General features: G+C 44.4%; 1 protein-coding gene across 3 annotated transcripts; it reads left to right on the top strand.

The window, feature by feature from the left end:
* The first annotated feature begins 21,856 nt into the window (after nucleotides 1-21,856).
* cep126 (centrosomal protein 126) lies at nucleotides 21,857-69,596 on the top strand. 3 transcript variants are annotated; one of them, XM_045704165.1, is made up of 13 exons: nucleotides 21,857-22,245; nucleotides 22,838-22,957; nucleotides 30,375-30,520; nucleotides 32,190-32,289; nucleotides 32,735-33,224; nucleotides 35,350-37,464; nucleotides 37,582-37,888; nucleotides 49,678-49,800; nucleotides 54,979-55,088; nucleotides 58,875-58,932; nucleotides 68,258-68,707; nucleotides 68,852-68,916; nucleotides 69,041-69,596. In XM_045704165.1, exons 1-13 carry the CDS (start codon nucleotides 22,214-22,216, stop codon nucleotides 69,122-69,124), a joined length of 4,200 nt encoding a protein of 1,399 aa, XP_045560121.1. In that variant the 5' UTR covers nucleotides 21,857-22,213; the 3' UTR covers nucleotides 69,125-69,596. The 3 variants fall into 3 exon arrangements, with proteins under 3 accessions (XP_045560121.1, XP_045560120.1, XP_045560122.1); XM_045704164.1 differs by having other exon boundaries at nucleotides 35,350-37,888; XM_045704166.1 differs by lacking the exons at nucleotides 68,258-68,707; nucleotides 68,852-68,916; nucleotides 69,041-69,596 and adding an exon at nucleotides 59,633-60,101 and having other exon boundaries at nucleotides 35,350-37,888.
* The last annotated feature ends 2,493 nt before the right edge of the window (nucleotides 69,597-72,089 follow it).

The following is a 72,089-nucleotide window of genomic DNA, read 5'->3' as shown; positions in this document are numbered from 1 at the left end:
CACGTCTATGATATCATGTCACCGTGTGGGACTGTGTGGGACCTTGTCGGAGTGTGCGCCCTGATTCTAGTTTGTGAACTAAGGAAGAATGTTTCACTTCTCTCATTGACTTCTCAAACCCCAAACCCCGGCCTGTTTTGGTTGGTCTGCTTCGCAAGCGTTCCCGGAAGTCTTGCGATGTTGCGCCTCTGGGTTTAGAAACTCTGTGCATAAACTATATACCTACATATACTGTTGGCATAGCATTACCATGCATTAAATACACACAGACAAATAACGTGGTGTAGCCTATAAAGTGCAAAATTGTATCACAAATAACGTAAAACATTGGCTCCGATGCATTGTATTGAATAACTTTATTTGTATCTACCATAATGAATATATAAATTATATATTTTTTTAAATTTTATTTAACGTTTATTTAACTAGGCAAGTCAGTTAAGAACAAATTCTTATTTTACAATGACGACCTACCACGGCCAAACCCGAACCCGGACGACGCTGGGCCAATTGTGCGCTGCCCTATGGGACTCCCAATTATGGCCAGTTGTGATACAGCCCGGGATCAAACCAGGGTCTGAAGTGACGCCTAGGGCACTGAGATGCAGTACCTTAGATCGTTGAGCCACTCCGGTGCTTTATTAGACATTTTTGCAAATATTAAAAACAAAAAAAATCATATTTACATAAGTATTCAGACCATTTACTTAGTACTTTGTTTATGCACCTTTGGCAGCGATTACAGCCTCAACCTTTTTGGTGTATGACGCTACAAGCTTGGCACACCTGTATTTGGGGAGTTTCTCACATTCTTCTCTGCAGATCCTCTCAAACTCTGTCAAGTTGGATGGGGAGCATCGCTGCACAGCTATTTTCAGGTTTCTCCAGAGATGTTCGATCAGGTTCGATCAGGTTCCGGGCTCTGGCTGGGCCACTCAAGGATATTCAGAGACTTGTCCCGAAGCCACTCCTGCGTTGTCTTGGCTGTGTACTTTGGGTCATTGTCCTGTTGGAAGGTGAACCTTTGCCCTCGTCTGAGGTCCATATTTTCATCAAGGATCTCTCAGTACTTTGCTCCGTTCATCTTTCCCTTGATCCTGACTAGCCTTCCAGTCCCTGCCTCTGAAAAACATCCCCACAGCATGATGCTGCCACCACCCTGCTTCACTGTAGGGATGGTGTCAGGTTTCCTCCAGACGTGACGCTTGGAATTCAGGTCAAAGAGTTGAATCTTGGTTTCATCAGACCAGAGAACCTTGTTTCTCATGGTCTGAGAGTCCTTTAGGTGCCTTTTGGTAAACTCCAAGCGTGCTGTCATGTGCCTTTTAATGAGGAGTGGCTTCCTTCTGGCCACTCTAGCGTAAAGCTCTGATTGGTGGAGTGCTGCAGAGATGGTTGCCGCTCTGGAAGGTTCTCCCATCTCCACAGAGGAACTCTGCAGCTCTGTCAGTGACCATCGGTTTCTTGGTCACCTCCCAGACCAAGGCCTCCTCCCCGATTGCTCAGTTTGGCCGTGTGGCCAGCTCTAGGAAGAGTCTTGGTGGTTCCAAACTTCTTCCATTTAAGAATGATGGAGGCCGCTGTGTTATTGGGGACCTTCAATGCTGCAGAAATGTTTGGTACCCTTCTCCAGATCTGTGCCTCGACACAATCCTGTCTCGGAGCTCTACGGACAATTTCTTGGACCTCATGGCTTGGTTTTTGTTCTGACATGCACTGTCAACTGTGGGACCTTATATAGACAGCTGTGTGCCTTTCCAAATCATGTCCAATCAATTTAATTTACCACAGGTGGACTCCAATCAAGCTGTAGAAACATCTCAAGGATGATCAATGGAAACAGGATGCACCTGAGCTCAATTTCAAGTCTCATAGCAAAGGATCTGAACACTTATGTAAATAAGGTGTTTCTGTTTTTTTTTGCAAAAATCTGTTTTCGCTTTGTCATTATGGGGTATTGTGTGTAGATTGATATTTTGTATAATTTCCTCCATTTTAGAATAAGGCTGTAACTTATCAAAATGTGGAAAAAGTCAAGGGGTCTGAATACTTAAATCTGCATTCGGCTATACAGTCACATAGCTCATTTTCTAGGCTTTGTGGAAAAGAACACCAGTGTGACTTTTGATAATGTGCATCACAGTCCAGAACATTCTAATACAGCTGAGGAATGAGACTGTGGAAATGTAACCCCCTTCTCCAATTGATGAATGTTGAATGTCAACACTTCATCTTATAATCCACTGACAGGGCTGTTTCTCAAACATTTCAAAATGTATTTTTCAATATTTTCAATAGACCACCAACTCAAGCAGAATTGGAAGACGTGGCCACAGCAATGGTCGATGTTGCATCTACAACCGTCTCTAGAATCCCAGTGAAGGATCTTGGCCGAACACGCCCCCATTCACATCGACGGGGCTGTACTGGAGCGGGTCGAGAGCTTCAAGTTCCTTGGTGTCCACATCACTAAGGATCCTTTCATGGTCCAAACACACCAAGACAGTCTTGAAGAGGGCACAACAATGCTTCCTCCCCCTCAGGAGACTGAAAAGATTTGGCATGGGTCCTCATATCCTCAAAAAGTTCAACAGCAGCACCATTGAGAGCATCTGGACTGGTTGCATCACCGCACTGCCCGGCATCCGACCACAAGGTTTTACAGAGGGTAGTGTGAACGGCCCAGTACCTCACTGGGGCCAAGCTTCCTGCCATCCAGTAACTATATACCAGGCGGTGTCAGAGGAAAGCCCTAAAAATTGTCTAACTCTCCAGCCACCCAAGTCAGAGACCGTTCTCTCTGCTACCGCATGGCAAACAGTACCGGAGCGCCAAGTCTGGCACCAAAAGCCTCCTGGACAGCGTCTACCCCCAATCCATAAGACTGCTAAACAGCTACCTGGACTATCTGCACCCTTTTACTCCTTCTGACTCCACACTGGACTCTACCAATACACTCACACACTGGACTCTACCTATACACACTCACACTGGACTCTACCTATACACTCACACACTGGACTCTACCAATACACTCACACACTGGACTCTACCAATACACTCACACACTGGACTCTATCAATACACTCACACACTGGACTCTACCTATACACTCACACACTGGACTCTACCAATACACTCACACTGGACTCTACCAATACACACTCACACACTGGACTCTACCAATACACTCACACACTGGACTCTACCAATACACTCACACACTGGACTCTATCAATACACTCACACACTGGACTCTACCTATACACTCACACACTGGACTCTATCAATACACTCACACACTGGACTCTATCAATACACTCACACACTGGACTCTACCTATACACTCACACACTGGACTCTACCAATACACTCACACACTGGACTCTATCAATACACACACACACTGGACTCTACCTATACACTCACACACTGGACTCTACCAATACACTCACACACTGGACTCTATCAATACACTCACACACTGGACTCTACCAATACACTCACACACACTGGACTCTACCTATACACTCACACACTGGACTCTACCTATACACACACACTCTGGACTCTACCTATACACTCACACACTGGACTCTACCAATACACTCACACACTGGACTCTATCAATACACTCACACAGTGGACTCTACCTATACACTCACACACTGGACTCTACCAATACACTCACACACTGGACTCTATCAATACACACACACACTGGACTCTACCTATACACTCACACACTGGACTCTACCAATACACTCACACACTGGACTCTATCAATACACTCACACACTGGACTCTACCAATACACTCACACACACTGGACTCTATCAATACACTCACACACTGGACTCTACCAATACACTCACACACTGGACTCTATCAATACACTCACACACTGGACTCTACCAATACACTCACACACTGGACTCTACCTATACACTCACACACTGGACTCTACCTATACACTCACACACTGGACTCTATCAATACACTCACACACTGGACTCTACCAATACACTCACACACTGGACTCTACCTATACACACACACACTGGACTCTACCAATACACTCCACACTGGACTCTACCAATACACTCACACACTGGACTCTACCAATACACTCACACACTGGACTCTACCAATACACTCACACACTGGACTCTACCTATACACACACACACTGGACTCTACCAATACACTCACACACTGGACTCTACCTATACACACACACACTGGACTCTACCAATACACACACACACTGGACTCTACCAATACACTCACACACTGGACTCTACCAATACACGCACACACTGGACTCTACCTATACACACACACACTGGACTCTACCAATACACTCACACACTGGACTCTACCAATACACTCACACACTGGACTCTACCAATACACTCACACACTGGACTCTACCTATACACACACACACTGGACTCTATCAATACACTCACACACTGGACTCTACCAATACACTCACACACTGGACTCTACCAATACACTCACACACTGGACTCTACCTATACACACTCACACACTGGACTCTACCTATACACTCACACACTGGACTCTACCAATACACTCACACACTGGACTCTACCTATACACACACACACTGGACTCTATCAATACACTCACACACTGGACTCTACCAATACACACACACACTGGACTCTACCAATACACACACACACTGGACTCTACCAATACACTCACACACTGGACTCTACCTATACACACACACACTGGACTCTATCAATACACTCACACACTAGACTCTATCAATACACTCACACACTGGACTCTACCAATACACTCATACACTCATCACATACGCTGCTGTTGCTGTTTATTATCTATCCTGTTGCCTAGTGACTTCACCCTACCTATATGTACAGTCATGGCCAAAAGTTTTGAGAATGACACAAATATTAATTTCCACAAAGTTTGCTGCTTCAGTGTCTTTAGATATTTTTGTCAGATGTTACTATGGAATACTGAAGTATAATTACAAGCATTTCATAAGTGTCAAAGGCTTTTATTGACAATTACATGAAGTTGATGCAAAGAGTCAATATTTGCAGTGTTGACCCTTCTTTTTCAAGACCTCTGCAATCCGCCCTGGCATGCTGTCAATTAACTCCTGGGCCACATCCTGACTGATGGCAGCCCATTCTTGCATAATCAATGCTTGGAGTTTGTCAGAATTTGTGGGTTTTTGTTTGTCCACCCGCCTCTTGAGGTTTGGCCACAACTTCTCAATGGGATTAAGGTCTGGGGAGTTTCCTGGCCATGGACCCAAAATATCAATGTTTTGTTCCCCAAGCCACTTAGTTATCACTTTTGCCTTATGGCAAGGTGCTCCATCATGCTGGAAAAGGCATTGTTCGTCACCAAACTGTTCCTGGATGGTTGGGAGAAGTTGCTCTCGGAGGATGTGTTGGTACCATTCTTTATTCATGGCTGTGTTCTTAGACAAAATTGTGAGTGAGCCCACTCCCTTGGCTGAGAAGCAACCCCACACATGAATGGTCTCAGGATGCTTTACTGTTGGCATGACACAGGACTGATGGTAGCGCTCACCTTGTCTTCTCCGGATAAGCTTTTTCCAGATGCCCAAAACAATCGGAAAGGGGATTCATCAGAGAAAATGACTTTACCCCAGTCCTCAGCAGTCCAATCCCTGTACCTTTTGCAGAATATCAGTCTGTCCCTGATGTTTTTCCTGGAGAGAAGTGGCTTCTTTGCTGCCCTTCTTGATACCAGGCCATCCTCCAAAAGTCTTCGCCTCACTGTGCGTGCAGATGCACTCACACCTGCCTGCTGCCATTCCTGAGCAAGCTCTGTACTGGTGGTGCCCCGATCCCGCAGCTGAATCAACTTTAGGAGACAGTCCTGGCGCTTGCTGGACTTTCTTGGACGCCCTGAAGCCTTCTTCACAACAATTGAACCGCTCTTCTTGAAGTTCTTGATGATCCGATAAATGGTTGATTTAGGTGCAATCTTACTGGCAGCAATATCTTTGCCTGTGAAGCCCTTTTTGTGCAAAGCAATGATGACGGCACGTGTTTCCTTGCAGGTAACCATGGTTGACAGAGGAAGAACAATGATTCCAAGCACCACCCTCCTTTTGAAGCTTCCAGTCTGTTATTCGAACTCAATCAGCATGACAGAGTGATCTCCAGCCTTGTCCTCGTCAATACTCACACCTGTGTTAACGAGAGAATCACTGACATGATGTCAATTGGTCCTTTTGTGGCAGGGCTGAAATGCAGTGGAAATGTTTTTGGGGGGATTAATTTGCATGGCAAAGAGGGACTTTGCAATAAATTGCAATTCATCTGATCACTAACATAACATTCTGGAGTATATGCAAATTACCATCATACAAACTGAGGCAGCAGACTTTGTGAAAATTAATATTTGTGTCATTCTCAAAACTTTTGGCCACGACTGTACATATCTACCTCAATGATCTCGTACCCCTGCACATGGACTCGGTACTGGTACCCCATTTATATATATGTATATATTTATATACAGCCTAGTTATAATCGCCTCAGTACTGGTACTGTTGTGTCTGGACTCATTATTAAATGTGAAGACTTATATCAAATCAATTCTCTAGGTTTAATTATTACATGATTAAACTAATCATTAAAACATTAATTAAACTACAATTTTCCGAATATAACTCTTCAGATATTTTAATATCTCATCGATTAGTCATTCTCATGAATGTATTATTATTACCTCATCAGTTTTCATTACTGAACGTCGCAAACCCTTGGATATCTGCACGAACCCTAATAATCATGGACATTGCTACGTTCCCCAGTTTCTGTGTTGTAGTTTGTGTATTTGTGACTGTGTGTTTCAGGAAATGGCTTCCTGAAATTCTCCCCAAGCAGCTGATTGGTCGGCCCCCATTGATGATTGGAGAGCTGACCCCGCCCCCTCGCCAGGACGCAGCTGTCTTCAATTACAGACTCCTTCTGAAGCAGTATAGGCCAGTGTTCTGTTGCTCAGAAGAGAGATGATTGCTGAGAGAGAGGAGGCTGAGGTCTGTTATGTTGGTTGTTGCTAACAGAGATGGTTATGTTCTGTGGTTGTTGCTGAGAGAGAGAGAGAGAGAGAGAGAGAGAGAGAGAGAGAGAGAGAGAGAGAGAGAGAGAGAGAGAGAGAGAGAGAGAGAGAGAGAGAGAGAGAGAGAGAGAGAGAGAGAGAGAGAGAGAGAGAGAGAGAGAGAGAGAGAGAGAGAGAGAGAGAGAGAGAGAGAGAGAGAGAGAGAGAGAGAGAGAGAGAGAGAGAGAGAGAGAGAGAGAGAGAGAGAGAGAGAGAATTTGATGTCTTGGTTGTGGCTCAGAGAGAGATTTTTGTAGCTGTTGATTTGAGGTATGTGTGTGCTAAAATAACTGTTTTTGATTCTTGAAATTGTTTAATTACATTTGTGTAATTCTGTTTCATTTGTTCCCAGGGGGAAGGGGAAGGCACCTAGGGAGTGTTTAGGCAAGAGGCCCACGGGCATACATTACCCGTAGTAGTTTACTGTCTATGCACACTAGGAAAGACCTGGGCGGACCATCCCCTGTATTTTGGTTAGTGCACCAGGTGGTGCTAAGTTAGATAAGTAGTGGGTAGGCAGGTAAGGTAGGAGAGGGGGCTTTGATATTTACTTTCTTTGCTTTGGTTCCGTCCAGCCCCTTTTCCCCAAATTACCGTAAACAGTAATTCTCTGCCTTTTGTCATCCTTACTCACACCTACAGTCCCATACCTCCACCTAGTCCCGTACCTCTATACCTCCACCTACAGTCCCATACCTCTATACCTCCACCTACAGTCCCATACCTCTATACCTCCACCTACAGTCACATACCTCTATACCTCCACCTACAGTCCCATACCTCTTTACCTCCACCTACAGTCCCGTACCTCTATACCTCCACCTACAGTCCTTTACCTCCACCTACAGTCCCATACCTCTTTACCTCCACCTACAGTCCCATACCTCTATACCTCCACCTACAGTCCCATACCTCTATACCTCCACCTACAGTCCCATACCTCTATACCTCCACCTACAGTCCTTTACCTCCACCTACAGTCCCATACCTCTTTACCTCCACCTACAGTCCCATACCTCTATACCTCCACCTACAGTCCCATAGCTCTATACCTCCACCTACAGTCCCATAGCTCTATACCTCCACCTACAGTCCCATAGCTCTATACCTCCACCTACAGTCCCATAGCTCTATACCTCCACCTACAGTCCCATAGCTCTATACCTCCACCTACAGTCCCATAGCTCTATACCTCCACCTACAGTCCCATAGCTCTATACCTCCACCTACAGTCCCATACCTCTATCCCTCCACGGAGAGTTGAGTTGTAGCAGGGTGTTGCGTTCCCTCTTCCGAGAGGCGTACCTAACAGACATGCTAGTACTTTGCACATGAACGGCCACTCATTCTGAAAGATATTGCAATGTACATATTTACGCCTGTATGTCGTTGTCTCTCCGTTGAAAACACTCGATCGTCCTGTAGAGATCATCAGTCTCTGGTTAACTTTCCCAGAAGTCACAATGTCTTTTGTGGTTGTAGGTGGTTAGAATGGATACTTCAGAGTACCATTCGGAAATGTTTTAATAGAATAGATGCTTCGGCGGGTTGTCGGTATTCTCATATTAGACTTACCTAATTTCTAGCTGCAGACTAGTAATTATACGTCTTATATTTGCTCTTATTCTGTAGTGATCGATAGTCTCAGAGTTTAACCACTTCCAGCTGTGTAGCCAAAACTACAGCTGTATGGTCTATAAAATTGTATCCATTCCAACATGGGGACTCTGTCCCAGGGTTCTCTAACTTAATGTATATTTTGTATGAAGTGGGTTTTATACTCTGTGGAAAAAGGGGCGGTTCTATGATGCCTAATGTGATGTCTGGGCTCACGGTGGTGTGGCCACTGACGAGTTAATCTTTATATGAAAAATCCAGACTCTCATTTAGAAGGTTAATAATCACATTACATCTTTTCACAAATAGTTTCATGTTTAATCACATACGTTTCACAATATTTAGATGTAAACCGGACAGCTGGGAAATGTACACTTTAAGAGATACAGTTATGTTGTGTTTCCTGTCCTTTGTGAGATCACCAAATGAAACACACACGTCATGACTGTCCCTTAAGTGTCCATGGACGATTCCCACATTCTCAAAAGTATAAATATTGTTTAGTTCCCCCATTTTGGGGATTAGGAGTTCGGCCAAGTCTCTCTCTGTGTCACACATTCCAATCTCAATTCTACAGATCCAGAAGCAGAGTATTTACGACTGTCATAAACTGGGGAGATAGAGAGGCTATGATCCTCCCCCCAGGGCACGTCCTGACAGTTCTCTGTGTATATAGCCAAGTTATCATGGACTCAGTACTGGTACCCATTCTATATAGCCAAGTTGTCATTGACTCGGTACTGGTACCCTGTGTATAAGGCCAAGTCATTGTGTATTTGTTCCTCATTTTACTTTTTTTTTCTACAAATGTTAAATGTTTCTCTCTGCATTGTTGGGAAGGGTCCTTAAGTAAGCATTTCACTGTTGGTCTACACCTGCTATTGCATTAAACTGTTTCATTGCTCTTTGTTATAGGGCCGGAATACGACCCTTGTTATAGGGCCGGAATACGACCCTTGTTATAGGGCCGGAATACGACCCTTGTTATAGGGCCGGAATACGACCCTTGTTATAGGGCCGGAATACGACCCTTCATTTGAAAATATATAGTTGATGCATGCGCCTGTGAGAATCAAATTAGCATGACAATAAAATCCCTGTAAAAATCTGTCGGTTTAAGCTAGAGACATCAGGGTTTTTTGTCTCAATCCACCGCATCCACCGATGTCGGCCTTCTGCGGTGAAAGGTGGCAGAGCTACGGAGGTGTTTGTCAGACCAGGAGACATTAGGAAATTCGGTCTTTTCACAAAAACGTCTGTATGCCGAATGTTTTTGGCTACAAACTACAAACTGCTACAAACTGTTGCCACAAAGTTCAAAGCAAAAAATCGTCTAGAATGTCATTGTATGCTGTAGCATTAAGATTTCCCTTCACTGGAACTAAGGGGCCTAGCCCGAACCATGAAAAACTGCCCCATACCATTATTCCTCCTCCACCAAACGTTACAGTTGTCACTATGCATTGGGGCAGGTAATGATCTCCTGGCATCCGCCAAACCCAGATTCAGACTTCAAGATGGTGAAAAGGAATTCGTCACTCCAGAGAACGCGTTTCCATTGCTCCAGAGTCCAATGGCGGCGCGCTTTACACCACTTCAGCTGACTCTTGGCATTGGGCATGGTGATCTTAGGCTTGTGTGCGGCTGCTCAGCCATGGAAACCCATTTCATGAAGCATGAACTCTGTAGTGAGTGTTGCAACAGAGGAAAGACTATTTTTTACGAGCTTCAGCGCTCGGCTGCCCTGTTCTGTGAGCTTGTGTGGCCTACCACTTTGCGGCTGAGCCGTTGTTGCTCCTAGAAGGTTCCACTTCACAATAACCACATCTGTGTGCTCGATTTTTATACACCTGTCAGCAATGGGTGTGGCTGAAATAGCCGAATCCACTCATTTGAAGGAGTGTCCACATACTGTTGTGTATATATAGTATAGTGTAGATCTACGACATAGAGAGGACAGACACTTCGGACATAGAGAGGACAGACACTTCGGACATAGAGAGGACAGACACTTCGACATAGAGAGGACAGACACTTCGGACATAGAGAGGACAGACACTTCGACATAGAGAGGACAGACACTAAAAAAAACTTCCCTTTGATTAATTTTTGGACTTATTTTTGGACTATCTGTTTTTCAATGTGTTTCTATGAGGGATTAATAGCAGTAAGTTACATCAAATACATTTAAAAAAATATTTTCTTTACTACAGGGGTCCTAAAATTCAATATTTATTGGATAAATGATCCTTGGCATGACCAAATGTAATTATTTTAAGATGTTATCTTAGTAGAAACCCAGCCCCGGGCCGTTAGACTCTATGTTGTTAAAGGGCATGAATACGACGCTTCCATTTGAAAAGATAAATGTCTCCTCTTCCATAGTCCACGAAGAGAAATGGACAATTAGCTATACAGCATCAACACCTCAAAGTGTACATTCTAATAGCAGTTTAAAACATCTTCCAATAATAGCTATTCATATACACTATGTAGAAGAATCAACATGTAATTCATATCAGCACATCAATTCATAAACTGTAAAAGACCCACAAGTCTTCCATTCTGTAATGGTCCCTGCCCCAAGGCGAGTAGCAACATACCGGGCCATGGCAGACAGAGGGGAAAGGGGAAACTTCATACCGGCGAGGATGAAACCATGACATGATTTAACAGATTTCATGGTTCAAGCGGCACATCTGAATCATTAGTAAAGAAAACATCATTAGGTACCCCGGTCTATAGATACCGCGGTCTATAGATACCGCGGTCTATAGATACCGCGGTCTATAGGTACCCCGGTCTATAGGTACCGCGGTCTATAGGTACCGCGGTCTATAGGTAACGCGGTCTATAGGTACCCCGGTCTATAGGTACCCCGGTCTACAGGTACCCCGGTCTACAGGTACCGCGGTCTATAGGTACCCCGGTCTATAGGTACCCCGGTCTATAGATACCGCGGTCTATAGGTACCCCGGTCTATAGATACCGCGGTCTATAGGTACCGCGGTCTATAGATACCGCGGTCTATAGGTACCCCGGTCTATAGATACCGCGGTCTATAGGTACCCCGGTCTATAGGTACCGCGGTCTATAGGTACCCCGGTCTATAGGTACCGCGGTCTATAGGTACCCCGGTCTATAGGTACCGCGGTCTATAGGTACCGCGGTCTATAGGTACCGCGGTCTATAGGTACCGCGGTCTATAGGTACCCCGGTCTATAGGTACCCCGGTCTATAGGTACCCCGGTCTATAGATAGCGTGGTCTATAGGTACCCCGGTCTATAGGTACCCCAGTCTATAGGTACCCCGGTCTATAGATACTGTCACAGGCCAGCTCATAGCCTGTGGCAAAAATGATAGAACATCAACAACTGTTATAGGCCAATTCAAAACGTTCTTTATTATAAAACAAAACTATTAACTATAAACAAAGAAAAAGGAATGAGGTGTGGAAATGTCATAATGTAAGGTGTAGGTAAGGTGCATGGATGCGTGAATATGTGTGTGTAAACATGACTGAATGGAAACTAACTAAACCAACAAAGTAACAAACGAAACCGGATCATACCTGGAGGAGCAGGGAGAGAGAGAGAGCAAGCCAAGCGAGGAGACAGAGGTTAGTGGAGCAGTTTGTTAAATACCCTGAGCCCAGGTGGCTCCAATCACTAACGACCCTCCTCTACCTGCAGGGGGAACCGCCCCTGCACTGCAGAGGAGGAGCCGTGACAATACCCTGGTCTATAGGTACCCCGGTCTATAGGTACCCCGGTCTATAGGTACCCCGGTCTATAGGTACCCCGGTCTATAGGTACCCAGCCAGGAGCATAGTGGTCTATAGGTGTCAGCCAGGAGCAGGTCTTCAGGGTTGGGGTGTCAGCCAGGAGCAGGTCTTCAGGGTTGGGGTGTCAGCCAGGAGCAGGTCTTCAGGGTTGTGGTGTCAGCCAGGAGCAGGTCTTCAGGGTTGTGGTGTCAGCCAGGAGCAGGTCTTCAGGGTTGGGGTGTCAGCCAGGAGCAGGTCTTCAGGGTTGTGGTGTCAGCCAGGAGCAGGTCTTCAGGGTTGGGGTGTCAGCCAGGAGCAGGTCTTGGGGGTTGGGGTGTCAGCCAGGAGCAGGTATTTAGGGTTGGGGTGTCAGCCAGGTGCAGGTCTTCAGGGTTGGGGTGTCAGCCAGGTGCAGGTCTTCAGGGTTCTGGTGTCAGCCAGGAGCAGGTCTTCAGGGTTGTGGTGTCAGCCAGGAGCAGGTCTTCAAGGTTGGGGTGTCAGCCAGGAGCAGGTCTTCAGGGTTGGGGTGTCAGCCATGAGCAGGTCTTCAGGGTTGGGGTGTCAGCCAGGAGCAGGTCTTCAGGTTGTGGTGTCAGCCAGGAGCAGGTCTTCAGGTTGTGGTGTCAGCCAGGAGCAGGTCTTCAGGGTTGTGGTGTCAGCCAGGAGCAGGTCTTCAGGGTTGTGGTGTCAGCCAGGAGCAGGTCTTCAGGGTTGGGGTGTCAGCCAGGAGCAGATCTTCAGGTTGGGGTGTCAGCCAGGAGCAGGTCTTCAGGGTTGTGGTGTCAGCCAGGAGCAGGTCTTCAGGGTTGTGGTGTCAGCCAGGAGCAGGTCTTCAGGGTTGTGGTGTCAGCCAGGAGCAGATCTTTAGGGTTGAGGTGTCAGCCAGGAGAAGGTCTTCAGGGTTGGGGTGTCAGCCAGGAGCAGGTCTTCAGGGTTGGGGTGTCAGCCAGGAGCAGGTCTTCAGGGTTGGGGTGTCAGCCAGGAGCAGATCTTCGGAGTTGGGGTGTCTCAAGAACAGGTCAAGGAGTGTTGTCTCTATAAGTACATGAAAACAAAACTGTAGTCAGGGCTCTGGACAGACAAGGGGACCTTTAGATCATCTCATTATGTACATCAGTAATTCCACACCATTTGTTGGTCTGTGACCCTCTAGCCCTGCCTCCCAGGTCAGAGAAGATGGGGAATGATTCAACTTCAGAGTTACACATAGGGATACTTTATGGACATTCACAGGCAGGTAGAACAGTATTGGTTCTGTGACAGGAGAAAATAGAGGTGATGAATATTCACATACCAAATGAATAAACCAGGGCAAGAAGGCACAGATACATACAGTAACCTTTACACGATAGAGCAGAAACAAATGGCAAAGAACTGTATAGAACTAAAGTTAATATTGCACTGGACAACCAGCAGTCATAGACACAACTACAAAGTCCCTCCCTCTACATACTTTATACAACATCCCATTTGTCACGATATGAGTCCAGCTGTGTTGGGCAGGGAAGAGGTGTAGGAGCTTGTCTCTCTGCAACTGCTTGAAGAAGACTGAGAGGGGGCGGCAGGAATTGGGGATCTGGAACCCAAGATGACTGCCTTTGATTGGCTGACCCCACATTGTGATAAGGCACCTGGCAACCTGCTCCCTAACAACTGCTAGGTTCTGACTAGAGATGAAAAAGCATTGTTATATGATTTGATTATTTCTAACAAATCAACACTTTACTTTTTATGCAAATCAAAGGTTGTAAAAGTAGACCAGACCTTTTTTGGAATAATTATCGCTTGTTTTTATGTTTCTATGACAATCAATGCAAAAGTTATTGTGAACAAGAGATTTAACAGCTAATGTCTGTTGAATGTCTGATATAAAACCTACTTTACCTCGGACCATTTAAGCTAGAGATATATGTTTTGCATTGGATGCATCTCATTCCACCACATCCGCCAACGGATGCACTTCCGCATCTGCGGTGAAAGGTGAACAAGCTAGAGAGATCTTTGTCAGCCCACCAGAAAAATCGGTCTTCTCACAAAATCGTCTGTAGCGTCAGAACGGTTTGGCCTACAAAACAATTATGACCCCTCTATGGAAAGATGTAGGTGAGACTCTCATGAACACATACACTATATATACAAAAGTATGTGGACACCTTTTAAATGAATGGATTCGGCTATTTCAGCCACACCGATTGCTGACAGGTGTATAAAATTCGAGCACACGGCCATGCGATCTCTATAGACAAACATTGGCAGAAGAATGGCCTTACTGAAGAGCTCAGTGCCTTTCACCTTTCCAACAAGTCAGTTCGTCAAATTTCTGCCCTGCTAGAACTGTAAATTCTGATATTTTGAAGTGGACACGTCAAGGAGAAACAACGGCTCAGCTGCGAAGTGGTAGGCCACACAAACTGACAGAATGGGGCTGCCGAGTGCTGAAGCGCGTAAAAATCATCTGTCTCTGAGTTCAAAACTACCTCTGGAAGCAACATCAGCACAATAACTATTCTTCGGGAGCTTCATGAAATGGGTTTCCACGACCGAGCAGATCACCGTCATCAATGCCATACGTCGGCTGGAGTGGTGTAAAGCTCGCTGCCATTGGACTCTTGAGCAGTAGAAACGCGTTCTCTGGAGTGATGAATCACGCTTCACCATCTCGCAGTCCGACGGAAGAATCTGGGTTTGACGGATACCAGGAGAACGCTACCTGACCGAATGCATAGTGTCAACTGTAAAGTTTGGTGGAGGAGGAATAACTCAAACTAAAAAGTATTGTGTTTGGGAAAAAAATCATTCAATAAATCCTAAACCTCATCTAAATCTAGTAATAAATAATGTGGAAATTGATCAAGTTGAGATGACTAAACTGCTTTGATTAACCCTGGATTGTAAACTGTCATGGTCACAACATGTTGACACAACTCCATCGAACACCTTTGGGATGAATTGGAACGGACTGTGAGCCAGGGCCTAATTGCCCAACATCAGTGTCCGACCTCACTAATACTCTTGTGGCTGAATGGAAGCAAGTCCCCGCAGCAATGTTCCAACATCTAGTGGAAAGCCTTCCCAGAAGAGTGGAGGCTGTTATAACAGCAAATGGGGGAACCAACTCCATATTAATGCCCAGGATTTTGAAAAGAGATGTCCGACGAGCACGTGTCCACATACTTTTGGTCATGTAGTGTACATGCCAGTAGTTTCGCTCTATGAAAAAAATTATGGATATATGTATGGAGACTAATATATATATATATATATATATATATATATATATATATAAATAATTAATTAATTAATTAATATATAAATATTATTAGTTATATTAGTTCCAAAAATAAGCAGTTAACTACACGTAAAAATGTAGGACAGATATACGACAGAAAAAACGTCCTTTTACTTTATTTTTGGGACGATCTGTTGTTCCATGTAGTGAATCTATAATTTAATGTGTTGGTATGGGCTAATAGCAGTAAGGCCAAATTCAATTAAATAATGTATCATATTTTTTTTGGGGGGGGGGGGGATATTTCAAGGGGTATTAAAATTCCAAATCAAATAGCAAATTGATCCTTGGTATGACCTTCTTAAAACCATTCCATATAGCTTAGTAGAATCCCCCACCTCCCCCCATCTTGGATTGTTATGGGTTAAAATACCATGATGATTGTCTGTATAGCTGTACCATGATATTTGCACTGCGACTGAGAAAACCTTCAATTGTTCTCCAATATTCCACCTACTAAAACCTCCTCCCATCCCAAATTGGGGTTTCATCCCAGTCACTGGAAGACCACCTCTGTACATACACATGGATCCTCAGGTCTTTGAGAGATTGGAACCCATCCTTTGAAAAGAGCACACAGCGCCACCTACAGAACAGAAGCAGATTAACAGCCGTAAGCATTCCAACTCCTTCACCTCGGTATGTATTGTAAATAGTTCTAAAATATGTATGTATACTACTGTTAAAAGTTTGGGGTCACTTAGAATGTCCTTATTTTTTAAAGAAAAGCTCTTTTTTTTGTCCATTAGACAAACATCAAACTGATCAGATATACAGTGAAGACATTGTTAATGTTGTAATTGACTATTGTAGCTGGAAATGACTGATTTGTTATGGAATATCTACGTAGGCGTAGAGAGGCCAATTATCAGCAACCGCCACTCCTGTGTTCCAATGGGAAATTGTGTTTGCTAATCCAAGTTTATCATTTAAAAAGGCTAATTGATCATTGATCATTAGAAAACCCTTTTGCAATTATGTTAGCACAGCTGAAAACTGTCGTCCTGATTTAAAGAAGCAATAAAACTGGCCTTCTTTAGACTAGTTGAGTATCTGGAGCATCAGCATATGTGGTTTCGATTACAGGCTCAAAATGGCCAGAAACAAAGAACTTTCTTCTGAAACTCGTCAGTCTATTCTTGTTCTGAGAAATGAAGGCTTTTCCATGCGAGACATTGCCAAGAAACTGAAGATCTCGTACAACGCTAAGTACTACTCCCTTCACAGAACAGTGCAAACTGGCTCTAACCAGAATAGAAAGAGGAGTTGGAGGCCCCGGTGCACAACTGAGCAAGAGGGCAAGTACATTAGAGTGTCTGGTTTGAGAAACAGACGCCTCACAAGTCCTCAACTGGCAGCTTTATTAAATAGTACCCACAAAACACCAGTCTCAACGTCAACAGTGAAGAGGCAACTCCAGGTTGTTGGCCTTCTAGTGTTAAACAAATTAAAATATATTTTTGCACAATCTTGGCATTCTCTCAACCAGATTCATGAGGTAGTCACCTGGAATGTGCCTTGTTAAAAGTGAATTTGTGGAAATGTCTTTCCTTCTTAATGCGTTTGAGCCAATCAGTTGTGACAAGGTAGGGTTGGTATACAGAAGATAGCCCATTTTATGGCAAAAACAGCACAAATAAGCAAAGAGAAATGAACGTCCATCATTAGTTAAGACATGAAGGTCAGTCAATCCGCAGAATTTCAAGAACTATGAAAGTTTCTTCAAGTGCAATTGCAAAAACCATCAAACACTATGATTTAACTGGCTCTCATGAGGACTGCCACAGGAAAGGAAGACCCAGAGTTACCTCTGATGCAGAGGATAAGTTCATTAGAGTTACCAGCCTCAGAAATTGCAGCCTAAATAAATGTTCAAGTAACAGACACATCTCAACATCAACTGTTCAGAGGAGACTGCGTAAATCAGGCCTTGATGGTTGAATTGTTGAGAAGAAACCACTACTAAAGGACACCAATAATAAGAAGAGACTTGCTTCGGCCAAGAAACATGAGCAATGGACATCATAGCGGTGGAAGTTTAAGATGTGAGATTTTGGTTTCAACCGCTGTGTCTTTGTGAGACGCAGAGTAGGTGTGTGGTTCCCACCGTGAAACATGGAGGAGGAGGTGTGATGTTTGGGGGTGCTTTGCTGGTGACACTGTCAGTGATTTATTTAGAATTCAAGGCACACTTAACCAGCATGGCTACCACAGCATTCTGCAGCGATACGCCATCCCATCTGGTTTAAGCTTAGTGGCACTATCATTTGTTTTTCAACAGGACAATGACCCAACACACCTCCAGGTTTAAGAGCTATTTGACCAAGATGGAGAGTGATGGAGTGCTGCATCAGATGACCTGGCCTCCACAATCACCCGACCTCAAGCCAATTGACATGGTTTCGGGTGAGTTGGACTGCAGAGTGAAGGAAAAGCAGACAACAAGTGCTCAGCATATGTGGGAACTCCTTCAAGACTGTTGGAAAAGAATTCCAGGTGAGAGAATACCAAGAGTGTGCAAAGCTGTCATCAAGGCAAAGGGTGGCTGTTTTAAAAATCTAAAATATATTTTGAGTTGTTTAACACTTTTTTGGTTACTAAACTCAGCAAAAAAGAAACGTCCTCTCACTGTCAACTGTGTTAATTTTCAGCAAACTTAACATGTGTAAATATTTGTATGAACGTAACAAGATTCAACAACTGAGACATAAAGTGAACAAGTTCCACAGACGTGACTAACAGAAATGGAATAATGTGTCCCTGAACAAAGGCAGGGTCAAAATCAAAAGTAACAGTCCGTATCTGGTGTGGCCACCAGCTGCATTAAGTACTGTAGTGCATCTCCTCCTCATGGACTTCACAAAATTTGCCAGTTCTTGCTGTGAGATGTTACCCCACTCTTCCACCAAGGCACCTGCAAGTTCCCAGACATTTCTGGGGGGAATGGCCCTAGCCCTCACCCTCTGATCCAACAGGTCCCAGATGTGCTCAATGGGATTGAGATCCGGGCTCTTCGCTGGCCATGGCAGAACACTGACATTCCTGTCTTGCAGGAAATCACGCACAGAACGAGCAGTATGGCTGTTGGCGTTGTCATGCTGGAGGGTCATGTCAGGATGAGCCTGCAGGAAGGATACCACATGAGGGAGGAGAATGTCTTCCCTGTAACGCACAGCGTTGAGATTGCCTGCAATGACAACAAGCTCAGTCCGATGATGCTGTGACACACCGCCCCAGACCATGACGGACCCTCCACCTCCAAATCGATCCCGCTCCAGAGTACAGGCCTCGGTGTAACGCTCATTCCTTCGACGATAAACACAAATCCGACCATCACCCCTGGTGAGACAAAACCGCAACTCGTCAGTAAAGAGCACTTTTTGCCAGTCCTGTCTGGTCCAGCAACGGTGGGTTTGTGCCCATAGGCGACGTTGTTGCCGGTGATGTCTGGTGAGGACCTGCCTTACAACAGGCCTACAAGCCCTCAGTCCAGCCTCTCTCAGCCTGTTGCGGACAGTCTGAGCACTGATGGAGGGATTGTGCGTTCCTGGTGTAACTCAGGAAGTTGTTGTTGCCATCCTGTACCTGTCCCGAAGGTGTGATGTTCGGATGTACCGATCCTGTGCAGGTGTTGTTACACGTGGTCTGCCACTGCGAGGACGATCAGCTGTCCGTCCTGTCTCCCTGTAGTGCTGTCTTAGGCGTCTCACAGTACGGACATTGCAATTTATTGCCCTGGCCACATCTGCAGTCCTCATGTCTCCTTGCAGCATGCCTAAGGCATGTTCACGCAGATGTTCAGGGACCCTGGGCATCTTTCTTTTGGTGTTTTTCAGAGTCAGTAGAAAGGCCTCTTTAGTGTCTTAAGTTTCATAACTGTGACCTTAATTGCCTACCATCTGTAAGCTGTTAGTGTCTTAACGACCGTTCCACAGGTGCATGTTCATTAATTGTTGATGGTTCATTGAACAAGCATGGGAACCAGTGTTTAAACCCTTTACGATGAAGATCTATGAAGTTAATTCGTAAAAATCCAAATAACTTTGAAAGACAGGGTCCTGAAAAAGGGACGCTTCTTTTTTTGCTGAGTTTACATGATTCACTATCTGTTATTTCTGAGTTTCGATGTCTTCACTATTATTCTAACATGTAAAAAATAGTCAAAATAAAGAAAAACCCTTGAATGAGTAGGTTTTGTCCAAACGTTTGACTGGTTCTGTACACATGAAAAAATCAAGCAGATCTTAATTTATTTCCACAATTGAGAAATAATAAATAATGACAAATAAATAATAATGTAGGCATTTCCTCAGAAGGATTGTATAACCAGGACTGGCAGCACAAAATCTACATTTTTGTCAAGCAATTATTATTTTGGCAAACAATTATTCCTATTCATCCTATATTGTACTTAACACCATAGCAACAGCTGTGGGATGCATACATGCACTCTCCCCACCCTCCCCCACAAACACATCTACCCCTCTCTCCCCTTCCACCCCTGGACCAACCTACACACACACACACACACACACACACACACACACACACACACACACCCTCCCTCCCTCCCTCCCTCCCTCCCTCCCTCCCTCCCTCACTCAAGCACAGTTTCATCAGGGTGCCCCCACATCGACCTCTGTATTGTAGTTTCATCAGGGTGCCCCCACATCGACCTCTGTATAATAGTTTCATCAGGGTGCCCCCCACATCGACCTCTGTATTGTAGTTTCATCAGGGTGCCCCCACATCGACCTCTGTATTGTAGTTTCATCAGGGTGCCCCCACATCGACCTCTGTATTGTAGTTTCATCAGGGTGCCCCCCACATCGACCTCTGTATTGTAGTTTCATCAGGGTGCCCCCCACATCGACCTCTGTATTGTAGTTTCATCAGGGTGCCCCCACATCAACCTCTGTATTGTAGTTTCATCAGGGTGCCCCCACATCGACCTCTGTATTGTAGTTTCATCAGGGTGCCCCCCACATCGACCTCTGTATAATAGTTTCATCAGGGTGCCCCCACATCGACCTCTGTATCATAGTTTCATCAGGGTCGGGGATTAGGGCCTGGTCCCCGGTGAGCAATATGTCCTGTAAAGCCGAGTCATTGGACAATAATTCTTCATCAAAAATGAAGGTCAGTGATCTCTGTTCTGATGTCCAGAAGTTCTTTTCGGTCATAGGAAACATTATGTACAAAAACAGTTAAAGGTGCAATATGTAGAAATCACTCCTCTATTTCCTGGTTGTTAAAATTCTTATAGTTTGTGACAAAACAGAAAATAGTGTAGAGAATCATTGTACCATCTAAACCGCTGTGAAATATATTTTCAATAACCCACAATATATTATCTTTAACCCCTTAGAGTTGCTTGAAGCTGGTTTACAAAACTGAAAGTAAAAGACACAAAAGATTAATTTAAGAACGAGAAGCAAAAAAATAGCACACACAGAACAGATCTACAGCTTCTTAGACTTGCTTTCAATGAAAATGACAAATCTACGTCTCATATTTCTATGTGAATTTGGTCGTGTCGCCCAAAAAGTGACATATTGCAGCTTTAAGATCAGAGCAAAAAAACACACAAAGTAGAATGATTGGTCAGGAGCCCATAAAATGGCTGCTATACACACCAGCTCCATTCTAGCTGATTGGATGATGGCAATAAACCCACCCTTAGTATTAGCAAACTGCTTTCAATAGCAATATGCATTTGACTATTATGTACATAAAATCTTTACGTGCCGTACGTGCCGTTTAGTTGATTAGGTCCACAGGCTAGGTTGGATCAAACATTATATGGGTCCAACATAGAATGTATCATGTTCATTGGAATATCAGGTTTAAACTGGACTCTGATATCCAGGTGCACAAGCTGCACAGTAAAAACATTTTTTTTAAAAGGACATTTCACCAGTGTGTCAGTCCATCTTCAACAAGTAACCTGACTACATAGGAACAGTGTTGTAGAGGGGCCACCTGCTGGCCAACTTCCGGTACTGCGCAGAAATCCCAACCTTCCGTTGTCAAGGAAGCGCGTCCTCGGTTGCCAACATGGCGTGGACTGTTGTACACAGACAGCTGTAGAAATTAATTTAGCAAGAAAACGCTAACTTGTTTATTGACTTTCTTAATAAAACTTAGTTGTGGAATACTTTTTGCCCGGTGGGGTAATAATACAAGAGTTTACCATTTCCCGATTTGATTTGATATTGTATGCGACGAAATGAACGGGGAAGAAGTGACCGTAACCTTAGCGTTTCGTTAGCTGGGTCACTGCCCGTTTTATCGAACATTTCTCTCTGTTTTTGTCCGGGGGGTCAAATCCTGAACTTGGTCGAATGAAGACTGTGGGTGGTTTTGGTAAACTTGTCAAGCCTGTCAGTAGTTTCCTAGAATGCAAGCTGTGAAGGACAACTTGTTCTACTCGTATCCTTGCACAACATTGACATTGCTAATATAGCCTAGCTAACGTTAGCTCAGTGGGAAACATAACCTTAGGGAGTGTGTGTTTTGTGTCTATTACCTAGAACAAATCATCTAGCTAGATGGCTAGTTTAGGTCCTAATGTTTCTGTTTTTGGACAGACAGACTGGCAGGCAGGCAGACAGACCACCGGAAGAAGAATTATCACAGTGAATTATTGTAATGTTTGTTTATGTGTCAGTTAATCCCATAAAGGATGGGTTGCCAACTAGCGGTTTGACACGAAAATAAAATGTTTTTCTTTGTACTCTATATAAATAGGCCTAATTGGGTTGGAATTAATTCACATGGATCTGACTATAAACATTCTACTTTGACGTGTATTCTGCAACGAGGCCTAGCCAACATAAAACATTGAGTTTAGGCTGAAGCTTGGCACCTGAAACAGGTGCTGCCTGTTGTTGCATGCCAACAAGTAGGGTCGTTTATTGTTGCATATTAAGATAGTAGGCATGTACATTTTTGTTCTTATTGTATGAATTGTACCTATAATGACACAATCAGCATAAACACCTTAACCCGGGCCTGATGTCAGAACCAGCAGGATAGGAGCTGACAGGGTGTTTGAAGATGACCGGCATGTTCTGGTGGAGGAACAGAAGTCATGCAGGGCCCGAGCTCGCTGCTTCTCCCTGGAAACCAACCGACGAAGGAAGTAAGTTTATTTTACCTACGTTCTTCTGCTTAAATCGTAGCCTGGTCCCAGATCTGTTTGTGTTGTCTTGCAAACCACTATACGGTCATTGTCATGTGGCAGGTTACTACCTAACAACCGTAGGTCCGTGTCTCAAAACATAGCCTAACTAAAATGAGTTATATGTACATGTTCTAAAGTGTCCCTCGGTCTGGACCACGTCATGAGCACCCTGCTGCTACTAGTGAATGCTTCCAGTCCATCCATCTGTCCAAGTACAACTCATTTCTGCCCTATTTAGTGCACTACTTTTTTCAAATGTTTGTTTTGTTTTATTTAACCTTAATTTAACCTGGCAAATTCTTATTTACAACGACGCCCTACCGGGGAACAGTGGGTTAAACTGCCTTGTTCAGGGGCAGAACGACAGATTTTTTTTTTACCTTGTCAGCTCTGAGATTCGATCCAGCAACCTTCCGGTTACTGGCCCAACGGTCTAACCACAACCTGCCACCACGTAATTTTCCTACTAGATCGATATAATGGTGTAAATGTTGTTTTTGCGGGGTCACGTCAGGGTTCCATTTGGGACACATCCACTGTGACTGTAATGCTAACTAGAGAAGGACACATCCGCTGTGACTGTAAAGCTAACTAGAGAAGGACACATCCGCTGTGACTGTAAAGCTAACTAGAGAAGGACACATCCGCTGTGACTGTAAAGCTAACTAGAGAAGGACACATCCGCTGTGACTGTAAAGCTAACTAGAGAAGGACACATCCGCTGTGACTGTAAAGCTAGCTAGAGGACACATCCGCTGTGACTGTAAAGCTAGCTAGAGAAGGACACATCCGCTGTGACTGTAAAGCTAACTAGAGAAGGTTATTTAACAATGTGCTGTCGTCGTCAGCAGGATTGTATCCTGTTATCTTGAATTAGACCTCCTGGTAATGAACCAACTGCAGGCCAGGGCTGGTCTGACCAGACTACTGGAGTGGTGACCTTGTCAGGTCTGACTAGACTACTGGAGTGGTGACCTTGTCAGGTCTGACTAGACTACTGGAGTGGTGACCCTGTCAGGTCTGACCAGACTACTGGAGTGGTGACCCTGTCAGGTCTGACCAGACTACTGGAGTGGTGACCCTGTCAGGTCTGACTAGACTACTGGAGTGGTGACCCTGTCAGGTCTGACTAGACTACTGGAGTGGTGACCCTGTCAGGTCTGACTAGACTACTGGAGTGGTGACCCTGTCAGGTCTGACTAGACTACTGGAGTGGTGACCCTGTCAGGTCTGACTAGACTACTGGAGTGGTGACCCTGTCAGGTCTGACCAGACTCCTGGAGTGGTGACCCTGTCAGGTCTGACTAGACTCCTGGAGTGGTGACCCTGTCAGGTCTGACTAGACTCCTGGAGTGGTGACCCTGTCAGGTCTGACCAGACTCCTGGAGTGGTGACCCTGTCGGGTCTGACTAGACTCCTGGAGTGGTGACCCTGTCGGGTCTGACTAGACTCCTGGAGTGGTGACCCTGTCGGGTCTGACTAGACTCCTGGAGTGGTGACCCTGTCGGGTCTGACTAGACTCCTGGAGTGGTGACCCTGTCGGGTCTGACTAGACTCCTGGAGTGGTGACCCTGTCGGGTCTGACTAGACTCCTGGAGTGGTGACCCTGTCGGGTCTGACTAGACTCCTGGAGTGGTGACCCTGTCGGGTCTGACTAGACTCCTGGAGTGGTGACCCTGTCGGGTCTGACTAGACTCCTGGAGTGGTGACCCTGTCGGGTCTGACTAGACTCCTGGAGTGGTGACCCTGTCGGGTCTGACTAGACTCCTGGAGTGGTGACCCTGTCGGGTCTGACCAGACTCCTGGAGTGGTGACCCTGTCGGGTCTGACCAGACTACTGGAGTGGTGACCCTGTCGGGTCTGACCAGACTACTGGAGTGGTGACCCTGTCGGGTCTGACCAGACTACTGGAGTGCTGACCCTGTCAGGTCTGACCAGACTACTGGAGTGGTGACCCTGTCAGGTCTGACTAGACTCCTGGAGTGGTGACCCTGTCAGGTCTGACTAGACTCCTGGAGTGGTGACCCTGTCAGGTCTGACCAGACTACTGGAGTGGTGACCCTGTCAGGTCTGACTAGACTACTGGAGTGGTGACCCTGTCAGGTCTGACTAGACTACTGGAGTGGTGACCCTGTCAGGTCTGACTAGACTACTGGAGTGGTGACCCTGTCAGGTCTGACTAGACTACTGGAGTGGTGACCCTGTCAGGTCTGACCAGACTACTGGAGTGGTGACCCTGTCAGGTCTGACTAGACTACTGGAGTGGTGCCCCTGTCAGGTCTGACTAGACTACTGGAGTGGTGACCCTGTCAGGTCTGACTAGACTACTGGAGTGGTGACCCTGTCAGGTCTGACTAGACTACTGGAGTGGTGACCCTCTCAGGTCTCATGCCGTCCAATCCTTGATTTATACCCTCGTAGGATAAATGTGCAGAGCTCCAGAAACCACTGACAGGACTGAAGGAGGATTAAGTCAGCGTTAGGGTTTCTAAGGACAACACTACCTAATGAGGTGTGTGTGTGTGTGTGTGTGTGTGTGTGTGTGTGTGTGTGTGTGTGTGTGTGTGTGTGTGTGTGTGTGTGTGTGTGTGTGTGTGTGTGTGTGTGTGTGTGTGTGTGTGTGTGTGTGTGTGTGTGTGTGTGTGTGTTTAATGAACAGTAGCCCACCTCTTTTAATTGTTTACTTCTATGGAAGGAGCATTAACAGGCTAGCCAAGAGAAGTCTCCCTTGGAGACATCATCATTGTTTTGTAAGCCGTAAACCAAGATGTCTTGTGTGGCTCAGTCAGGTAGAGCATGGCGCTTGCATCGGCCAAAGGTTGTGGGTTCAATTCTCACTCGGGCCACCCACACATACTGTATGTATCCACACATGACTGTCAGTCGCTTTAGATAAAAGTGTCTGGTAAATGGCAGATATTTTATAATATTGTGAGTTATTGTTCATAAAAGCCTGATATGTTATTTTCCCCTCTCTAAACCAACCAGTGGTTCCTTCAACTATTTAATGACTGCTGAGAATGCACCTCAAGGAATGGACTCAGTTTCCTGTGGGGCTTACATTTATTTCTTATTTTTAAAGATCACTACAATCAATCTTGATGGATCTGGGACCAGGTTAAAACCTATTAGAAAATGCTAGTCAGAGGAGTTGGCTAAATAGATCTGGGACCAGTCTGTAATGTATTCTCTGTGTTTTTCATGCAGGGTTCTGGAGGAGAGGAGATGGTTAAACAGATCTGGGACCAGTCTGTAATGTATTCTCTGTGTTTTTCATGCAGGGTTCTGGAGGAGAGGAGATGGTTAAACAGATCTGGGACCAGTCTGTAATGTATTCTCTGTGTTTTCCATGCAGGGTTCTGGAGGAGAGGAGTTGGTTAAACAGATCTGGGACCAGTCTGTAATGTATTCTCTGTGTTTTTCATACAGGGTTCTGGAGGAGAGGAGTTGGTTAAACAGATCTGGGACCAGTCTGTAATGTATTCTCTGTGTTTTTCATGCAGGGTTCTGGAGGAGAGGAGTTTGTTAAACAGATCTGGGACCAGTCTGTAATGTATTCTCTGTGTTTTTCATGCAGGGTTCTGGAGGAGAGGAGATGGTTAAACAGATCTGGGACCAGTCTGTAATGTATTCTCTGTGTTTTTCATACAGGGTTCTGGAGGAGAGGAGATGGTTAAACAGATCTGGGACCAGTCTGTAATGTATTCTCTGTGTTTTTCATGCAGGGTTCTGGAGGAGAGGAGTTTGTTAAACAGATCTGGGACCAGTCTGTAATGTATTCTCTGTGTTTTCCATGCAGGGTTCTGGAGGAGAGGAGATGGTTAAACAGATCTGGGACCAGTCTGTAATGTATTCTCTTGTGTTTTCCATGCAGGGTTCTGGAGGAGAGGAGATGGTTAAACAGATCTGGGACCAGTCTGTAATGTATTCTCTTGTGTTTTCCAGGGTTCTGGAGGAGAGGAGATGGTTAAACAGATCTGGGACCAGTCTGTAATGTATTCTCTGTGTTTTCCATGCAGGGTTCTGGAGGAGAGGAGATGGTTAAACAGATCTGGGACCAGTCTGTAATGTATTCTCTGTGTTTTTCATACAGGGTTCTGGAGGAGAGGAGTTTGTTAAACAGATCTGGGACCAGTCTGTAATGTATTCTCTTGTGTTTTCCATGCAGGGTTCTGGAGGAGAGGAGATGGTTAAACAGATCTGGGACCAGTCTGTAATGTATTCTCTTGTGTTTTCCATGCAGGGTTCTGGAGGAGAGGAGATGGTTAAACAGATCTGGGACCAGTCTGTAATGTATTCTCTTGTGTTTTCCATGCAGGGTTCTGGAGGAGAGGAGATGGTTAAACAGATCTGGGACCAGTCTGTAATGTATTCTCTTGTGTTTTCCATGCAGGGTTCTGGAGGAGAGGAGATGGTTAAACAGATCTGGGACCAGTCTGTAATGTATTCTCTTGTGTTTTCCATGCAGGGTTCTGGAGGAGAGGAGATGGTTAAACAGATCTGGGACCAGTCTGTAATGTATTCTCTGTGTTTTCCATGCAGGGTTCTGGAGGAGAGGAGATGGTTAAACAGATCTGGGACCAGTCTGTAATGTATTCTCTTGTGTTTTCCATGCAGGGTTCTGGAGGAGAGGAGATGGTTAAACAGATCTGGGACCAGTCTGTAATGTATTCTCTGTGTTTTCCATGCAGGGTTCTGGAGGAGAGGAGTTGGTTAAACAGATCTGGGACCAGTCTGTAATGTATTCTCTTGTGTTTTCCATGCAGGGTTCTGGAGGAGAGGAGTTGGTTAAACAGATCTGGGACCAGTCTGTAATGTATTCTCTTGTGTTTTCCAGGGTTCTGGAGGAGAGGAGATGGTTAAACAGATCTGGGACCAGTCTGTAATGTATTCTCTTGTGTTTTCCATGCAGGGTTCTGGAGGAGAGGAGATGGTTAAACAGATCTGGGACCAGTCTGTAATGTATTCTCTTGTGTTTTCCATGCAGGGTTCTGGAGGAGAGGAGATGGTTAAACAGATCTGGGACCAGTCTGTAATGTATTCTCTTGTGTTTTCCATGCAGGGTTCTGGAGGAGAGGAGATGGTTAAACAGATCTGGGACCAGTCTGTAATGTATTCTCTTGTGTTTTCCATGCAGGGTTCTGGAGGAGAGGAGATGGTTAAACAGATCTGGGACCAGTCTGTAATGTATTCTCTTGTGTTTTCCATGCAGGGTTCTGGAGGAGAGGAGATGGTTAAACAGATCTGGGACCAGTCTGTAATGTATTCTCTTGTGTTTTCCATGCAGGGTTCTGGAGGAGAGGAGATGGTTAAACAGATCTGGGACCAGTCTGTAATGTATTCTCTGTGTTTTCCATGCAGGGTTCTGGAGGAGAGGAGATGGTTAAACAGATCTGGGACCAGTCTGTAATGTATTCTCTTGTGTTTTCCATGCAGGGTTCTGGAGGAGAGGAGATGGTTAAACAGATCTGGGACCAGTCTGTAATGTATTCTCTTGTGTTTTCCATGCAGGGTTCTGGAGGAGAGGAGATGGTTAAACAGATCTGGGACCAGTCTGTAATGTATTCTCTTGTGTTTTCCATGCAGGGTTCTGGAGGAGAGGAGATGGTTAAACAGATCTGGGACCAGTCTGTAATGTATTCTCTTGTGTTTTCCATGCAGGGTTCTGGAGGAGAGGAGATGGTTAAACAGATCTGGGACCAGTCTGTAATGTATTCTCTTGTGTTTTCCATGCAGGGTTCTGGAGGAGAGGAGATGGTTAAACAGATCTGGGACCAGTCTGTAATGTATTCTCTTGTGTTTTCCATGCAGGGTTCTGGAGGAGAGGAGATGGTTAAACAGATCTGGGACCAGTCTGTAATGTATTCTCTGTGTTTTCCATGCAGGGTTCTGGAGGAGAGGAGATGGTTAAACAGATCTGGGACCAGTCTGTAATGTATTCTCTTGTGTTTTCCATGCAGGGTTCTGGAGGAGAGGAGATGGTTAAACAGATCTGGGACCAGTCTGTAATGTATTCTCTGTGTTTTCCATGCAGGGTTCTGGAGGAGAGGAGATGGTTAAACAGATCTGGGACCAGTCTGTAATGTATTCTCTTGTGTTTTCCATGCAGGGTTCTGGAGGAGAGGAGATGGTTAAACAGATCTGGGACCAGTCTGTAATGTATTCTCTTGTGTTTTCCATGCAGGGTTCTGGAGGAGAGGAGATGGTTAAACAGATCTGGGACCAGTCTGTAATGTATTCTCTTGTGTTTTCCATGCAGGGTTCTGGAGGAGAGGAGATGGTTAAACAGATCTGGGACCAGTCTGTAATGTATTCTCTTGTGTTTTCCATGCAGGGTTCTGGAGGAGAGGAGATGGTTAAACAGATCTGGGACCAGTCTGTAATGTATTCTCTTGTGTTTTCCATGCAGGGTTCTGGAGGAGAGGAGATGGTTAAACAGATCTGGGACCAGTCTGTAATGTATTCTCTGTGTTTTCCATGCAGGGTTCTGGAGGAGAGGAGATGGTTAAACAGATCTGGGACCAGTCTGTAATGTATTCTCTTGTGTTTTCCATGCAGGGTTCTGGAGGAGAGGAGATGGTTAAACAGATCTGGGACCAGTCTGTAATGTATTCTCTGTGTTTTCCATGCAGGGTTCTGGAGGAGAGGAGATGGTTAAACAGATCTGGGACCAGTCTGTAATGTATTCTCTTGTGTTTTCCATGCAGGGTTCTGGAGGAGAGGAGATGGTTAAACAGATCTGGGACCAGTCTGTAATGTATTCTCTTGTGTTTTCCATGCAGGGTTCTGGAGGAGAGGAGATGGTTAAACAGATCTGGGACCAGTCTGTAATGTATTCTCTTGTGTTTTCCATGCAGGGTTCTGGAGGAGAGGAGATGGTTAAACAGATCTGGGACCAGTCTGTAATGTATTCTCTTGTGTTTTCCATGCAGGGTTCTGGAGGAGAGGAGATGGTTAAACAGATCTGGGACCAGTCTGTAATGTATTCTCTGTGTTTTCCATGCAGGGTTCTGGAGGAGAGGAGATGGTTAAACAGATCTGGGACCAGTCTGTAATGTATTCTCTTGTGTTTTCCATGCAGGGTTCTGGAGGAGAGGAGATGGTTAAACAGATCTGGGACCAGTCTGTAATGTATTCTCTTGTGTTTTCCATGCAGGGTTCTGGAGGAGAGGAGATGGTTAAACAGATCTGGGACCAGTCTGTAATGTATTCTCTGTGTTTTCCATGCAGGGTTCTGGAGGAGAGGAGATGGTTAAACAGATCTGGGACCAGTCTGTAATGTATTCTCTTGTGTTTTCCATGCAGGGTTCTGGAGGAGAGGAGATGGTTAAACAGATCTGGGACCAGTCTGTAATGTATTCTCTGTGTTTTCCAGGGTTCTGGAGGAGAGCAAGAAGCTCTGGGACGTCCAGGAACAGAGGCTGAGAGAAAACATCCTACAACAACGTAAACAGACAGTCCAGGATGCTACTGAACGCTTCCAGAGGGCACATCTTCCCCCGTCACAGAGACGCCGACAATGTCAGTCGCACAACCTCAAAGCTGCGTTTCACACACAGAAAAACACAATTACTGGTCTCCACTTTTTACTCTTTGCGGTTTTTAACTGTAATGCGTTCTTGAGAAAACAACATCTGAATAGAATCACACGCTACAGTGCGTTGGGAAAATATTCAGACCCCTTTGACTTTTTACACATTTTAAGTTGCAGCCTTATTCTAAAATGGATTAAAACATTTTTTTTTTACCTCATCAATACCACATAATGACAAAGCGAAAACAGGTTTTTAGAAATGTTTACTAATTCATAAAAATAATTTAAAAAATACCTTAGTTACAGAAGTATTCAGACCCTTCGCTTTGAGACTGGAAATTGAGCTCAGGTGCATCCTGTTTCCATTGCTCATCATCCATGTTTCTACAACTTGATTGGAGTTCACCTGCGGTAAATTCTATTGATTGAACATGATTTGGAAAGGCACACACCTGTCTATATAAGGTCCCACCGTTGACAGTGCCAGTCAGAGCAACAACCAAGCCATGAGGTCGAAGGAATTGTCCGTAGAGCTCCGAGGCAGGATTGTGTCGAGGCACAGATCTGGGGAAGGGTACCAAAACAAGTTTGGAACCACCAAGACTCTTCCTAGAGCTGGCCGCCTGGCCAAACTGAGCAATCAGGGGGAGAAGGGCCTTGGTCAGGGAGGTGACCAAGAACCTGATGGTCACTGACAGAGCTCTAGAGTTCCTCTGTGGAGATGTGAGAACTTTCCAGAAGGACAACCATCTCTGCAGCACTCCACCAATCAGGCCTTCATGGTAGAGTCCCACAGAAGCCACTCCTCAGTAAAAGGCACATGACAGCCTGCTTGGAGTTTGCCAAAAGGCACCTAAAAGACTCTCAGACCATGAGAAACAAGATTCTCTGGTCTGATGAAACCAAGATTGAACTCTTTGGCCTGAATGCCAAGTGTCACGTCTGGAGGAAACCAGGCACCATCCCTACGGTGAAGCATGGTGGTGGCAGCATCATGTTGTGGGGTTGTTTTTCAGAGGCAGGGACTGGGAGACTAGTCAGGATCGAGGCAAAGATGAACAGAGCAAAGTACAGAGAGATCCTTGATGAAAACCTGCTCCAGAACGCTCAGGACCTCAGACTGGGGCGAAGGTTCACCTTCCAACAGAACAATGACCCTAAGCACATAGACAAGACAACGCAGGATTGGCTTCGGGACAAGTCTCTGAATGTCCTTGAGTGGCCCAGCCAGAGCCCAGACTCTAACCCGATTGAACATCTCTGGAGAGACCTGAAAATAGCTTGAGAGGATCTGCAGAGAAGAATAGGAGAAACTCCCCAAATACAGGTGTGCCAAGCTTGTAGCGTCATACCCAAGAAGACTGGAGGCTGTTATCACTGCCAAAGGTGCTTCAACAAAGTACTGAGTAAAGGGTCTGAATACTTATGTAAATGTGATATTTGCAAACATTTCGAAAAAGCTGTTTTTGCTTCATCATTATGGTGTATTGTGTGTAGATTGCTTAGGATTTATTTTTTATTTTTTTATCCATTTTAGAATAAGTCTGCAACGTAACAAAATGTGGGAAAAAGTCAAGGTGTCTGAATACTTTCAAACGGCACTGTAATTATACCAACAAGTTACATTAACAGACATTTATCTTGGTTGTATTGCAGCTTTCAGGAAGAGCACCTTTAATATCGAGGAGGCACTTAATCACATACAAGGCACCTTGACCTTAAGTTCCTATACCGGACAATCTTCCAGCCCCAACAGGTCAGAATGTCTGTTATAATAGTACTTGTAAACTATGTGTACTAGTAAGAAATGAATATTCCAACATATATATATATATATATATATATATATATATATATATATGTATAACCATTACCCTATGAACACTAAACTATTATAATGACTTTATAAACATTTAATAATGGCTTATTTTTTTTTAACGTTATGTCACCATCTGCATATTTCTCCAGTCTTTTCATTCATGTAATTTTCTAGCCTGAGTCCCAGTCTGTTTGTGCTATCATACCACAGACTCTTTGTCACTCGTTGTCATGTTTGCCATTTGGAGCTGGCAAGAGCACAAACTGATCTGGGATCAGGTTAGCAACCCTATAGTTTACTGGCATTTATAATGAACGTTATTATACCAACTACATATCACCATCAGCATGTTTCTCTGGTCAATCCTCCGGTTTAAACACAGGAGCTGCACTTCATCCCCTAAACCTCCCCCGACACCCAGCCCGTCGCTCCACCAGGGGGCCCTGTCTGACCTGGAGGCCTACAGCAAACTGATGCAGGACAGAACCTTCAGCAGCTTCAAGAACAGGCTACTATTCCTCAGCCAGCTGCAGGACACACAGCTAAGGGACAGGGACGATCTGCAGGACACACAGCTGAGGGACAGGGACGATCTGCAGGACACACAGCTGAGGGACAGGGACGATCTGCAGGACACACAGCTGAGGGACAGGGACGATCTGCAGGACACACAGCCGAGGGACAGGGACGATCTGCAGGACACACAGCTGAGGGACAGGGACGATCTGCAGGACACACAGCTGAGGGACAGGGAATATCTGCAGGACACACAGCTGAGGGACAGGGACGATCTGCAGGACACACAGCCGAGGGAGAGGGACGATCTGCAGGACACACAGCTGAGGGACAAGGAGAACTGTAGCAGTCCACAGGTATGCATTGTGGGTCAACTATCTCTATTAAATCATGCCAACAACCCGTATTGTTTTCTGAAGCTTACAGTTCATATCTCTATTACATTTATAGCCTATATTAATGAGTTGTTTCATTTCAAAAATCCTTGTTGAATTAAACTCTGGCAAAGCTAACCGGTCACGTCTCTTCTCTGTTGCTGTGGAGGTAAAAAGTAAACAGGTCCCTGTAGTGTAATGTTAGCCTTGTTGCTGCTACTGCCTGGACCTGCATCAACAGACAGAGGCCCCTCTGCACACCAACACACAGGAATGTTACCGATGTCTGTGCGTGGGCCCAGGGGCACTAGATACTTCAGATACACTACGTGACCAAAAGTATGTGGACACCTGATCGTCGAACGTCTCCTTCCGAAATCACAGGCATTAATATCCTCTCTTCTGGGAAGACTTTCCACTAGATGTTGGTACATTGCTGCTATAACAGCCTCCACTCTTCTGGGAAGGCTTTCCACTATATGTTGGAACATTGCTGCTATAACAGCCTCCACTCTTCTGGGAAGGCTTTCCACTATATGTTGGAACATTGCTGCTATAACAGCCTCCAATCTTCTGGGAAGGCTTTCCACTAGATGTTGGAACATTGCTGCTATAACAGCCTCCACTCTTCTGGGAAGGCTTTCCACTAGATGTTGGAACATTGCTGCTATAACAGCCTCCTCTCTTCTGGGAAGACTTTCCACTAGATGTTGGAACATTGCTGCTATAACAGCCTCCTCTCTTCTGGGAAGACTTTCCACTAGATGTTGGAACATTGCTGCGGGGGACTTGTTTCCATTCAGCCACGAGAGTATTAGTGAGGTCGGACACTGATGTTGGGCGATTAGGCCCTGGCTCACAGTCCGTTCCAATTCATCAATGTTCAAAGGTGTTCGATGGGGTTGAGGTCAGGGCTCTGTGCAGGCCAGTCCAGTTCTTCCACACCAATCTCCGCAAACCATTTCTGTATGGACCTCGCTTTGTGCACGGGGGGCATTGTCATGCTGAAACAGGAAAGGGCCTTCCCCAAACTGTTGCTACAAAGTTGGAAGCACAGAATCATCTAGAATGTCATTGTATGCTGTAGCGTTAAGTAACCCTTCACTGGAACTAAGGGGCCCCAACCCTGAAAAACACCCCCAGACCATTATTCCTTCTCCACCAAACTTTACAGTTACCACTATGCATTGGGGCAGGTAGCGTTCTCCTGGCATCCGCCAAACCCAGATTCGTCCGTAGGACTGCCGGATGGTGAAGTGTGATTCATCACTCCAGAGAACACGTTTCCACTGCTCCAGAGTCCAATGACGGCGAGCTTTACACCACTCCAGCCGACGCTTGGCATTGAGCATGGTGATCTTAGGCTTGTGTGCGGCTGCTCATCCATGGAAATCCATTTCATGAAGCTCCCGACGAACAGTTCTTGTGCTGAAGTTGTTTCCAGAGGCAGTTTGGAACTCGGGGACAGATGATTTTTACGTGCTTCAGCACTCGGCGGTCCCGCACTTTGAGCTTGTGTGGCCTACCACTTTCCGGCTGAGCCGTTGTTGCTCCTAGACATTTCCACTTCACAATAACAGCACTTACAGTTGACCGGAGCAGCTCTAGTAGGGCAGACATTTGACGAACCGACTTGTTGTAAAGGTGACATCCTATGACGGTGCCACGTTGAAAGTCACTGAGCTCTTCATTAAGGCCATTCTGCTGCCAGTGTTTGTCTATGGAGATTGCATGGCCGTGTGCTCGATTTTTATACACCTGTCAGCAACGGGTGTGGCTGAAATAGCCAAATCCACTAATTTGAAGGGGTGTCCACATACTTTTGTGTATATATAGTGTAGCGATGCACATTTGTTAAGGATATCCTACCATCATGACATTCATCACTTGTTGAATTAATGCATCTCTTCTGTTGTTGAATTAATGCATCTCTTCTGTTGTTGAATTAATGCATCTCAGAGGAACACATTGAAAATAAGTGTTTTTATGCTTTCATGGGTAATCCTCTGGGGTTCTTGGTACTTTTTAAAATAGCTTTTATCTGTATGAATTGTTTTACCCAAATATCAATGAATCAACCAACAAAACTATCTCTTCTGTATTACAGCATCATAATGTGACCCGAGTCACTGAGTCAGAGAGCTTGTCCAGTCTGGATAGCTTGGAGATGGAGGATATCTTAAAGCACAACAACACAATACAGAGAGTCCACAGCTCTTGGTTAGATCACCAGAAAAACCCCAATGGTCCATCCTCCGACTTGTCTTTTTGTCCACCAACAAAGAGTTTCCTAAGTGGTAACCTCCAACAGGTCAAAGGTGACGCTAGCCCTCAGCTCCCCAGATCAAAGCAGACAGAGGAGTCTGTCGAAGATTGTAACAGCAGAATGCACCAGCTCTCGCAGGCCACTGGGTGGCAGAGTTGTACAGACCAATCATCATCACAGAGTAACACTGTGTCCCAGTCCCCGTTCCTCAGTGTCAGTCACCCCAACCTGCTAACTCTGAGTGGGATTATAGATACATCCTCAATACGTTTAGATAACGGTGACCAACACTCTCAGGAAAGGGAAAGTCATCCGAGTGGGGACCACAGAGTCTCAGGGGTCGTAGCGTTCTCTAAGGTTTCTACCCCAGACATAACGCTGCTAGAGTGCACCTCTCGTCTGACCCCAGAGGGAAAGTTAGAATTTAGGCAGCAGGTGAGAAACCAGGAGGACAAGTATTCCAAACAACCGTCGGCTACACAGGTCCTTCTGCCTGGGAAAACTTGCAGCCACAAAGACTTTCTGTGTGAAGCCCCTTCCTCAAACCTTGATCATATCCTCAGTTATAACACTAAAAGTAGCTCAGGGGCCCGAGAAGACACCGCCATCATTCAGCCAACAAAAAGCACACAACATCAGTCACACAGGAGCAAACCCAGTGTTGAAGATGCCATGATCAACCTCAACAAAGGGTCCAACTCTGAGCCCAAAGCGGGGTCCAACTCTGAGCCCAAAGCGGGGTCCAACTCTGAGCCCAAAGCGGGGTCCAACTCTGAGCCCAAAGCAGGGTCCAACACTGAGCCCAAAGCAGGGTCCAACACTGAGCCCAAAGCCGGGAGGTCTAAGAACACAGACCCTCTCAGTCAGACGTTGGGTCATTGTAATATCAGGTCTGACTTCCCTAAAGGCCTGAAGAGCCTGCAGGTGGAAATAACACCAACACACCACCCAGATACACCTCCATCTCTTACACCTGTAGCTGCTGTCAGCACAGCCACAGATCATCATAGAGGCACTGAAGTCCGACGTATGAAGGGAATTCTTAAAAAGCAATCCAAATACGGAGTGTCGGGAGGAAACGCTTGTTCTAGTATGTATAACACCAGGCATTTAATATTCACAAAACAATTCACCATGTCCATCAGAGATAGTGTGGAACTGACCAGAAGGAAAGGCAAGGATGCAGAGGGCAACAAGACGGTCAAAAAGAAGATACGCTGGTTTGACGAGGTAAATCTGGAGGAAGAGGAAGAGACGCGACGGAGTCCTATAACAAACAACAAGTGTGTTTCTGAGTATCCACTACCTCCACATAAACACTCAGCATCATCAGACCACCAACAGGGTCAGGGCCAGACGGTGACCACCAACACCCCTCTGTCCTCCACCGGCTATCACTTTACCAAGCAGGCCTGGGCAGATGTCAGGGTCCAGGAGAGAGGCCAGGAGGCCAAGGAGACAAGAGTGGAAGCCAGGGAGGTCAAGGTCCAGAGGGGGAGCAGCGGGAGGACCGGGTGCCCCAGAGTCCCCAGGAGAGTGAGGTCTGCCAGGGCAGGGATGGATCCTGTTTCGTCCCGCTCCAGAAAAGGTACAGTCGTCAGACCCCTGTCTGCTACAGAGGCCAGCAGCCACGTGGCCCGGGTGACCCACGGGAAGGTCATGGTGCCTCGTCCCCCGCCCCGCACTGAAACCATGGAGCCTAACACACACACAAGAGAGACGGATGCTGTAGTATCATACACCACCAAGACTCCTTACAACATGGATCACTTTAATGACACCACCAAGACTCCTTACAACATGGATCACTTTAATGACACCACCAAGACTCCTTACAACATGGATCACTTTAATGACACCACCAAGACTCCTTACAAAATGGATCACTTTAATGACACCACCAAGACTCCTTACAAAATGGATCACTTTAATGACACCACCAAGACTCCTTACAACATGGATCACTTTAATGACACCACCAAGACTCCTTACAAAATGGATCACTTTAATGACACCACCAAGACTCCTTACAAAATGGATCACTTTAATGACACCACCAAGACTCCTTACAACATGGATCAGTCTAACTCTGCTGCTACTGAAGCAGGGATTCCTGTAGATGAGGCTTTGTGTAATAATAACACCCTGGACAGCTTCGCCCCGCCCCAGACCCGATCACATGTCATTAGGGCAGATAGCGGTGTTATTTCCAACCCATCCAAGGCCACCCCTATGTCAGGCCAGCAGAACACCCAGGGAGAGGCTGCCAGATGGGGGCTGCTGTACCATGAGAAAGGCCTCTGTCTGGACCGTACTCCCACAGACGAGGAGATCTCCCAGCTCTGGCATGGAGTCCGTAGTGCCTTAGCCACCAAGGACGGTAATGTACTGTACTGTAGATTGATCAGACTGTCTGGTCCTCACATCTCTAATACATGTGTTGTTGTCACCAGTTGCGAAGGATGTGTTGTAGAAATTACCACCAGGGACAGCTGAAGTCAATATTAAATGAATCATTCTTTATTATCAGCAAGCTGGAGAGGTTCCAACAAACTTAACGCTCCATAGTACACGTCGGTCGGGAGCTCTGCCGGGGCAGTCCCGTTAGTTCTCTTATATACTGCTTACACAGACAAGTTATATTTGCATGATTTAGCAACCTCTTACATCTAGACGTTCCGCTAGCGGAACACCGCTCCAATATCCAATGATAGGGCGTGGCGCGAAATACAAACTCCTCGAAAATCCGAAAACTTCAATTTTTCAAACATATGACTATTTTACACCATTTTAAAGACCAGACTCTCCTTTATCTAACCACACTGTCCGATTTCAAAAAGGCTTTACAACGAAAGCAAACATTAGATTATGTCAGGAGAGTACCCAGCCAGAAATAATCAGACACCCATTTTTCAAGCTAGCATATAATGTCACAAAAACCGAAACCACAGCTAAATGCAGCACTAACCTTTGATGATCTTCATCAGATGACACTCCTAGGACATTATGTTATACAATACATACATGTTTTGTTCAATCAAGTTCATATTTATATCAAAAACCAGCTTTTTACATTAGCATGTGACGTTCAGAACTAGCATTCCCATCGAACACTTCCGGTGAATTTACTAAATTACTCACGATAAACGTTCACAAAAAATATAACAATTATTTTAAGAATTATAGATACAGAACTCCTTTATGCAATCGCGGTGTCCGATTTTAAAATAGCTTTTCGGTGAAAGCACATTTTGCAATATTCTGAGTACATAGCCCGGCCATCACAGGCTAGCTATTTTGACACCCACCAAGTTTGGTACTCACCAAACTCAGATTTACTATAAGAAAAATTGGATTACCTTTGCTGTTCTTCGTCAGAATGCACTCCCAGGACTTCTACTTCAACAACAAATGTTGGTTTGGTTCCAAATAATCCATAGTTATATCCAAATAGCGGCGTTTTGTTCATGCGTTCAAGACACTATCCGAAGGGTAACGAAGGGTGACGCGCCGGCGCGTATCGTGACAAAAAATTCAAAATATTCCATTACCGTACTTCGAAGCATGTCAAACGCTGTTTAAAATCAATTTTTATGCGATTTTTTTTTTTTTTTGCGTAAAATAGCGATAATATTCCGACCGGGAGTCGTTGTTTTCGTTCAAAGACTGAAAATGCAAAATGGACTCTTCACGTGCACGCGCGCACCCGTCTCATTGTTCTCAGATCGACCACTATCCAAATGCGCTACTGTTTTTCAGCCAGGGACTGCAGAGTCATCATTCAACGTTCTGGCGCCTTCTGAGAGCCTATGGGAGCCTTAGAAATTGTCACGTTACAGCAGAGATCCTCTGTTTTCAATAAAGAGGGTATAGAAGGCCAAGAAATGGTCAGAGAGGGCACTTCCTGTTTGGAATCTTTTCAGGTTTTGGCCTGCCATATGAGTTCTGTTATACTCACAGACACCATTCAAACAGTTTTAGAAACTTTAGGGTGTTTTCTATCCAAATCAGACAATTATATGCATATTCTAGTTTCTGGGCAGGAGTAATAAACAGATTAAATCGGGTATGTTTTTTATCCGGACGTGAAAATACTGCCCCCTATCCATAACAGGTTAATCATTATTCATAATTAATAATTCATTAACGTTTGGTTCATGCATGTGACAGCCCAATACCTCACAAGGCTTCTTCTCTCCAAGCTGAGACCTTGTTACTGAGACACACCTTTCGGTTCTCAAAACAATGTTCTGGGCGTCCTGCCAAATTGCTTCTACTGATAGTGAGGATTCCTCCCACGCATGATCAATCAGCATGAACCCAGTGGACTTGGTTATTAGAAAAGCACAAACATTAAATGTTCCTTCACAGACATTAATGTGCATGTCAGTCAAATTAGATCAACTTTATCACATTTATCTTGTTGTGTAGTTTGAGCTTTCAAGTTTTACGGCATAGTTAGTAGAGGTCGACGGATTATGATTTTTCAACGATTATTGGGGGACCAAAAAAGGCGATACCGATTAATCGGCCGATTATTATTATGCTTTATTATTATGCTTTTTTTTTTTACTATGTGTGTATATATATACACACACACACACACAGCTCTGAAGTGACAACGATACTGAAGAGTCTGCTTAGGAGACAAATACTCTCAACTGTTTGAATAATAAAAATAGAGTTTAAGTTACCTGTGATGAATGCTGAAAACAAAAACTGTAATTTCTATATGCAGGAAATCCTATTTTAATAATGGTCATGGTAAGAATTGACTACCAAAGTGCGAGTCATAATTCCCATGACACCTTCTAGCAAAATCTGAAAAGCGGTTCCTTCATTTATTCCATAGGATATTTTTAGATTAACTTAAAATAAGGTCTGTGTTTGGTTTAGGCTTACACCACCTTGCCAATTTTATAACTGTGTAGATATCCATAAGATATAACTCTGATCAATATAAGCGAAGATACATTTTTTTGTAGAGTGGATTTATGAAAATATGTTGACAAACGTTACCTAGTGAGATTTACACGGGTATCAAAACGCCGAGGCGGTTTAAGCACAAAACACAGACCTTATTTGAAGTAGATCAAGACATTCTCTATGGAAGACATGAGCGGTAAAATAATGAAGGAACCCCTTTCAAGTTCAGCCGCAAGTTATTACAGGAATTACGACGTGTCGACTATTTCTCTCTTGACCATATACCTTCGACTATTACGAGCCTGCTGCTGCCTACCACCGCTCAGTCAGACTGCTCTATCAAATATCAAATCATAGACTTAACTATAATATAATAAACCTTAGGTCATTAATATGGTCAAATCCGGAAACTATCATCTCGAAAACATTATTCTTTCAGTGACATACGGAACCGTTCCGTATTTTATCTAACGGGTGGCATCCATAAGTCTAAATATTCCTGTTACATCGCACAACCTACAATGTTATTTCATAGTTCCGTAAAATTCTGGCAAATTAGTTCGCAACGAGCCAGATTCTGTATACCCTGATTCTGCGTGCAACAAACGCAAGAGAACTGACACAATTTCACCTGGTTAATATTGCCTGCTAACATGGATTTCTTTTAGCTAAATATGCAGGTTTAAAAATATATACTTCCGTGTGTTGATTTTAAGAAAGGCATTGATGTTTATGGTTAGGTACAGTCGTGCAACGATTGTGCTTTTTTTCGCAAATGTGCTTTTGTTAAATCATCCCCCGTTTGGCGAAGTCGGCTGTGTTTGTTAGGAAGAAATAGTCTTCACAGTTCACAACGAGCCAGGCGGCCCAAACTGCTGCATATACCCTGACTCTGTTTGCAAGAGAAGTGACACATTTTCCCTAGTTAAAAGAAATTCATGTTAGCAGGCAACATTAACTAAATATGCAGGTTTAAAAATATATACTTGTGTATTGATTTTAAGAAAGACATTGATGTTTATGGTTAGGTACACGTCGGAGCAAAGACAGTCCTTTTTCGCGAACGCGCACCACATCGATTAAATGCAAAGCAGGACAGGCTAGATAAACTAGTAATATCATCAACCGTGTGTAGTTAACTAGTGATTATGATTCATTGTTTTTTTATAAGATAAGTTTAATGCTAGCTAGCAACTTACCTTGGCAACGTAAAGCAGGTGGTTAGAGCGTTGGGCTAGTTAACGTAAGGTTGCATCCCCAAGCTGACATGGTAAAAATCTGTCGTTCTGCCCCTGAACAAGGCAGTTAACCCACCATTGAAAATAAGAATGTGTTCTTTAACTGACTTGCCTAGTTAAATAAAGGTTTAAAAAATAAATAAAACACTTTTTAAAAAATCGGCAAATCGGCGGCCAAAAATACCGATTACCGATTATGAAAACTTGAAATCGGCCCTCTAATAGTTAGTAGGGATGTGCATCTTTCCTTTCATGAACGATTCGATACGCATCTGGTAACGATTTGGTTTCCTAAGGGTTTATTATGGATCCCCGTTAGTTCCTGCCGAGGCAGCAGCTACTCTTCCTGGGGTTTATTATGGATCCCCATTAGTTCCTGCCAAGGCAGCAGCTACTCTTCCTGGGGTTTATTATGGATCCCCATTAGTTCCTGCCAAGGCAGCAGCTACTCTACCTGGGGTTTATTATGGATCCCCATTAGTTCCTGCCAAGGCAGCAGCTACTCTTCCTGGGGTTTATTATGGATCCCCATTAGTTCCTGTCAAGGCAGCAGCTACTCTTCCTGGGGTTTATTATGGATCCCCATTAGTTCCTGCCAAGGCAGCAGCTACTCTTCCTGGGGTTTATTATGGATCCCCATTAGTTCCTGCCGAGGCAGCAGCTACTCTTCCTGGGGTTTATTATGGATCCCCATTAGTTCCTGCCGAGGCAGCAGCTAATCTTCCTGGGGTTTATTATGGATCCCCATTAGTTCCTGCCAAGGCAGCAGCTACTCTTCCTGGGGTTTATTATGGATCCCCATTAGTTCCTGCCAAGGCAGCAGCTACTCTTCCTGGGGTTTATTATGGATCCCCATTAGTTCCTGCCAAGGCAGCAGCTACTCTTCCTGGGGTTTATTATGGATCCCCATTAGTTCCTGCCAAGGCAGCAGCTACTCTTCCTGGGGTTTATTATGGATCCCCATTAGTTCCTGTCAAGGCAGCAGCTACTCTTCCTGGGGTTTATTATGGATCCCCATTAGTTCCTGCCAAGGCAGCAGCTACTCTTCCTGGGGTTTATTATGGAACCCCATTAGTTCCTGGCCAAGGCAGCAGCAACTCTTCCTGGGGTTTATTATGGATCCCCATTAGTTCCTGTCAAGGCAGCAGCTACTCTTCCTGGGGTTTATTATGGATCCCCATTAGTTCCTGCCAAGGCAGCAGCTACTCTTCCTGGGGTTTATTATGGATCCCCATTAGTTCCTGTCAAGGCAGCAGCTACTCTTCCTGGGGTTTATTATGGATCCCCATTAGTTCCTGCCAAGGCAGCAGCTACTCTTCCTGGGGTTTATTATGGATCCCCATTAGTTCCTGTCAAGGCAGCAGCTACTCTTCCTGGGGTTTATTATGGATCCCCATTAGTTCCTGCCAAGGCAGCAGCTACTCTTCCTGGGGTTTATTATGGATCCCCATTAGTTCCTGCCGAGGCAGCAGCTACTCTTCCTGGGGTTTATTATGGATCCCCATTAGTTCCTGCCGAGGCAGCAGCTACTCTTCCTGGGGTTTATTATGGATCCCCATTAGTTCCTGCCGAGGCAGCAGCTACTCTTCCTGGGGTTTATTATGGATCCCCATTAGTTCCTGTCAAGGCAGCAGCTACTCTTCCTGGGGTTTATTATGGATCCCCATTAGTTCCTGCCAAGGCAGCAGCTACTCTTCCTGGGGTTTATTATGGATCTCCATTAGTTCCTGTCAAGGCAGCAGCTACTCTTCCTGGGGTTTATTATGGATCTCCATTAGTTCCTGCCAAGGCAGCAGCTACTCTTCCTGGGGTTTATTATGGATCCCCATTAGTTCCTGCCAAGACAGCAGCTACTCTTCCTGGGGTTTATTATGGATCCCCATTAGTTCCTGCCAAGACAGCAGCTACTCTTCCTGGGGTTTATTATGGATCCCCATTAGTTCCTGTCAAGGCAGCAGCTACTCTTCCTGGGGTTTATTATGGATCCCCATTAGTTCCTGCCAAGGCAGCAGCTACTCTTCCTGGGGTTTATTATGGATCCCCATTAGTTCCTGTCAAGGCAGCAGCTACTCTTCCTGGGGTTTATTATGGATCCCCATTAGTTCCTGTCAAGGCAGCAGCTACTCTTCCTGGGGTTTATTATGGATCCCCATTAGTTTCTGCCAAGGCAGCAGCTACTCTTCCTGGGGGTTTATTATGGATCCCCATTAGTTCCTGCCAAGGCAGCAGCTACTCTTCCTGGGGTTTATTATGGATCCCCATTAGTTCCTGCCAAGTCAGCAGATACTCTTCCTGGGGGTTTATTATGGATCCCCATTAGTTCCTGCCAAGGCAGCAGCTACTCTTCCTGGGGGTTTATTATGGATCCCCATTAGTTCCTGCCAAGTCAGCAGATACTCTTCCTGGGGTTTATTATGGATCCCCATTAGTTCCTGCCAAGGCAGCAGCTACTCTTCCTGGGGTTTATTATGGATCCCCATTAGTTCCTGTCAAGGCAGCAGCTACTCTTCCTGGGGTTTATTATGGATCCCCATTAGTTCCTGTCAAGGCAGCAGATACTCTTCCTGGGGTTTATTATGGATCCCCATTTAGTTCCTGGCAAACCAGCAGCTACTCTTCCTGGGGTTTATTATGGATCCCCATTAGTTCCTGCCAAGGCAGCAGCTACTCTTCCTGGGGTTTATTATGGATCCCCATTAGTTCCTGTCAAGGCAGCAGCTACTCTTCCTGGGGTTTATTATGGATCCCCATTAGTTCCTGTCAAGGCAGCAGCTACTCTTCCTGGGGTTTATTATGGATCCCCATTAGTTCCTGTCAAGGCAGCAGCTACTCTTCCTGGGGTTTATTATGGATCCCCATTAGTTCCTGCTAAACCAGCAGCTACTCTTCCTGGGGTTTATTATGGATCCCCATTAGTTCCTGCCAAGGCAGCAGCTACTCTTCCTGGGGTTTATTATGGATCCCCATTAGTTCCTGCCAAGGCAGCAGCTACTCTTCCTGGGGTTTATTATGGATCCCCATTAGTTCCTGTCAAGGCAGCAGCTACTCTTCCTGGGGTTTATTATGGATCCCCATTAGTTCCTGCCAAGGCAGCAGCTACTCTTCCTGGAGTTTATTATGGATCCCATTAGTTCCTGTCAAGGCAGCAGCTACTCTACCTGGTGTTTATTATGGATCCCCATTAGTTCCTGTCAAGGCAGCAGCTACTCTTCCTGGGGTTTATTATGGATCCCCATTAGTTCCTGCCAAGGCAGCAGCTACTCTTCCTGGGGTTTATTATGGATCCCCATTACTTCCTGCCAAGGCAGCAGCTACTCTTCCTGGGGTTTATTATGGATCCCCATTAGTTCCTGCCAAGGCAGCAGTTACTCTTCCTGGGGTTTATTATGGATCCCCGTTACTTCCTGCCAAGGCAGCAGCTACTCTTCCTGGGGTTTATTATGGATCCCATTAGTTCCTGTCAAGGCAGCAGCTACTCTTCCTGGGGTTTATTATGGATCCCCATTAGTTCCTGCCGAGGCAGCAGCTACTCTTCCTGGGGTTTATTATGGATCCCCATTAGTTCCTGCCGAGGCAGCAGCTACTCTTCCTGGGGTTTATTATGGATCCCCATTAGTTCCTGCCGAGGCAGCAGCTACTCTTCCTGGGGTCCAGCTAAATTAAGGCAGTTTATACAATTTTAAAACATTACAATGCATTCAGGCCCCTATTCTACTACCACATATCTACAAGAGTAGTAAATCCATGTGTACGTATGAGTATGGTGCGTATGTTATCGTGTGTGTGCATGTCAGTGCCTGTGTTTGTGTTGCTTCACATTCCCCATTGTAGCATAAAGTGTATTTTTGTATCTGTTTTTTAAATCAAATTTTACCGTTTGCATAAATGTCTTGATGTGGAATAGAGTTCCATGTAGTCATGGCTCTATGTAGTACTGTGCGCCTCCCATAGTCTGTTCTGGACTTGGGGACTGTGAAGAGACCTCTGGTGGCATGTCTTGTGGGGTATGGATGGGTGTTTGAGCTGTGTACCAGTGGTTTAAACAGACCTCTCGTGACATGTCTTGTGGGGTATGCATGGGTGTCCGAGCTGTGTGACAGTAGTTCAAACAGACAGCTCGGTGCATTCAACATGTCAATAGCTCTCATAAATACAAGTAGTCATGAAGTCAATCTCTCCTCCACTTTCAGCCAGGAGAGATTGACATGCATATTATTAATGTTAGCTCTCTGTGTTCATCCAAGGGCCAGCCGTGCTGCCCTGTTCTGAGCCTATTGCAATTTTCCTAAGTCCCTCTTTGTGGCACTTGACCACACGACTGAACAGTAGTCCAGGTGGGACAAAACTAGGGCCTGTAGGACCTGCCTTGTTGATAGTGTTGTTAAGAAGGTAGAAACTAGGGCCTGTAGGACCTGCCTTGTTGATAGTGTTGTTAAGAAGGTAGAAACTAGGGCCTGTAGGACCTGCCTTGTTGATAGTGTTGTTAAGAAGGTAGAAACTAGGGCCTGTAGGACCTGCCTTGTTGATAGTGGTGTTAAGAAGGTAGAAACTAGGGCCTGTAGGACCTGCCTTGTTGATAGTGTTGTTAAGAAGGTAGAAACTAGGGCCTGTAGGACCTGCCTTGTTGATAGTGTTGTTAAGAAGGTAGAAACTAGGGCCTGTAGGACCTGCCTTGTTGATAGTGTTGTTAAGAAGGTAGAAACTAGGGCCTGTAGGACCTGCCTTGTTGATAGTGTTGTTAAGAAGGTAGAAACTAGGGCCTGTAGGACCTGCCTTGTTGATAGTGTTGTTAAGGCGGAGCATCACTTTATTATAGACAGACTCCTCCCCATCTTAGCTGCCTCCACAATCTTTTTTTATCATCAATTTCTCTCAGCCAATCATCAGTCATTTGTGTAAGTGCTGTGCTTGTTGAGTGTCCTTCCCTATAAGCGTGCTGAAAGTCTGTCAATTTGTTTACTGTAAAATAGCATTGTGTCTGGTCAAACATGAATTTTTCCCAGAAGTTTACTAAGGGTTGGTAACAGGCTGATTGGTCGGCTATTTGAGCCAGTGAAGGAGGCTTTACTATTCTTAGCCTCTATGGGCTAGGTGGGACGCTAGCGTCCCACCCGTGGTGCACTCCATCAACAGCAGGTGCATTTCAAGAGCGGCAAATTTGAATCCAAATAAATGTCAAAATTCAAATTTTTCAAACATACAACTATTTTACACCCTTTGAAAGATAAACATCTCCTTAATCTAACCACGTTTTACGATTTCAAAAAGGTTTTACGGCGAAAGCATAAATTTAGAGTATGTTAGGACAGTACATTTACAAGAGTTGTGTGTAATGTTTTGTCAATTCAAAGACAGGGTCACCAAAACCATAAAACCAGCTAAAATGATGCACTAACCTTTTACAATCTCCATCAGATGACACTCCTAGGACATTATGTTAGACAATGCATGCATTTTTAGTTCTATCAAGTTCATATTTATATCAAAAAACAGCGTTTTACTATGGCATTGATGTTGAGGAAATCGTTTCCCTCCAATAACCGGCAGTCAAGTCAACACCACAAATTAAATAATTAAAATTAGAAAACATTGGTAAAATATTATATTGTCATTTAAAGAATTATAGATTTACATCTCTTGAACGCAATCAACTTGCCAGATTTAAAAATAACCTTACTGGGAAATCACACTTTGCAATAATCTGAGCACTGCGCCCAGAAAAATACGCGTTGCGATACAGACTAGACGTCATGTTGGGGAGATCTAAAATCGAAAATACTATGTAAATAATCCATTACCTTTGATTCTCTTCATCAGATGTCACTTCCAGGTATCACAGGTCCATAACGAATGTAGTTTTGTTCAAAAAAGCTCATCATTTATGTCCAAAAATCTCCGTCTTGTTAGCAGATGATCTAAGCCAGCCGGACTTCTCGTCATGAACGAGGGGAAAAAATATATTTACGTTCGTTCAAACATGTCAAACGTTGTATAGCATAAATCATTAGGGCCTTTTTAACCAGAACATGAATAATATTCAAGGTGGACGAATGCATACTCTTTTATAACGTATTGGAACGAGGGTACCCAACATGAACTCGCGCGCCAGGTGTCTAATGGGCCATCATCGTTCCATGGCTCTTGTTCGGTCAGATCTCCCTCCAGAAGACTCAAAACACTTTGTAAAGGCTGGTGACATCTAGTGGAAGCAATAGGAAGTGCCAAAATATTCCTCAGCCCCTGTGTTTTTCAATGGGTTAGGTTTAAAGGTAATACAACACATCAGGTATCCACTTCCTGTCAGAAAATGTCTCAGGGTTTTGCCTGCCAAATGAGTTCTGTTATACTCACAGACACCATTCAAACAGTTTTAGAAACTTTAGAGTGTTTTCTATCTATATATAATAAGTATATGCATATTTTAGTTACTGGGTAGGATTAGTAACCAGATTAAATCGGGTACATTTTTTTTATCCAGCCGTGCAAATACTGCCCCCTAGCCCTAACAGGTTTAAGTATCAGAATGACTTTAGCTTCCCTCCAAGCCTGAGGGCACACACTCTCTAGTAGGCTTAGACTGAAGATGTGGCAAATAGGATTGGCAATATCGTTCGCTATTATCCTCAGTTATTTTCCATCCAAGTTGTCAGACCCCGGTGGCTTGTCATTGTTGATAGACAACAGTGATTTGTTCACCTCTTCCTCACTCACTTTACAGAATTAAAAATTACAATTCTTGTCTTTCATAATTTGGTTAGATATACTTGGATGTGTAGTGTCTGTGTTTGTTGCTGGCATGTCATGCCTAAGTTTGCTAATCTTGCCAATGAATAAATCATTTAAATAGTTGGCAATATCAGTTGGTTTTGTGATGAGTGAGCCATCTGATTTAATGAATGACAGAGCTGAGTTGCCTTTTTTCCCAAAATTGAATTGAAGGTGCTCCAAAGCTTTTTACTGTCATTCTTTATGTCATTTATCTTTGTTTCATTGTATAGTTTTTTTCTTTTTATTCAGTTTAGTCACATTATTTCTCAATTTGCAGTACTTTTGCCAATTGGTTCTGCAGCCAGTAACTGGAATAAGCAATTTCATAAATGTCTCAAGTGCAGCGGCTGGTTGCTCCTCATTACACACCACAGACCAACAAATATTATTTACATCAACAACATATGAATCGCTACAAAACGTCTTGTATGACCTCTTATACACTATATTAGTTCCAGCTTTTGGAATTTTGGTTTTTCCTAGATATGGATAGTATATTCTGATGGATCTGGACACTGCTTTCAAACACATTTCTGCAGCATTAGTAAAGATGTGTTCAATTCAGATGAGGTATTTTTCAGAATAAAACAAAATCAGTTGAACCATTGATTGGTGAAGTTTGAATTCGTTTTTCCGACCAATGCATGCTTAATTTGGATCGGTTTAGGCTCTGATGCAGTTTAACCATTTGAACCGGGAGCCGATATGTAATGTTCAATCGTTCCATCAGTAGTAGTTAGTTATTTTTATTATATGTAATTTATGACTGATGTCATCCACCTGCTATTGGAAATATATTTTAAACTGCTCTTTTTTTTTTTTAACATGGAAAGTACTGAGGACCCAGTGACCTAAAGCCTCCCCACTGAACTCACTGCACCTTGTGCTGTTGGCTAGTCCAACAGAAACCCTTTGACGGGACAGTACTCTCTTTGTGTGGCTGCCAGTTTGTAACTTTGTTTTGAGATTCTTTAGGTATGAAAACATTTCTTAGGCTTCTTCTTAAGTTGTATCGATACCCTGTGTTTTCATTGCCCCCCCCCGTACCACTCACCACCACATATGGGATTACTACACCGGTGAAATATATAATGGTGGAAAGGTCGGTTTTTTTGGGGGGGGGGGTCACGTTTTTGGTATTGGGATAGTTTGTAGAGAAACTTCAGGTTTTTCAGAACAGAGTCTGGAGCAGGGAGGGAAACTAGGAACTTCTGACTTGCTGTTTTGTCTCTTTTAGGTGACCCTGTAACCGTCCTGCCTCAAGCACGTGCCAACCTGTCTCGCGTTACTATCAACGGGGACAGCCTGATCAACGGAGTTAAAGCCACAATGGGAGACTTCTTCCTCTCCTCAACCAATGGTAAGAAGGTCAAAGAAAATTTAGCCTAGGGTCGCGTCTCAAATTGCACCCTATTCCCTATTTTGTGCACTATGTTACAGATTTATTCTAAAAGTGATTCAATTGTTGTTTTTCCTCATCAATAACCCATAATGAGAAAGTGAAACCAGGTTTTTCGAAAGTTTTGCAAATGTATAAAAATTAAAAAAATAAAAATACCTTATTTATATAAGTATTCAGACCTTTCGCTATGAGACTTGAAATTGAGTTCAGGTGCATCCTGTTTCCATTCATCATCCTTGATGTTTCTACAACTTCAATGGGGGGGGGTACCTAGTCAGTTGTACAACTGAATGCATTGGACTGAAATGGGTCTTCCACATTTAACCCAAGCCCTCTGAATCAGAGAGGTGTGGGGGAGCTGCCATATTCGACATCCACTTCTTTGGCGACCGTGGAACTGCCTTGTTCCAGAACGACAGATTTTTACCTTGTCAGCTCTGGGATTCGATCCAGCAACCTTTCGGTTACTGGCCCAACGCTCTAACCACTAGGCTGCCTGCCTCCTCTAACCACTAGGCTACCTGCCTCCTCTAACCACTAGGCTACCCGCCTCCTCTAACCACTAGGCTACCCGCCTCCTCTAACCACTAGGCTACCCGCCTCCTCTAACCACTAGGCTACCCGCCTCCTCTAACCACTAGGCTACCTGCCTCCTCTAACCACTAGGCTACCTGCCTCCTCTAACCACTAGGCTACCTGCCTCCTCTAACCACTAGGCTACCTGCCTCCTCTAACCACTAGGCTACCTGCCTCCTCTAACCACTAGGCTACCTGCCTCCTCTAACCACTAGGCTACCTGCCGCACGGAGTCCACCTGTGGTAAATTCAGTTGATTGGACATGATTTGGAAAGGCACACACCTGTCTATATTAGGTCCCACAGTTGACAGTGCATGTCAAAGCAAAAACCAAGTCATGAGGTCGAAGGAATTGTCCGTAGAGCTCTGACACAATCCTGGCTCGAGGCACAGATCTGGGGAAGGGTACCAAAAAATGTCTGCAGCATTGAAGGTCCCCAAGAACACAGTGGCCTCCATCATTCTTAAATGGAAGAAGTTTGGAACCACCGAGACTCTTCCTAGAGCTGGCAGCCTGGCCAAACTAAGCAATTGGGGGAGAAGGGCCTTGGTCTGGGAGGTGACCAAGAACCCGATGGTCACTCTGACAGAGCTCCAGAGTTCCTCTGTGGAGATGGGAGAACCTTCCAGAAGGACAACTATCTCTGCAGCACTCCACCAATCAGGCCTTTATGGAAGAGTGGCCAGACAGAAGCCACTCCTCTCAGCCCACTTGGCATTAAAGGACTCAGACCATGAGAAACAAGATTCTCTGGTCTAATGAAAACAAGATTGAACTCCTTGGCCTGAATACCAAGTGTCCCGTCTGGAGGAAATCTGGCACCATCCCTACAGTGAAGCATGGTGGTGGCAGCATCATGCTGTGGGGATGTTTTTCAGAGGCAGGGACTGGGAGACTAGTCAGGATCGAGGCAAAGATGAACATAGCAAAGTACAGAAAGATTCTTGATGAGAACTTACTCAAGACCTCACTGGGGCGAAGGTTCACCTTCCAACAGAACAACGACCCTAAGCACATAGACAAGACAACGCAGGATTGGCTTCGGGACAAGTCTCTGAATGTCCTTGAGTGGCCCAGCCAGAGCCCAGACTTGAACCCGATCGAACATCTCTGGAGAGAATTGAAAATAGCTTGAGAGGATCTGCAGAGAAGAATGGAAGAAACTCCCCAAATACAGGTGTGCCAAGCTTGTAGCGTCAGACCCAAGAAAACTCGAGGCTGTAATCGCTGCCAAAGGTGCTTCAACAAAGTACTGAGTAAAGGGTCTGAATACTTATGTAAATGTGATATTTAATTAATTTTTTATTGTTTTTTTTCCTCCCAAACATTTCTACAAACCTTTTTTTACTTCGTCCTTATGGGGTATTGTGATGTCATTATGCGGTATTGTGATGTCATTATGGGGTATTGTGATGTCATTATGGGGTATTTTGTGTAGATTGAAAAACAAATTAAAAATCATCAATTTTAGAATAAGTCTGTAACATAACATAATGTGAAGAAAGTCAAGGGGTCTGAATACTTTCCGAATGCATAGTGAAGGGGTGGGCAACTCCAGTCCTCGGGTGCCTGATTGGTGTCACATTTTTCCCCCATCCCTAGCAAACACAGCTGATTAAACTAATTGAATTCTAAACTGAAGATCATGATTAGTTGATTATTGGAGTCAGGTGTGTTAGCTGGGGCAAAACTGTCAATCAAATGTATTCATAAAGCCCTTTTTTACATCAGCCAATGTCACAAAGTGCTGTACAGAAACCCAGCCTAAAACCCCAAACAGCAAGCAATGCAGATGTAGAAGCACGGTGGCTAGGAAAAACTCCCTAGAAAGGCCAAAACCTAGGAAGAAACCTAGAGAGGAACCAGGCTATGAGGGGTGGCCAGTCCTCTTCTGGCTGTGCCGGGTGGAGATTATAACAGAACATGGCCAAGATGTTCAAATGTTCATAAATGGTCAGCAGGGTCTAATAATAATAATAATAATAATAATCACAGTGGTTGTAGAGGGTGCAACAGATGTGACACCAATCAGGCCCCTGAGGACTGGAGGTGCCCCAGATGTAGGGAATAGGGTACCTTTTGGCATGCAGCCTCAAAACCTCGTAATATTATTTGTCTGTCAAAGAGCGCCATTTATAAGTAAACGTTCGATAGAAGGGAAATACTTTTTTTGCAGCATATCTTTTTAATAATAGACATTAGGGTGAACCTTCTGTTGTGATACTAAATTGAGTGGGTGCTTATATATGTGCTGTTACACACTTGTACAAGTGTGTAATGAAAAAGTGTAACCCTAACCCTTTCTCAAGGGCACAGCGAAAGATCTTTCACCTTGTTGGCTCCGGGAACCAACAACCTTTTTGGTGTCTGGCCCAACGCTCTGACCTCGAGGCTATCTGCCGCCCCAAAGATCTTCCCTCTGATTCAGAAGAAATAGGAATTACTTGACCTGTAGAAACTAGAGGTTGACCGATTTTTATGATTTTTTTCAACGCCAATACCGATTATTGGAGGACCCCCCCCCCCAAAAAAAAAAGCAGATACCGATTAATCGGCCGATTTAAAAATAAATAAATAAAATAAAAAAATAAAAAAACTAATAATAATAATTTTTGATATATTTGTAATAATGACAATTACAACAATACTGAATATCTTTGACTGTAGAACGTTTCCATTCTAAGACTTGATAACTTTCTGACACTGTACAGACGGTTTTAGTTATATCACCCATTTCGCTCTTAAGACTCAACTTGACTTTTTTTTGAACACTTTTTGAACACTTTTTTTTTATTTTTTTACTTAATATAATACATCAATAAAATCAATTTAGTCTCAAATAAATAATGAAACATGTTCAATTTGGTTTAAATAATGCAAAAACAAAGTGTTGGATAAGAAAGTAAAAGTGCAATATGTGCCATGTAAAAAAGCTAACGTTTAAGTTCCTTGTTCAGAACATGAGAACATATGAAAGCTGGTGGTTCCTTTTAACATGAGTCTTCAATATTCTCAGTTTAGAAGTTTTAGGTTGTAGTTATTATAGGACTATTTCTCTCTATACCATTTGTATTTCATATACCTTTGACTATTGGATGTTCTGATAGGCACTTTAGTATTGCCAGCCTAATCTCGGGAGTTGATAGGCTTGAAGTCATAAACGGCGCTGTGCTTCAAGTATTGCGAAGAGTTCCCGGCAAACGCAGGAAAGTGCTGTTTGAATGAATGCTTACGAGCCTGCTGCTGCCTACCATCGCTCAGTCAGACTTCTCTATCAAATCATAGACTTAATTATAATATAATAACACACAGAAATACGAGCCTTTGGTCATTAATATGGTCAAATCCGGATACTATCATTTCGAAAAACAAAATGTTTATTCTTTCAGTGAAATACGGAACCGTTCCGTATTTTATCTAACGGGTGGCATCCATAAGTCTAAATATTCCTGTTACATCGCACAACCTTCAGTGTTATTTCATAGTTCCGTAAAATTCTGGCAAATTAGTTCGCAACGAGCCAGATTCTGTATACCCTGATTCTGCGTGCAACAAACGCAAGAGAACTGACACAATTTCACCTGGTTAATATTGCCTGCTAACCTGGATTTCTTTTAGCTAAATATGCAGGTTTAAAAATATATACTTCCGTGTATTGATTTTAAGAAAGGCATTGATGTTTATGGTTAGGTACAGTCGTGCAACGATTGTGCTTTTTTCGCGAATGTGCTTTTGTTAAATCATCCCCCGTTTGGCGAAGTCGGCTGTCTTTGTTAGGAAGAAATAGTCTTCACAGTTCGCAACGAGCCAGGCGACCCAAACTGCTGCATATACCCTGACTCTGTTTGCAAGAGAAGTGACACATTTTCCCTAGTTAAAAGAAATTCATGTTAGCAGGCAATATTAACTAAATATGCAGGTGTATTGATTTTAAGAAAGGTGTTGATGTTTATGGTTAGATACACATTGGTGCAACGACAGTGCTTTTTTCGCGAATGCGCTTGTTAAATCACCCGTTTGGCGTAGTAGGCTGTGATTCAAGGATAAATTAACAGGCACCGCATCGATTTATATGCAACGCAGGACAAGCTAGATAAACTAGTAATATCATCACCCATGTGTAGTTAACTAGTAATTATGTTAAGATTGATTGTTTTTATAAGATAAGTTTAATGCTGGCTAGCACCTTACCGTGGCTCCTTGCTGCACTCGCATAACAGGTGGTCAGCCTGCCACACAGGCTCCTCGTGGAGTGCAATGTAATCGGCCATGATCAGTGTCCAAAAATGCCAATTACCGATTGTTATGAAAACTTGAAATCGGCTCTAATTAATCGGCCATTCCGATTAATTGGTCGATCTTTAGTAGTTACCCAACATTGTACACATTTGACACTGATAACTCAAATTCTATTAAGGATTTCATCCATTTTATTTGTTTCTCTGACTATGCAATTTCCTTTAAAAAAACTAAAAAAAACAATTATGGAACATTTGATTATACCTCATTGGTAATAAATGCACATGTATTTAGCATTATTCTATATTATTGTGATCAGCCAGGAGCGTGGTGAGGAGACAACCCCAGGAGAGCCGTGGTAGTGGGGCCAGGAGGAGAGGAACAACTGGCTCAGGGAACAGAAGGCTTGCTCTACCCTCCCAGTCTCAGGTACAGGCTTCCCTTCCTCTACCCTCCCAGTCTCAGGTACAGGCTTCCCTTCCTCTACCCTCCCAGTCTCAGGTACTGGCTTCCCTTCCTCTACCCTCCCAGTCTCAGGTACTGGCTTCCCTTCCTCTATCCTCCCAGTCTCAGGTACTGGCTTCCCTTCCTCTATCCTCCCAGTCTCAGGTACTGGCTTCCCTTCCTCTACCCTCCCAGTCTCAGGTACTGGCTTCCCTTCCTCTACCCTCCCAGTCTCAGGTACTGGCTTCCCTTCCTCTACCCTCCCAGTCTCAGGTACTGGCTTCCCTTCCTCTACCCTCCCAGTCTCAGGTACTGGCTTCCCTTCCTCTACCCTCCCAGTCTCAGGTACAGGCTTCCCTTCCTCTATCCTCCCAGTCTCAGGTACAGGCTTCCCTTCCTCTACCCTCCCAGTCTCAGGTACTGGCTTCCCTTCCTCTACCCTCCCAGTCTCAGGTACAGGCTTCCCTTCCTCTACCCTCCCAGTCTCAGGTACAGGCTTCCCTTCCTCTATCCTCCCAGTCTCAGTTACTGGCTTCCCTTCCTCTACCCTCCCAGTCTCAGGTACTGGCTTCCCTTCCTCTACCCTCCCAGTCTCAGGTACAGGCTTCCCTTCCTCTACCCTCCCAGTCTCAGGTACAGGCTTCCCTTCCTCTACCCTCCCAGTCTCAGGTACAGGCTTCCCTTCCTCTACCCTCCCAGTCTCAGGTACTGGCTTCCCTTCCTCTACCCTCCCAGTCTCAGGTACAGGCTTCCCTTCCTCTATCCTCCCAGTCTCAGGTACTGGCTTCCCTTCCTCTACCCTCCCAGTCTCAGGTACCGGCTTCCCTTCCTCTACCCTCTCAGGTACAGGCTTCCCTTCCTCTACCCTCTCAGGTACAGGCTTCCCTTCCTCTACCCTCCCAGTCTCAGGTACAGGCTTCCCTTCCTCTATCCTCCCAGTCTCAGGTACAGGCTTCTCTTCCTCTTCCTCCCAGTCTCAGGTACAGGCTTCCCTTCCTCTACCCTCCCAGTCTCAGGTACAGGCTTCCCTTCCTCTATCCTCCCAGTCTCAGGTATAGGCTTCCCTTCCTCTATCCTCCCAGTCTCAGGTATAGGCTTCCCTTCCTCTATCCTCCCAGTCTCAGGTACAGGCTTCCCTTCCTCTACCCTCCCAGTCTCAGGTACAGGCTTCCCTTCCTCTACCCTCCCAGTCTCAGGTACAGGCTTCCCTTCCTCTACCCTCCCAGTCTCAGATACAGGCTTCCCTTCCTCTACCCTCCCAGTCTCAGGTACCGGCTTCCCTTCCTCTACCCTCTCATGTACAGGCTTCCCTTCCTCTACCCTCTCAGGTACAGGCTTCCCTTCCTCTACCCTCTCAGGTACAGGCTTCCCTTCCTCTACCCTCCCAGTCTCAGGTACGTGAATACAGGCACATTGCAGCATTGCACAAATCACCGATCCCCTCAGACACTCTGTCAAACTCTCAGGTAGGCTGGTTGGTACCCTCCTAATCTCAGTCTCAGGTAGGCTGTCAGGTACCCTCCTAATCTCAGTCTCAGGTAGGCTGGTTGGTACCCTCCTAATCTCAGTCTCAGGTAGGCTGTCAGGTACCCTCCTAATCTCAGTCTCAGGTAGACTGGTTGGTACCCTCCTAATCCCAGTCTCAGGTAGGCTGTCAGGTACCCTCCTAATCCCAGTCTCAGGTAGACTGTCAGGTACCCACCTAATCCCAGTCTCAGGTAGACTGTCAGGTACCCTCCTAATCCCAGTCTCAGGTAGACTGTCAGGTACCCTCCTAATCCCAGTCTCAGGTAGACTGTCAGGTACCCTCCTAATCCCAGTCTCAGGTAGACTGTCAGGTACCCTCCTAATCCCAGTCTCAGGTAGACTGTCAGGTACCCTCCTAATCCCAGTCTCAGGTAGGCTGTCAGGTACCCTCCTAATCCCAGTCTCAGGTAGGCTGGTTGGTACCCTTCTAATCTCAGTCTCAGGTAGGCTGGCTGGTACCCTCCTAATCCCAGTCTCAGGTAGGCTGGTTGGTACCCTCCTAATCTCAGTCTCAGGTAGACTGGTTGGTACCCTCCTAATCTCAGTCTCAGGTAGAGTGGTTGGTACCCACCTAATCGCAGGCTCAGGTAGGCTGTCAGGTACCCTCCTAATCTCAGTCTCAGGTAGGCTGTCAGGTACCCTCCTAATCTCAGTCTCAGGTAGACTGGTTGGTACCCTCCTAATCCCAATCTCAGGTAGGCTGGTTGGTACCCTCCTAATCCCAGTCTCAGGTAGGCTGGTTGGTACCCTCCTAATCCCAGTCTCAGGTAGGCTGGTTGGTACCCTCCTAATCCCAGTCTCAGGTAGGCTGGTTGGTACCCTCCTAATCCCAGTCTCAGGTAGACTGTCAGGTACCCTCCTAATCCCAGTCTCAGGTAGACTGGTTGGTACCCTCCTAATCCCAGTCTCAGGTAGGCTGTCAGGTACCCTCCTAATCCCAGTCTCAGGTAGGCTGTCAGGTACCCTCCTAATCTCAGTCTCAGGTAGACTGGTTGGTACCCTCCTAATCCCAGTCTCAGGTAGGCTGTCAGGTACCCTCCTAATCCCAGTCTCAGGTAGGCTGTCAGGTACCCTCCTAATCTCAGTCTCAGGTAGACTGTCAGGTACCCTCCTAATCTCAGTCTCAGGTAGACTGTCAGGTACCCTCCTAATCTCAGTCTCAGGTAGACTGTCAGGTACCCTCCTAATCTCAGTCTCAGGTAGACTGTCAGGTACCCTCCTAATCTCAGTCTCAGGTAGACTGTCAGGTACCCTCCTAATCTCAGTCTCAGGTAGGCTGGTTGGTACCCTCCTAATCTCAGTCTCAGGTAGGCTGTCAGGTACCCTCCTAATCTCAGTCTCAGGTAGGCTGGTTGGTACCCTCCTAATCTCAGTCTCAGGTAGGCTGTCAGGTACCCTCCTAATCCCAGTCTCAGGTAGGCTGTCAGGTACCCTCCTAATCTCAGTCTCAGGTAGGCTGTCAGGTACCCTCCTAATCCCAGTCTCAGGTAGGCTGTCAGGTACCCTCCTAATCCCAGTCTCAGGTAGGCTGTCAGGTACCCTCCTAATCTCAGTCTCAGGTAGGCTGTCAGGTACCCTCCTAATCCCAGTCTCAGGTAGGCTGTCAGGTACCCTCCTAATCCCAGTCTCAGGTAGGCTGTCAGGTACCCTCCTAATCCCAGTCTCAGGTAGACTGTCAGGTACCCTCCTAATCTCAGTCTCAGGTAGGCTGGTTGGTACCCTCCTAATCTCAGTCTCAGGTAGACTGTCAGGTACCCTCCTAATCCCAGTCTCAGGTAGACTGTCAGGTACCCTCTTAATCTTAGTCTCAGGTAGGCTACATGCCAGTTGTACATGACAGTTCAGGTAGCTGCATGCATTGGACACTTCAGTTGCATTGTGGGTTAGTTTATATCCTACTGTGAACACGGGGTGTTTTTAGGACTGGTTTCATTTGAGTCCTGTCAATATGGCAATTCACTGGGAAGGCAGGGACTGTGAATGGGTATTGTCAGGTCGGGCTGTAGTTTTTGATCGGGTGACTAGTGTAGTATGCGTTCTGCTGTATAGTCATGTTTATCTGTCACGACACTTGTAGTTTAATCCATTAGTTAGTGTATGCAGTAGTTTATAAAAATCGCTTGCACAGAGTAGTGAATGTGTCATTACGATGTTTTGTTTTTTTCTTGTAGAATATAATGACTTCATAATGAAGACAGAATCTGATGCAGAACATCGTAAATACAGTTTCTTTGTTTTCCACAGGCCATGGTGCTGATAACACCATTATACAGCAAACAGGACCTGACACATCAACATGAAGGTATGGGACTATCTGTTGTTATGTCTGTATAAGTAGTGTGTATCTATAAGGCAGTATTTCAACCCGTATGTTCTCTGGATTTTTACTGGGTACCTGCACTATTTCAACCCGTATGTTCACTAGATTTTGACTGGGTACCTGCACTATTTCAACCCGTATGTTCACTAGATTTTGACTGGGTACCTGCACTATTTCAACCCGTATGTTCACTAGATTTTGACTGGGTACCTGCACTATTTGTTGTGACATTAACATCAGTGCTAAATGTGCTCCTTGAGTCCAGACTAACATCAATGCTGACTGTGTTGACTGCTTGACTGTAATGTACACCCACCTGCCAGTTTATTAGGTACACCCATATAGTGCCGGTTCGTAACCCCTTTGCCTCCAGAACAGCCTGAATTCTTTGGGGCATGGATTCTACCAGTCGAAAACGTTTCACAGGGTTGTTGGTTCATGCTGACACGATAACATCATGCAGTTCCTGCAGATTGGACGGCGGTACACCACTACCACCAGCCTGTAGCGTTGACTCCAGGCATGACGGGGTCCATGGACTCACTGCTGCTTACACCAAATCCTGACTCTGCCATCAGCATGACGCAACAGCAAACGAGATTCGTCGGACCAGGCAATGTTTTTTTCACTCCTCAATTCTCTGGTGTTGTTGATGACTGGAGACGTTTGTTCTTGTTTTTAGCTGATAGGAGGGGAACCCGGTGTGGTCGTCTGCTGCAATCAACCATCTATGACAAGGACCGACAAGATGCCGTTCTGCACATCAATGTTGTACTGCGTCATTATTATGTCTGTTTGATGTCCGCCTGTTAGCTCGCACGATTCTTGCCATTCTCCTTCGACCTCTCTCATCAACAAGCTGTTTTCACCCACAGGACTGCCGCTGACTGGATGCTTATTGGTTTGTCGCACCGTTCTCGTGAAAACCTAGACACTTTTGTGCATGAGAAGCCCAATGGGGCGGCCGTTTCTGAGAAAATGGATTCCGAGTGCCTGGCACCGACGATCAGAGTTGTTTAGGTCACTTGAATGCCTCGATGCCTGTCTTTATATAGCAAGCCACGGCCACATGGCTCACTGTCTGTAGGAGCGTTCCATTTTCAGGAAATGGGTGGGGTACCTAATAAACTGTCCTGTGACTGTACAGTATATGTTGACTGTGCTGACTGTGATTTCTATGTTGACTGTATTGTCTTATGTTCACTGTTTATGTGTTATTGGGATCCCCATTAGCTTTTGCGGAAGCAGCAGCTACTCTTCCTGGGGTCCTCAAAAAGCACAAAACATGACAAGTAACAAAACACTAAAGCACAAAACATGACAAGTAACAAAACACTAAAGCACAAAACATGACAAGTAACAAAACACTGATAGACGACGAAATTAAATTATCTACAGGGCCTTCAGAAAGTATTCACACCCCTTGACTTTTTCCACATTTTGTTTTGTTACAGCCTGAATTGGAAATGTATTAAATTGAGATTTGGTGTCACTGGCCTACACACAATACCCCATAATGTCAAAGTGGATTTTTTTTTTTTTGTTTTTTTTTTAACATTTTTACAAATTTAATTAAAAATTAAAAGCTAAAATGTCTTGAGTCAATAAGTATTCAACCCCTTTGTTATGGCAATCCTAAATAAGTTCAAGAGTAAAAATATGCTTAACAAGTCACATAATAAGTTGAATGAACTCACTCTGTGTGCAATAGTAGAGAATAACTGAGTCCTGTGTAGCTCAGTTGGTAGAGCATGGTGCTTGCAACACCAAAGGTTGTGGGTTAGATGCCCACGGGGAACCAGTATGAAAATGTATGCACTCACATACAAGTATATGCACTCACATACAAGCACTCACTACTGTAAGTCGCTCTGGATAAGAGCGTCTGCTAAATGACGAAAATGTAAATGTATAACATGATTTTTGAATGACTACCTCATCTCTGTACCCCCACACATACAATTATCTGTAAGGTCCCTCAGTCGAGCAGTGAATTTCAAACACAGATTCAACCACAAAGACCATGGTGGTTTTCCAACGCCTCGTAAAGAAGGGCACCGATTGGTAGATGGGTAAAACAATTAAAAAAACAGCCATTGAGCATGGTAAGTTATTAATTACACTTTGGCTGGTGTATAAATTCACCCAGTTACTACAAAGATACAGGCGTCCTTCCTAACTCAGTTGCCGGAGAGGAAGAAAACCACTCAGGGATTTCACCATGAGGCCAATGGTGACTTTAAAACAGTTACAGAGTTTAATGGCTGTGATAGGAGAGAACTGAGGATGGATCAACAACATTGTAATAACTCCACAATACTAACCAAAATTGACAGAATGATAAGAAGGAAGCCTGTACAGAATACAAATATTCCAAAACATGCATCCTGTTTGCAACAAGGCACTTAAGTAATACTGCAAAAAATGTGGCAATTAACATTTTGTCCTGAATACAAAGTGTTATGTTTGGTGCAAATCCAATACAACACATTACTGAGTACCACTCTCCATATTTTCAAGTATAGTGGTGGCTGCATCATGTTATGGGTATGCTTGTAATATTTAAGAACTGGGGAGTTGTTCAGGATTTTAAAAATGGAGCTAAGCACAGGCAAAATCCTAGAGAAAAACCTGGTTCAGTCTGCTTTCCACCAGACACTGGGAGATTAATTCACCTTTCAGCAGGACAATAACCTAAAACACAAGGCCAAATCTACAATGGAGTTACTTACCAAGAAAGACAGTGAATGTTCCTGAGTGGCCGAGTTACAGTTTTGACTTAAATCTACTTGAAAATCTATGGCAAGACCTGAAAATGGTTTTCAAGCAATGATCAATAACCAATTTGACAGAGCTTGAATAATTTTGAAACGAATAATGGACAAATGTTGCACAATCCAGGTGTGGAAAGCTCTTAGAGACTTACCCAGAAAGACTCCGCTGTAATCACTGCCAAAGGTGATTCTAACATGTATTGACTCAGGGGGTTGAATACTTATCTTATCAATATATACTATTGTTTTATTTTTCATGCATTTTTTTTTTTATTTTTTTTTTACAAATGTTAGAATTTAGTGTAGATCGTTTACAACAACAAAAAATACAATTAACTTCAATTTAATCCCACTTTGTAACACCACAAAATGGGAAAAAAGTCCAGGGGGTGTGAATACTTTCTGATGGCACTGTACAAACAATGCAACTAAAAATATTATGAGCAATACAACAAAAACGTGTGTGTGTCCCTTCACAGTCCCTGTCGTTCCATTAGTTGTTTTTACTCTGTGTTTTTAAGGTAATGTTACTGTTTGCTTGAGTAATAGGAGATGGGAGTTCCATGCGATCATTGCTCTATTTTAACTGTGTGTTGCCGTGAGTTCGTTTTGGACTTGGGGACTGTGAAGAGACCCCTGGTGGCATGTCTTGTAGGGTATAATACTGTGTGTTGCCGTGAGTTCGTTCTGGACTTGGGGACTGTGAAGAGACCCCTGGTGGCGTGTCTTGTAGGGTATAATACTGTGTGTTGCCGTGAGTTCGTTCTGGACTTGGGGACTGTGAAGAGACCCCTGGTGGCGTGTCTTGTAGGGTATAATACTGTGTGTTGCCGTGAGTTCATTCTGGACTTGGGGACTGTGAAGAGACCCCTGGTGGCATGTCTTGTAGGGTATAATACTGTGTGTTGCCGTGAGTTCGTTTTGGACTTGGGGACTGTGAAGAGACCCCTGGTGGCGTGTCTTGTAGGGTATAATACTGTGTGTTGCCGTGAGTTCGTTCTGGACTTGGGGACTGTGAAGAGACCCCTGGTGGCATGTCTAGTGGGGTATGTATGGGTGTCTGAGCTGAATTTTATTTGATTATGCAGACAATCTGGAATGTTCGTCACAGTAATTTTTCTCATAAAAACTAGAAGAGAAGCAGTTAATCTCTCTTCAACCCTCAACCAGGAAAGACTATCACGCATGCTGTTGATGTTAGTTCTGTGTGTGCAGTTAAGAGCAAGGTGTGCTGCTTTGTTTTGAGACAGCTGCAGCTTTGCGAGGTCTTTCTTTGCTGCACTTGAACATATTTCTGGACAGTAATCAAGATGGGAGAGTTACCAGAGCCTGAATAACCTAGTTGTTTTTTAGTCAAAAATGCAGATTTTCTTTCAACAGACATACCTCTCCCCATCTTCGAAACAACTTTGCCAATATGACTATGATAATTGACCATCTAATGTTACTCCTAGGAGTTTAGCTTCCTCAACTTGTTCAATGGTCACAACCTTTTATGTTCCAACTCCAGTTGAGATTTAGGTCTTAGAGAATGTTTTGAACCAAATACAATGCTTTTAGTTGTGCGTGTATTTATTCATTATTAATTGACTGTAACTCCTTGTTTAGAATTCCAGGTAGCTCACTGGCTTTGGGTGCTGACGTGTAGAGTGTGGAGACATCCGTATACATCCGTCAATTCTAGCTGCGTGTAACACCAGTGGTAAATCATTTGTAAAACTAGAGAAGACTTAACGGCTCAAGGAAATTACCCTGAGGGACACCGCACTGTGTATATATATCTGATGTTAGAGAAGCTTCTATTGAAGAATACGCTCCGGGTTATATTGATAAATAACTATCCAATCGTGTGATGACAGGTGATGCAAAACCATAGCGAAGTGGATTTTTATTCAGTAACAATTTATGATCAATAACATCGAAGGCTGAAATCTAACAATAACAGCTCTAACTATCATCTTATTATCCATTTCTTTTAACCAATCATCAGTCATCTGAGTCAGTGCTGTACAAGTTCAATGTCCTCCTCCTATAAGCTGAAAGTTAGCAGTTAGCGTTGTATCTTCTCCATCTGTTTACTAAGAACAGGCAGCAAACTGATTGGGCGGCTGTTGGGGCCAGCAAAGGCAGTGGAATTACTGTAGCTTCCTTCCACGCCTGTGGACACGCCCTCCTTTAGGCTTTGGTTAAAGATATGGTCAATAGGGGTGTTAATACAGTCTGCTACCATTCTCTATAGTTTACCATCTAGGTGGTAATACAGTCTGCTACCATTCTCTATAGTTTACCATCTAGGTTGTCTATATGGTAATACAGTCTGCTACCATTCTCCAATAGTTTACCATCTAGGTTGTCTACATGGTAATACAGTCTGCTACCATTCTCTATAGTTTACCATCTAGGTTGTCTATACCTGGTGTTAATACAGTCTGCTACCATTCTCTATAGTTTACCATCTAGATTGTCTATACCTGGTGTTAATACAGTCTGCTACCATTCTCTATAGTTTACCATCTAGGTTGTCTATACCTGGTGGTAATACAGTCTGCTACCATTCTCTATAGTTTACCATCTAGGTTGTCTACATGGTAATACAGTCTGCTACCATTCTCCAATAGTTTACCATCTAGGTTGTCTATACCTGGAGGTAATACAGTCTGCTACCATTCTCTATAGTTTACCATCTAGGTTGTCTATACCTGGTGGTAATACAGTCTGCTACCATTCTCTATAGTTTACCATCTAGGTTGTCTATATGGTAATACAGTCTGCTACCATTCTCCAATAGTTTACCATCTAGGTTGTCTATACCTGGTGGTAATACAGTCTGCTACCATTCTCTATAGTTTACCATCTAGGTTGTCTACATGGTAATACAGTCTGCTACCATTCTCCAATAGTTTACCATCTAGGTTGTCTACATGGTAATACAGTCTGCTACCATTCTCCAATAGTTTACCATCTAGGTTGTCTACATGGTAATACAGTCTGCTACCATTCTCCAATAGTTTACCATCTAGGTTGTCTATACCTGGAGGTAATACAGTCTGCTACCATTCTCTATAGTTTACCATCTAGGTTGTCTATACCTGGTGGTAATACAGTCTGCTACCATTCTCTATAGTTTACCATCTAGGTTGTCTACATGGTAATACAGTCTGCTACCATTCTCTATAGTTTACCATCTAGGTTGTCTATACCTGGTGTTAATACAGTCTGCTACCATTCTCTATAGTTTACCATCTAGGTTGTCTATACCTGGAGGTAATACAGTCTGCTACCATTCTCTATAGTTTACCATCTAGGTTGTCTATACCTGGTGGTAATACAGTCTGCTACCATTCTCTATAGTTTACCATCTAGGTTGTCTATACCTGGTGGTAATACAGTCTGCTACCATTCTCTATAGTTTACCATCTAGGTTGTCTACATGGTAATACAGTCTGCTACCATTCTCCAATAGTTTACCATCTAGGTTGTCTATACCTGGTGGTAATACAGTCTGCTACCATTCTCCAATAGTTTACCATCTAGGTTGTCTATACCTGGTGGTAATACAGTCTGCTACCATTCTCCAATAGTTTACCATCTAGGTTGTCTATACCTGGTGGTAATACAGTCTGCTACCATTCTCCAATAGTTTACCATCTAGGTTGTCTACATGGTAATACAGTCTGCTACCATTCTCCAATAGTTTACCATCTAGGTTGTCTATACCTGGTGGTAATACAGTCTGCTACCATTCTCTATAGTTTACCATCTAGGTTGTCTATACCTGGAGGTAATACAGTCTGCTACCATTCTCTATAGTTTACCATCTAGGTTGTCTACATGGTAATACAGTCTGCTACCATTCTCCAATAGTTTACCATCTAGGTTGTCTATACCTGGTGGTAATACAGTCTGCTACCATTCTCTATAGTTTACCATCTAGGTTGTCTATACCTGGTGGTAATACAGTCTGCTACCATTCTCTATAGTTTACCATCTAGGTTGTCTATACCTGGTGGTAATACAGTCTGCTACCATTCTCGAATAGTTTACCATCTAGGTTGTCTATACCTGGTGGTAATACAGTCTGCTACCATTCTCTATAGTTTACCATCTAGGTTGTCTACATGGTAATACAGTCTGCTACCATTCTCCAATAGTTTACCATCTAGGTTGTCTATACCTGGTGGTAATACAGTCTGCTACCATTCTCTATAGTTTACCATCTAGGTTGTCTATACCTGGTGTTAATACAGTCTGCTACCATTCTCTATAGTTTACCATCTAGATTGTCTATACCTGGTGGTAATACAGTCTGCTACCATTCTCTATAGTTTACCATCTAGGTTGTCTATACCTGGTGTTAATACAGTCTGCTACCATTCTCTATAGTTTACCATCTAGGTTGTCTATATGGTAATACAGTCTGCTACCATTCTCCAATAGTTTACCATCTAGGTTGTCTATACCTGGTGTTAATACAGTCTGCTACCATTCTCTATAGTTTACCATCTAGGTTGTCTATACCTGGTGTTAATACAGTCTGCTACCATTCTCCAATAGTTTACCATCTAGGTTGTCTATATGGTAATACAGTCTGCTACCATTCTCCAATAGTTTACCATCTAGGTTGTCTATACCTGGAGGTAATACAGTCTGCTACCATTCTCTATAGTTTACCATCTAGGTTGTCTATACCTGGTGTTAATACAGTCTGCTACCATTCTCCAATAGTTTACCATCTAGGTTGTCTATACCTGGTAATACAGTCTGCTACCATTCTCTATAGTTTACCATCTAGGTTGTCTATACCTGGTGGTAATACAGTCTGCTACCATTCTCTATAGTTTACCATCTAGGTTGTCTATATGGTAATACAGTCTGCTACCATTCTCTATAGTTTACCATCTAGGTTGTCTATACCTGGTGGTAATACAGTCTGCTACCATTCTCTATAGTTTACCATCTAGGTTGTCTATATGGTAATACAGTCTGCTACCATTCTCTATAGTTTACCATCTAGGTTGTCTATACCTGGTGGTAATACAGTCTGCTACCATTCTCTATAGTTTACCATCTAGGTTGTCTATATGGTAATACAGTCTGCTACCATTCTCTATAGTTTACCATCTAGGTTGTCTATACCTGGTGGTAATACAGTCTGCTACCATTCTCTATAGTTTACCATCTAGGTTGTCTACATGGTAATACAGTCTGCTACCATTCTCCAATAGTTTACCATCTAGGTTGTCTATACCTGGTGGTAATACAGTCTGCTACCATTCTCCAATAGTTTACCATCTAGGTTGTCTATACCTGGTGGCTTTTCCTAATTGATGGATAACAATAGTTTTTCCACCTCTCCCACACAAACTCGACCAAATTCAAAACAGCGATCCTTCTCTTTCATTATTAGATATTTTATATCAAAACTATGATGGTTCGCTGTTCAGTGTTGTCATTTCACTTCTCAGTTTGTCCACTTTACCAGTGGGATAGTCAATGGAATGATTGGCCATAGCCAAAGGTTTTGTTGTAATGATTTAAGGTACTCCAAAGTATTTTCCCATTGTGTTTTATATCATTTATCATTATTTAGTCATATCATTTCTTGTTCTTTTTGTGAATTTTGTTTACATTTCTCAATTTACTGTATGTCAACCAATCAGCCGAGCAGCCTAACTTGTTTGCCATCTCTTTTGCATAATTTATTTGAACAATTGTTTTTATTTTTTTAGAAGCTTCCTCTTGAGAGGACAGCTAGTTGCTAATCGGTATTTTTTTGTTGTTGTTCTGATCGGCGATAGACACATGGAGACAAAATACATGTGTCTGTGCTGACTGTGTTGACTGTGTTGACTGTGTTGACTGTTTTTAGTGTGCTGACTGTGTTTATGTTGACTGTTTTTAGTGTGCTGACTGTTTTTATGTTGACTGTTTTTAGTGTGCTGACTGTGTTTATGTTGACTGTGTTTATGTTGACTGTTTTTACTGTGCTGACTGTGTTTATGTTGACTGTTTTTACTGTGCTGACTGTCTTTACTGTGCTGACTGATGTCTGTGTTGACTGTTTTTACTGTGCTGACTGTTTTTACTGTGCTGACTGTGTTTACTGTGTTGACTGATGTCTGTGCTGACTGTTTTTACTGTGCTGACTGTTTTTACTGTGCTGACTGTTTTTACTGTGCTGACTGTCTTTACTGTGCTGACTGTGTTTACTGTGTTGACTGATGTCTGTGCTGACTGTTTTACTGTGCTGACTGTGTTAACTATGTAGACTGCGATGACTGTGTGGTCTGTATTGACTAGTTGTGACTGTGTGGTCTGTATTGACTAGTTGTGACTGTGTGGTCTGTATTGACTAGTTGTGACTGTGTGGTCTGTATTGACTAGTTGTGACTGTGTGGTCTGTATTGACTAGTTGTGACTGTGTGGTCTGTGCTGACTGTGTGGTCTATGCTGACTGTGTGGTCTATGCTGACTGTGTGGTCTATGCTGACTGTGTGGACTGTGTTGAGTGTTGACTGTGCTTTTTGGTTCAGAGTATGCAGAAGCGGAGGCCCACAGTGAAGGCCTGCTGGCAGACAGTGATATAGTGGTTGCCAAGGAGACGGTGCCATCCCAGAGGCTAGAGCCAGGTGGAGGTCACAACCAGCACCAAGGCCAATCGATCACTACCATCCACAGCCAGGGGCACCAAGGGCACCACCAAGCCCAGGGGCACCCAGCCCAGGGGCACCAAGGGCACCACCAAGCCCAGGGGCACCAAGCCCAGGGGCACCAAGGGCACCACCAAGCCCAGGGGCACCAAGCCCAGGGGCACCAAGGGCACCACCAAGCCCAGGGGCACCAAGCCCAGGGGCACCAAGGGAACCACCAAGCCCAGGGGCACCAAGCCCAAGGGCAGGGCCAGGTCTCCACCATCACCACCATCTCCCTGGAGGAGCAGAAAGTGCTGCTGTCCCTGAATCGACTCAACCATCGGCTGCAATGTGAGTACAACCCTGCAATGATCCCAACTTTGATCAGGCTGTTACTGCCAGTGTCTATGGACCCTAAGTAGAGCTCAGAGTTTTCCAGTGGTCACTTCTCCACCCCCTACTCGCTCTCTGACATGATATTGTGATACATTGCAGATGTGCAGGCATTTGCTGGAGGCAACCCTGCCGCTAAAGCTTTCTCACGTGGTGAAGCGCCATTTGTGAGTATCTCAGTGGTTTTGAAAGAATAATGTTTGTACCAACACTTGGATTGATTGAATTAATTTGTACGTGATCGTTGATTTTGAGTGTTGTTAAACATGACCGTTTCCTGTCTCCTCCCAGACGGAGGAAGGGACGGGTGCTGCCCACCGAAAGCACCGCACGGTCTCCACCAACAACCGCCCAAGAACCCAGAGGAGATTCTGACACAACGGTCCAACAACGGTCCAACAACGTTCCAATATGGCCGCCTGAATGTCACTTTGTCTGCTTGTGCGTTACTCCAACCTTATACACTGCTGTATTAACAAAATGACTTTATAATAACCCTCCTCGAGTTTCCGCACCACCACTAACTCTCTCTGCTGGGACCCGGGGCTGGGAATAAGTCTATTATCAAAATTACAGTACTTATATTGACTTATTTACAAATTATAGCTTCGGTCTTATATACAGTCAGGCTTTGCTATTTGGTTTGGCCTTTAATTGATAGAGATTATTTTTGTATGAAATAAATATATTTATTTTCCCTGGAAAATTGTGCGATGTGTATATAATGTATTGTACACGATGATACCAATACGAGTGTATACTGATGTGTGGCAGTGTTTTAAGCTAATCTTGATAATGATGAGGAAAATAAAGTCACCCTGTCCTGAAAGTTTGTTTCGTTCTGTTTCTGAAGGTGACGTAGACGCTGTTTGTTGTAGATTGTCCTCTAGGGGTCACAAGTTAAGATCGTTCACACGATGTGAAATCGTTCAGTGAAATCGTTCACACGATGTGAAATCAACGGTCTTTTCAATACCATTCAATTCAACTTGATCATAGGTGTGTGTGTGTGTGTGTGTGTGTGTGTGTGTGTTAACTGTTGTTGGAATGGCAGTTGAGTGAGATTAAGTGTGTACAACTTGTACAACAGACTCACTCCACTGGCCCAACAAGGTCAACAAGGCTTTGTACAGAAACAACAGATCACGTTCTTTTTGCTCAGTAGAAAAAGCACTCGGCTCTATTACTATAAAATGTAAATGCTGTTTCTAAACTATTACTCCTACTGTAACATGTTTAAACAGTTTCAAACAATGGTTTATTACTGTTTTATTAATGATATCTAAACACATTTTAACTTGTAAACGTACTGTCTATAAACGTCCTAATGTGAAGCATTACCAAACATTCTGTATTAAGGGGAACAGCAATCAGTGATTTTAAGTCTGTCTCCAGTCAGCTTGCTGTGAACACTTCTCCCTCTGTCTCCAGTCAGTTTGCTGTGAACACTTCTACCTCTGTCTCCAGTCAGCTTGCTGTGAACACTTCTCCCTCTGTCTCCAGTCAGCTTGCTGTGAACACTTCTCCCTCTGTCTCCAGTCAGCTTGCTGTGAACACTTCTACCTCTGTCTCCAGTCAGTTTGCTGGGAACACTTCTCCCTCTGTCTCCAGTCACTTCTCCCTCTGTCTCCAGTCAGCTTGCTGTGAACACTTCTCCCTCTGTCTCCAGTCAGCTTGCTGTGAACACTTCTCCCTCTGTCTCCAGTCAGCTTGCTGTGAACACTTCTCCCTCTGTCTCCAGTCACTTCTACCTCTGTCTCCAGTCAGTTTGCTGTGAACACTTCTCCCTCTGTCTCCAGTCACTTCTCCCTCTGTCTCCAGTCAGCTTGCTGGGAACACTTCTCCCTCTGTCTCCAGTCAGCTTGCTGGGAACACTTCTCCCTCTGTCTCCAGTCAGCTTGCTGTGAACACTTCTACCTCTGTCTCCAGTCAGTTTGCTGGGAACACTTCTCCCTCTGTCTCCAGTCAGCTTGCTGGGAACACTTCTCCCTCTGTCTCCAGTCAGCTTGCTGGGAACACTTCTCCCTCTGTCTCCAGTCACTTCTCCCTCTGTCTCCAGTCAGCTTGCTGTGAACACTTCTACCTCTGTCTCCAGTCAGCTTGCTGGGAACACTTCTCCCTCTGTCTCCAGTCAGCTTGCTGGGAACACTTCTCCCTCTGTCTCCAGTCAGCTTGCTGTGAACACTTCTCCCTCTGTCTCCAGTCAGCTTGCTGTGAACACTTCTCCCTCTGTCTCCAGTCAGCTTGCTGTGAACACTTCTACCTCTGTCTCCAGTCAGCTTGCTGTGAACACTTCTCCCTCTGTCTCCAGTCAGTTTGCTGGGAACACTTCTACCTCTGTCTCCAGTCAGCTTGCTGTGAACACTTCTACCTCTGTCTCCAGTCAGTTTGCTGGGAACACTTCTCCCTCTGTCTCCAGTCACTTCTCCCTCTGTCTCCAGTCAGCTTGCCGTGACTTGTCTGAGGCGGAGACACAAGCAGCACACATCAGGCAAGAATTGTTCTATTTCAGATGTGACGAAACGTTTCTGGGCAGCACACCCACCAAACAGGTTTATATAACTTGGGCTATTACACGTGTTTCTCCCTTAACATCTTCTCAGAGAGGACTGATTTAAGATGCTTTTAAGTATTATATATTTAACAAACGTAAGTAAATCACCGAATACATCTTTTTTTTTTTGATATTTATTGGGTTTCTTTAGTTTGTTTTGTCTACATGGACTTTACAGTATTCTCACCCTTTGACCTCCTAATGACAGGTTTTTTTGAGGTACTAATATTTTTTTTATTTTTTTATTTAACCTTTATTTAACCAGGTAGGCCAGTTGAGAACAAGTTCTCATTTACAGCTGCGACCTGGCCAAGATAAAGCAAAGCAGTTCGACAACATACAACAACACAGAGTTACACATGGAGTAAAACAAACATACAATCAATGATGCAGTAGAAAAAAATAAGTCTATATACAATGTGAGCAAATGAGGTGAGATAAGGGAGGTAAAGGCAAAAAAAGGCCATGGTGGCAAAGTAAATACAAGTATAGCAAGTAAAACACTGGAATGGTAGATTTGTAGTTTGAAGAAAGTTCAAGAGATAAAATATAAATAATATGGTGCAAAGGAGCAGTATGTCAGGTCGTCGTGTCTGTTGTGTGGAGTAGAGTCTGATCCCACCAATCAGCTGCTGCACATCAAAAGAGTGAACAGATCAGAGAATGTTCTGCTTCACCGGGGTTACTAGAGGAAGGGATGGTAGTATACATGGCAGTTTTGGTTGTTTTCAACCACTCCACAAATGTCTTGTTAACAAACTATAGTTTTGGCAAGTCGGTTAGGAC

This window comes from Salmo salar, chromosome ssa20 (genome assembly GCF_905237065.1).
Source record: "Salmo salar chromosome ssa20, Ssal_v3.1, whole genome shotgun sequence".
Taxonomy (NCBI): domain Eukaryota; kingdom Metazoa; phylum Chordata; class Actinopteri; order Salmoniformes; family Salmonidae; genus Salmo; species Salmo salar.
Note: the sequence above shows the minus strand (reverse complement) of the source record. Positions and strands in the feature narration are given on the sequence as shown.

Coding starts and splice junctions, on each gene's coding strand:
- cep126 (XM_045704164.1), top strand. CDS start 22,214: ATGCAAGCTGTGAAGGACAACTTGTTCTACTC. Junction 33,225..35,349: donor AGAACTGTAGCAGTCCACAG/GTATGCATTGTG, acceptor TCTGTATTACAG/CATCATAATGTGACCCGAGT. Junction 49,801..54,978: donor CTTCCTCTCCTCAACCAATG/GTAAGAAGGTCA, acceptor TATTGTGATCAG/CCAGGAGCGTGGTGAGGAGA.